General features: G+C 36.5%; 1 protein-coding gene across 9 annotated transcripts; it reads right to left on the bottom strand.

Moving 5' to 3' along the window:
• Positions 1–46,649: 46,649 nt before the first annotated feature.
• Positions 46,650–58,158, bottom strand: LOC149212034 (disease resistance protein Roq1-like). Of its 9 annotated transcripts, none has more exons than XM_089391655.1 (8): positions 57,370–58,158; positions 55,332–56,895; positions 53,669–55,205; positions 53,421–53,535; positions 52,975–53,255; positions 49,127–49,221; positions 47,945–48,136; positions 46,650–46,894 (listed from the first exon to the last, which is right to left on the bottom strand). In XM_089391655.1, the coding sequence occupies exons 1-3, from the start codon at positions 57,918–57,920 to the stop codon at positions 54,036–54,038; spliced, it is 3,285 nt and encodes a 1,094-aa protein (XP_089247781.1). In that variant the 5' UTR covers positions 57,921–58,158; the 3' UTR covers positions 46,650–46,894; positions 47,945–48,136; positions 49,127–49,221; positions 52,975–53,255; positions 53,421–53,535; positions 53,669–54,035. The 9 variants fall into 9 exon arrangements, with proteins under 9 accessions (XP_089247781.1, XP_089247776.1, XP_089247784.1 ...); XM_089391650.1 differs by having other exon boundaries at positions 53,424–53,535; XM_089391658.1 differs by having other exon boundaries at positions 53,424–53,535; positions 55,332–56,917; positions 57,370–57,477.
• Between the last annotated feature and the right edge of the window lie 13,931 nt (positions 58,159–72,089).

The raw sequence follows: 72,089 nt of genomic DNA, 5'->3' as shown, positions 1-72,089 counted from the left end.
AAAGGGTAAATACTGGGCGTAACAGTGAGATGTTTTGTAGCATTCAAATTCATAAAAAAAAACAAGGTTCAAAATCATAAATTCAATAGGTCACTAATTAAAAAAAAAGAATGGAAAAAAGGAGGATAACCGTCATTTCTCCAACCAGCAAACATAAATTCAATTGACATGAATCAGCAGACTTCAATTTTTTTACATTCCTTGGGATAACAGACGATTTTATCTGATTTTTTCTGTTGTACTTGAATTAGAATTTATTCCTATATAAATATTCTGTTGTACTTAAATTTATTTTTTTCTGTTATACTTGAATTAGAATTTATTCCTATAAAAATATTCTGTTGTGCTTAAATTTATTTATATTACATATGGTTAAACTTAATTCAACACTATGAGAGAACTCGTTATGCTGACTGTGATGGAAGCAAAATGCTCTGGTGGCTGAAAGGAATGTATGTCTGTGTTAGCCTATATGATAATTATTTTGGACAGGTATATGATAATTATTACTTCAGTTCAGACCATATATATGTGTGGGGGAAATATTTGTCTTGACAATTCCTTTTTCCATGTGTCCTTGAGCGAGTTAATTTTATTTACAAGAAAGATAAAAATGGCAATAAAGATAGAAATTGAATTATTAATAGTGTCTACTAGCAATGATGACTAGAACGGCATGGATTTTTCTTTTTTTAGCTCTGGTTTATCTACTAAAGACTATAAAGAATCATGGCTTATAGCCTCTAGAGAATTATTTCATGTAACTTCATAGGAGTAAGTTGATTCTTATGAAGAGTTTGATGTTAGGAGCTTAGAGAGTCTATAATGTAGTAGGTAGATAAACCATTCCAATAAGATATAGAAATGGAAAAATAGCTTGAAAATGGATCTACTTTCGATAAGCTAGTCCAATTATTTAAGGGTTGATGTGATTTTCACAAGGAATATGCGCATGCTTATTAGAGGTGCGCTAGTATCAAAGTTCGTATTTTCTAGAAATTGGATGTTACCACTAATGTTGGGTTTAATAGTAATGTCCCAACAACTCAGAAGAGTCGCAAGCCATTAAGGAAACATCTAAAGGAGTTAAAGGAATCAAGATTTGGAATATGGGGATGGGCAAGGTGACTAAGAAAAATATATAGGACATCCACTTCAAAAGAATGGTTAAGGCATGAATTTTAATTTTGAATCCACTAAGTTTTGTGAATCATGTGTGTTGGGTAAACATGCAAGGATTATGTTTGCTTTAAGATCTCACAGAGATTGTGTATTTCATTTAGACATATATATGGCCCTATGAATGTGGCATGTATTACTAGTGCTTACTCCACTATTATCTTTATAAGTGATTACTTTTCTCTATTTATAAGCGATTTCAAGCTACGGAAGACATGTTTTGTGATTATTAAGAAGAAATGTGATATCTCTAACTCTAGCAAGAATTCTATCACCAAGGATAAGAGGCAACCTGAGAGAAAACGTGAAATATAAGAAGTTAAAATGGTGTGCAATATTGCTCAATATATTTTGAATGAAATCAATAGGATTGTAAGGAAGATATTCAAAACACATTTTCCAAAGTGAATTAGAGTGGTAAGGAGGATGGATAAAACTTTAGTAGAGAAATCAAGGTGCATGAAAATTGATGAATTTTTTTATTAAAGGCTTTTGAGATGAAGAAATTGCAAGAATTCATTACTTAGGAAATTTTTCACCTTGTTCAACCTTGGAGGATAAGGCACTAAAGAATGTTTAGGTTAGGAACTATCCATAAGTTTTAGACTTGATAGTATTTGGTTATGAAACTACAACATCTCTTTTTATCACGCTTCGTGTAAGTATTATTATATGAATTCATCATGTAAATTAATATAAATTATAAATGATGAATGGACTACGAAAGAGGACATAGAGTTAAAGATAACAAAAGAAGTTGTTTTTGCAAGGCTTTGGGAAATAACCAAACTTTGAATGATGCAATTTATCTCCATCTACAAGCATTAAAATTGGAGTATGGGCACCTGAGATGAGGACGCCTCAGTCTTGAGGGATGAGACATTGGTCAACACGTAAGAGGAAATAAGGGAAGGAGTTCAGAGGAGAGGAGACACTCTTGCAAAGGGTAATCTAGCATAGAAGAGAAGTAAAGTGCTACATAGTGGAAAAGAGAAAGCATAAGTACAATGAGAAACACATGAAAAGACCAAAGCATGGTGGTTGTGTTGTAACAAGAAATATTACACAATAACGGCGTGTGGGATGTTTTGGTGATTGAGAAGGTAGAGTGAAAGTGAACTCTAGACTCCTTCTTAGTAGGTGGAGACATTGGGCACTCTGGGACTTCTCTTTGTGTTTTCACAAGTGGAAACCCTAAAGGCGTACTTTGGATTCCTGTGGAAGCTATCAGGTGAAGGCATGGTGTGCTTTGGATTCATACTGGATTACAGGTGGAGGTATTGTGGGATATAGATTCCTATAGGATAAATATGGTGGAGCCATCAAGTGATCTGAATTCATGTAGTGATTGTTGGGTGGAGTACCATGTGTTGTATATATTCAAAAGTGTGATGGACTATTGTGTGTTGTAGATGCCCAAAAGTGATTGTTTGGATGGATATAGTGTGCTCTCTTGACCCTTGATTGTCAAGTGGATGTTGAGAAATCAATAGGGATATAATTAGAGTGATTTTCCTTGGACTTGATAACCGCTTGTGATGTAATTTTACTTTTCTTGATTATTAGCTTCGTCTTCTATTATTATGGTTTTCTTATCATTAAACAACTACCAATACATGAAGATAAATAGTACACAAGGACACAAGATGTAGGCTAAAAGTCAAGGCCAAAACCTCTCCTCTTGAGAGGAAAACCCACAAATCTCTTATCTTCTTTTAATGTTAGAATCAATAAATTAGATGATTTAAATAGAAAACCACATGGAATTAGTAAAAGGATAATTCTTAACGGAAAAAACATATGTCTGTTGTAATATACGATAATATCACATGAAAACAAGCATTTTCCGTTCATCGTGAGTGGCATAGGTTGAGAAAAATTATAATTATTTAACGTGAAATACGTTAAATATCATATTTATTCTCACCTACCTGTGCTTTGAATTTGTTTTATTATAATGTTGTTAGGGTCACTAGTGTTTATTTTTATTATAATGTTGTTGATGGTAAATAAAATTATAATAAAATTTTAGCTTTTCAGTAATAAATAGTGTGAGACGACGATTATGATTTGATTCCAACTACGTTTATTATATGAATTATTATATAAACTATTTAAGTTGACTTCCTATCTCGTTAGTGAGCAACTGACCTAGTTGTGATTCATATCCATTTAAAAAAATAAAAAAAATATCATTTATTAATAGTAAAATTAATTTATTGGATCTTAATATAAAAACTAATAATAATAAATAATTTGTATCTACCTTGGTTTATTCTGTTTGGTTGGCTCGCAACCATTTCCAAATCAGAAACCGTCGCCAACTCCACTCAGTCCCATCTATTCTTTACTATGCTCATACCCTAGCTACGTCCATTCTCCATATTTATGTACGTCCATTCATTCTATTGCTAAGTGACCATGCCCATGCGACAAACTTGGGTATTGATTGGCATTCAAAAGATGCAGGTTCCAGTATTGGGGTATTGAAAGCATATGAAGCATGGGCTTCTTGAAAATAACTATGGAAAGCATATGAAGTATGGGCTTTCACGAACAATCAATGACTAATTTGTTAGATAACTAATCCTCGAGATTAACTTTGGTCAGTTGGGGTAGTTATTGGAGTCCAAGAACTCTTAGGAACTTTTTCAATTGTTTCCTATATGTATTTATAGGTATAAATATGTACATAATTCTTTGAGATCATTTAATATATAGTTTATTTGGTTTCCATTTGACAATCGTTTCAGAGCCCTGGTTGATTTGTTCCTAAACTCCATGTATTTGAAGTCTATAGTGTAAAAGAGACGTGGAGCGTGAAGACTGTGAAGATAAAGTGCAGTAGAAAGTTAATCCAGTGAAGCAATGCAGTGGAATGTCCAAACTATTGACTCTGTAAGTTTCATATCTTTCAGTGATAATGAAAGATGATTGGAGAAATTGAGTGGCATATTTTTTCAGTAATCACGTTTACTGCAGTGAACGGGAGTTTAATCACAGTATTTGCATTTACCACAGTGAGCATAAGTTTAATGACAGTAAAGTTTATGAACGATAATAAGATATATTTACTACAAACAGTAGATGTCTGAACGATACAAAGTTTGAATGATATAAGTCTTTTTACACAAAGATTTATCAAGAATACAATTTTTTTTCCTGAAGAATACAATTTTTTTCAGTGAAGTATATATATTTTGGTCACTGAATATTTTACTGAAAATGATACAAGTTTTTACAGAAAGATTTGTGAAGAATACGAAAGTTACCACTAAACCACAAAGCCAACTTTGTTAAAAGAAGAGGAGAAACAAATTTATATTTTTTCAAAAGCATTGCATATATTTTGAATTTGAAAAGATTTGAAGAATATTTGGGATATATGGATATTTGGGATATGTGATTAAATGAGAACATGTAATTGAAAAATCATAATTGGTGGCAAGATTACTTCGACAGGATTTCCAATCAAGGGCAGTTTACATTCGAGAGTGTACGAGAAAGTTGCAGCAATTTTAGGAGACCGATTCCAGAAAAGCGATAAGAAGTAGACATGATTTTTTTATTATTTCCTTTTAAAGTTTAATTTGGTTAACTTATGATTATAAAAACAAGAAAATCAAAGGCATAGTGGTTGGTAAAATTTACATAGCTCCAAGGAAAGCGATAAGAAGTCGACATCATTTTTTATTATTGCCTTTTAAAGTTTAATTTGGTTAACTTATGATTATAAAAACAAGAAAAATCAAAGGCATAGTGATTGGTAAAATTTACATAGTTCCAAAAAAAGCAATAAGAAGTCGACATCAATTTTTATTACTGCCTTTTAAAGTTTAATTTGGTTAACTTATGATTATAAAAACAAGAAAATCAAAGGCATAGTGGTTGGGAAAATTTACATAGTTATTTGGTGGATTGAAGGTCATAGGTTCAAATCTTTGACAAGATAATTTTAGATTTTTTTTGTGTTTTATCACAAAATTTGTTAAAGTTGTAAAGTCAAAGTCGAAGACAGATAATTTTAGAAGATTTTTTGTTAAAGTTGAAAAGTCAAAGTCTGAATTGAAGATTCGAAGTTAAAGTTATGTTGTAATGGGTGCATAATTGGTTGAACCCTACACTCAATTATCACAAATTTGTTTGTATTGGGTGAATTTTTAGTGGTAGCCGACACCCATTTTTAAAGTTGATTGCTAAAAAACATGGCGAAACTTGATGATTTACTGTAGCTATTAAACAATTTAATGTCATTATTAAAGTTGATTTCTCAAAAAGATGGCGAAACTTGATGATTTACTGCAGTTATTAAACAATTTGATGTCATCTTCTATGCATAACAGTGTCCAAGTCAGCAAGGACATGCTCTTTGACATCTAGTCATATTTTCAAAATGCGAAAAGAAAAATTGAATTAATGGGTGCATAATTGGTTGAACCCTACACCCAATTATCACAAATTTGTTTGTATTGGGTGCATTTTCGGTGGTAGCCGACACCCATTTTTAAAGTTGATTACTCAAAAACATGGTGAAACTTGATGATTTACTGCAGTTATTAAACAATTTAATGTCATTTTTAAATTTGATTGCTCAAAAACATGCTGAAACTTGAGGATTTATTGCAGTTATTAAACAATTTAATGTCATCTTCTATGCATAACCGTGTCCAAGTCAACAAGGACATGCTCCCTGACATCCAGTCATATTTTCAAAATGCGAAAAGCAAATTTAAATTTTTGGAACTAGAAACTCAGTTTCAGCGAGAAGAACTACAAAAGAAGAATTTTGAACTCATTCTTGTTTCAAATAATAGCATGTTTGAGCCCAATCATCATTCAGAAAATAATCAGAGTAATGTTTCTGCAGGACCAGAAATTGCTCTTGAAGAGCCTGTTCTTGAGCCTGTTTTACAACCATTTAAGCAACTTTTGTGAAAATCTACAAAATGAAATGCAACTGAAAGTTCTTATGAGAAGCCCGATATTCCCAAAACTTTCATAAGGCCATGGGAAGAGATTAGACACAATAAACACAGAACTGGTTTGGGTTACAAAGAGGATATTCTGGATGTATCTTTTCACATACCAGATTTTGCTAAACCGATACAATTCTGAAGTGCTGGATTTCTGGATGGTGTTGTTCCAGAACAAGTTTATAGATGCCAACAATGTAACAGGGTTGGACATGTGAAAGATCAGAGTTGTGATCTTCACCCGTGTGAACATTGCGGAAAGTGAAATCATCATACAAATAGATGTTCCAGAAAGAAGTCTACTACAAGAGTAGAAAGAAGTTTACTGCAAGAGAGAAGGTAAATTTCGGATGGATTGCTTCTTGGGATTGGGCCAAAACAGCCAAGAAGATTTATAGGGCATATCGAAAAAAATGTTCCAGAGTGATGAGAAGGCTTGCAGCGATGAAGATTACTTCTCATTGCATCTAACAACGGGGAAATGGTTGATGGTTCGCTACAGGTTTGAGTTCGAGATGTCAAGTGAGCTTGAGTCAGATTTGAGTTGATTGAGTTGATTGGATGGTCTGCTACAGGTTCGAGTTTGAGATGTCAAGCGAACCTGAGTCAGATTTGAGTTGATTGAGCACTTCCATGTTTGGAATTATTCGAGGAAGTGCTATAATAGTTCCAGAGTTTGTGGTCACCTTAAAACCACACTTTTTGTTGTTCTAAGAACTGCTATGAAGGTTCTAGAGTTGATTGAGATACATTAAGCTCTTGGCTGAGATGCATTTATGCATTTTGAGCTCTTGTTCTTGGACTTTGGTATATCCCTTCGGATTAAGGGGGGACTGTTAGATAACTAATCCTCGGGATTAACCTTGGGTCAGTTTGGGTAGTTATTAGAATCCAAGAACTCCCGGGAACTAATTCAATTGTTTCCTATATGTATTTATATGTACAAACATGTACATAATTCTTTGAGATCATTTAATATACAATTTATTTGGTTCTAGTTGATTGACTTACATAATTGACAAATGTCAATAGTAGAGTTTTGACCTATGTTGGTTTTCATTAACGGTCACTCTGGTTTATGAGGAAAGAAGTCAAATTATTCAGAAAACAAAGACATAATTGAAGAAGGGTTTCTGCTATCTCGTGAGACAATTGTTCACTCATGAGACTGTGTCACAACACTCACTTGTACTTATCACTCTAGCAAATTCTTATATATATAGGATTAGATTATTGTTGCATAGATTCCTAGAGTATAAAAATTGAAAACCAACAAAAACTAATTAGGACAAGTATTTCAACCAAATATCTAATAACACAGCTAACATTATTATTAAGAGAATTTTCATATTCTCTACTATTATTCTTACCAGTTTTTTTAATGGAGAAATGTATTTTGTACCTCACTCAAATGATCCCTACATACTTCAAATTTTGTCTTTTTAAAAGGCTTTCCAAAGATGTGAATCACTAATATTACAATAAACTAAATCAATTTTCTTGGACTATATCTTTTCTCTAACAAAATGATAATTCGTATCAATATATTTTTATTAGATAGATTATAGAGGTGGCAAAAAGCATGTTAAGTATAATTATTTTGAGTGATTTTTTTAACCATATTTGAAATATTGTATTTTATTTTATTTTTAAATATATTTTGAATAGATAATAAATTTTTAAGTATCCCGTTGATATTGAGATTCAATTCTGTGTATCCTAGGTTGCAACTAAATCATTTATGCTTTTCAATGAAAATAGGTCAATTATCTAGGTTGCAACTAAATCATTTATGCTTTTCAATGAAAATAGGTCAATTATCTAGGTACATTGTTGATCTAAATTCTCTCAAATGGCGAACCCATGGATTGTCTGTGTGCTATGAAGTTGGATTGTTTGTGTGCTATGAAGTATTAGGGCAACAGTTGAGAGGTACAATAAAATCCACAGGAAGAACATCCAGCAAGCGGGAGCTCTTATAGAATTTGATGTAAGCTGACTTGATCTTGATCAATTACATAGTCATAGTCGACTTTTATTTAGTCTCAGCAATAGTAGCAAGCCCTCTGCAGTGAATCTAAGGAATTCAGCTAACACGTAGAATTTACAACAGGAAGCAAGAAAACTCACGCAACGATGTGATATTCTTACAAATTCCATCAGGTTAGCAACACTGTCAACATAATAGTGTGAAAGTAGACGTCATTGATCAATGGATTTTTATTTTAATAAAGTATTTCACCTTCCCATCGGTAGATACTGGTAGCAGTAAGATGTTTTGTAGCATTCAAATTCATAAAAAAAACAAGGTTCAAAATCATAAATTCAATAGGCCACTAATTAAAAAATTGAATGGAGAGAAGGAGGATAACCGTCATTTCTCCAACCAGCAAACATAAATTCAATTCACATGAATCAGCAAACTTCAATTTTTTTACATTCCTTGGGATAACAGAAGACTTTATCTACTTTTTTCTGTTGTACTTGAATTAGAATTTATTCATATATAAATATTCTGTTGCACTTAAATTTATTTTTTTCTGTTATACTTGAATTAGAATTTATTCCTATAAAAATATTCCGTTGTGCTTAAATTTATTAAAATTTATTTATATTACATATGGTTAAACTTAATTCAATACTATGAGAGAACTCGTTATGCTGACTGTGATGGAAGCAAAATGCTCTGGTGGCTGAAAGGAATGTATATGATAATTATTACTTCAGTTCACACCATATATATATGTGTGGGGAAAATATTTGTCTTGACAATTCCTTTTTCCATGTGTCCTTGAGCGAGTTAATTTTATTTACAAGAAAGATAAAAATGGCAATAAAGATAGAAATTGAATTATTAATAGTGTCTACTAGCAATGATGACTAGAACGGCATGGATTTTTCTTTTTGTAGCTCTTGTTTATCTACTAAAGACTATAAAGAATCATGGCTTATAGCCTCTAGAGAATTATTTCATGTAACTTCATAGGAGTAAGTTGATTCTTATGAAGAGTTTGATGTTAGGAGCTTAGAGAGTCTAGTAGGTAGATAAACCATTCCAATAAGATATAGTAATGGAAAAATAGCTTGAAAATGGATCTCTTTTCGATAAGCTAGTCCAATTATTTAAGGGTTGATGTGATTTTCACAAGGAATATGTGCATGCTTATTAGAGGTGCACTAGTATCAAAGTTCGTACTCTCTAGAAATTGGATGTTACCACTAATGTTGGGTTTAATAATAATGTCCCAACAACTCAGAAGAGTCGCAAGCCATTAAGGAAACATCTAAAGGAGTTAAAGGAATCAAGATTTGGCATATGGGGATGGGCAAGGTGACTAAGAAAAATATATAGGACTTCCACTTCAAAAGAATGGTTAAGGCATGAATTTTAATTTTGAATCCACTGAGTTTTGTGAATCATGTGTGTTGGGTAAACATGCAAGGATTATGTTTGCTTTAAGATCTCACAGAGATTGTGTATTTCATTTAGACATATATATGGCCCTATGAATGTGGCATGTATTACTAGTGCGTACTTCGTTGTTATCTTTATAAGTGATTACTTTTCTCTATTTATAAGCGATTTCAAGCTACAGAAGACATGTTTTGTGATTATTAAGAAGAAATGTGATATCTCTAACTCTAGCAAGAATTCTATCACCAAGGATAAGAGGCAAGATGAGAGAAAATGTGAAATATAAGAAGTTAAAATGGTGTGCAATATTGCTCAATATATTTTGAATGAAATCAATAAGATTGTAAGGAAGATATTCAAAACACATTTTCCAAATTGAATTAGAGTGGTAAGGACGATGGATAAAACTTTAGTAGAGAAATCAAGGTGCATGAAAATTGATGAAATTTTTTATTAAAGGCTTTTGAGATGAAGAAATTGCAAGAATTCATTACTTAGGAAATTTTTCACCTTGTTCAACCTTGGAGGATAAGGCACTAAAGAATGTTTAGGTTAGGAACTATCCATAAGTTTTAGACTTGATAGTATTTGGTTATGAAACTACAACATCTCTTTTTATCACGCTTCGTGTAAGTATTATTATATGAATTCATCATGCAAATTACTATAAATTATAAATGATGAATGGACTATGAAAGAGGACATAGAGTTAAAGATAACAGGAGAAGTTGCTTTTGCAAGGCTTTGGGAAATAACCAAACTTTGAATGATGCAATTTATCTCCATCTACAACCATTAAAATTGGAGTATGGGCACCTGAGATGAGGACGCCTCAGTCTTGAGGGATGAGACAATGGTCAACATGCAAGAGGAAATAAGGGAAGGAGTTCAGAGGAGAGGAGACACTCTTGCAAAGGGTAATCTAGCATAGAAAAGAGCTACACAGTGGAAAAGAGAAAGCATAAGTACACTGAGAAACACATGAAAAGACCAAAGCATGGTGGTTGTGTTGTAACAAGAAATATTACACAATAACGGTGTGTGGGATGTTTTGGTGATTGAGAAGGTAGAGTGAAAGTGGACTCTAGACTCCTGCTTAGTAGGTGGAGACATTGGGCACTCTAGGACTTCTGTTTGTGTTTTCAAAAGTGGAAACCCTAAATGTGTACTTTGGATTCCTGTGGAAGCTATCAGGTGAAGGCATGGTGTGCTCTAGATTCATACTGGATTACAGGTTGAGGTATTGTGGGCTATAGATTCCTATAGGATAAATCTGGTGGAGACATCAAGTGATCTGAATTCATGTAGTGATTGTTGGGTGGAGTACCATGTGTTGTATATATTCGAAAGTGTGATGGACTATTGTGTGTTGTAGATGCCCAAAATTGATTGTTTGGATGGATATAGTGTGCTCTCTTGACCCTTGGTTGTCAAGTGGATGTTGAGAAATCAATAGGGATATAATAAGAGTGATTTTTCTTAGACTTGATAACCGCTTGTGATGTATTTTTACTTTTCTTGATTATTAGCTTCGTCTTCTATTATTATGGTTTTCTTATCATCAAAAAACTACCAATACATGAAGATAAATAGTACACAAGGACACAAGATGTAGGCTAAAATCCAGGGCCAAAACCTCTCCTCTTGAGAGGAAAATCCACAAATCTCTTATCTTCTTATAGATTCTTCAAATGATGAATTTTGAGACCTCTAGATCAAGACCAATAACCTTCCAAGACCAAGCTATACCTTCTTGATGATGTGCTTCTTATATCCAAGTCAAGTCAAGTCAAACCTCTTCTAGTTGCACAACTTCGACCACCTGCTACAGAATTTTGGCCTCTATTGAAGGTCTGAAATTTTCAGCCCCTGCAATAGTTGCTTCTTCCACCCATGTTGTATAAATTATGATGTAGATTCAAAATTGCTCATGAAATTTACTAAATCACAAGACTCGAAGCTACTCTACTGCTCTGCAGAATTCAATTCGCGATCTACAACACAAATCATAGACATGCAAAAGGAAAAATCACACATGCAAAGAGATTTATCTAGGGGAAAGAAAATGCTCAAAACCCCTTCATATTTGTATTCCATTAATCAAATAATAAAGATGAATACATATGCTTGCTCAAGCTTGAGCACAACTTGCAAGTGTATAGTCTATCTCTCTGCCTGACTGACTGAATCTGGCCAACACTTAGCTAATTTTCAAGCCCTCCAAGCTCCTATTTCCTTATGTTTTTCCTTGACGAAATTATCCCCTATTATTTAGGAAATTCCCTCAATTGTATTGTGCAATTACTCTAGGTTCATTCTCTGACTGCATGCACCACCTGTACACATTGGAATAGTCTACAACTGATAGTACACTGCCTTGGAATCTCCATATCAACTAGTTAACTCGAATTCTCTGCATGCATAAATTATTTTGGGTTGATTGATTAGTTATTTGGTTGATCACTGAGTGTGGTTGAAGTTACACTTCCATAACTTGACCTTCCACTAGTTCCTCCAACAGTTAGAACTAGTTTAACTAACCATAACTCAATTTAACTAAAATACATTGCTACAAATTAGAAATCAATCATACTGAACTGAACTCAAGCTTCCCCAACTCGAATTAATTGAGTTAAATGAGTGACAACTTCCATGTCACCTCAATTAACTACCTCTAAGATTTTTGCTGAAATGGAAATTCAAGTTTTCTCTAGTTTGACCAAGGCAAAGTCAAACTCAGATTTTCTTGTTGTATTTTCAACACTCCCTCTCAGCAAGAAAGGGATTATCAACCACCCCTATCCTACACTTATGGAAATTGAACTTCCCTCTTGAAAAGGTTTTTGTTAAAATATCAACATTTTGTTCTTCTATCAGAATGTACTACAACAAAATTGTCTTCCTCTACACACAATCCCATAAATGGTGATACTGGATATCTATATTCTTGGATCGATCATGAAAAATAGGATTTTCAAAGAGTTTGGTGCAACTCTGAGTATCATAATAGATCACAATTAGATTTATCATCTGACCAAATAGTCCCACAATAATATTTCTCATCCAGATCGCCTCACATGCTACTTGCCTGGTAGCCATGTACTCTGCTTATGCTGAGCTAAGTGCAAAGGATCTTTGCTTCCTGCTATACCAGAAAACAGTTTTGGATCCAACATTGAAAATTCATCATGTTGTATTCTTCCGGTCTGATGGACTCCCAGCCCAACCTACATTTGTGAAGCCACACAACTTCACTCCCTCTGTCTGTCTGTACCAAATTCCAAAATGAGTCGTGCCTCTTAGGTACTGTAGAACATGCTTAGCTACCCTCAAAAATAATTTGGTTGGCCTAACCATAGCTTGGCTCAGCTGGTTGACTGCATAGCACATATTTGGTCATGTGTTCACAAGATACATTGGTGAACCCACCAACTGTCGGTAAGCAATAGCATCTACTTCCTCACCTAAACTGGCATCCTCTTTCCTCCAGTTGTTCACTAGAGGTGTTTCCATGGGTTTGCAATTGTTCATGTGGAACCTATGAAGTATCTCGTTGGCATATTTTCCATGAGAGACAAATAGTTCCCCACCTCCATGCTATACTTCCAATCCAAGGAAATAGTGCATGAGACCCATGTCCTTCATTTCAAACCGTCTTGCAAGGTCTTCTTTGCAAGATTTGATCAGCTACTCATCACCAGTTAAAATCATGTCATTAACAAAGATGTATGCATTAGATGTTCAAGGTTTTGCAACATCTTTTCTTGATGTATTCTAGCAACCCATTTTCATCCAATATTGCCTTCGTGTGGTCCTTCCATGCAACAAAATTTGAGGTGCTTTCCAAGGCACACTCTAGCCTTAGTCTGTTGAAGTCCATGTTCTCCGCTTTGAAGAAATCCTACTACACTGATCTTCAAATTTGAACCTCTAAGACCCAACTTCAAATTTACTTCTCTAATACCATGTAGAAATTATGATGTAGATTTGAAACTGCTCATGAAATTTACTAAATCACAAGACTCAAAGAAACTCTACTCCTCTATAGAATTCAATTCATGATCTAGAACACAAATCATAGACATGCAAAAGGAAACATCACACATGAAAAGAGATTTATCTTGGCGAATGAAACTGCTCAAAACCCCTTCCTATCTATATTGCATTAATCAAAGAATAGATATGAATACATATTCTTGCTCAAGCCTGAGCACAACCTACAAGTGTATAGTCTATCTCTTTGCTTAACTGAATGAATCTGGCCAACTCTTAACCAATTTTTGATCCAGGAGGATTCCATTGTTTCAATTGTATAGGTGTTCAAGTGTCGTCATTAGTGTTCAATGTCGTCGTCAATTCAGTTCAACTTCGACAGTTCGACAGTGTTGGTTATGGATCAAGTTGTTCAGGTAATTTTTATGGTTTTGCATGCTGCTCAGTTGATGCGAGTTTGTACCTAGCTGTCGACTTATGTTCATCGACAGTTTTGCTAGGATTGGTTGACGACATGTGTCTTGTCATTCGACTCGCAGGATTTGGTGTCGACCTGGTTGTGTCGTCCATTGCAGAGGTTTGATGTGTTGACATGGGTGTCGTTCGTTGTAGTAGTTTGATATGGTTCATCATCAAGTTGTCATCACAACTATGGTTTGTGTCGACGATATGCATTGGTATGTCATCATACGACAAATGTCACTAATGTCGCTTAGCGACGAAATATTGTAAAAGAGATTTGATGAAATCTAAGTATCAAACCCTAATCTACATCTAAACCTAAATGCTAAACCTAAGTCATAAACCTATGCTACACCTAAACTGTACACCAAAGACATATAACTAAGTCCTATCGCAATCCAAATTTAAGTGTTAAAAGCTAATTCCTAAGCCTAAAACCCTAACTGATCAACCCTCAAACACATGTTATATATTATATGTTATAATTACAAACAAAATCAAATACACAGTCCCTAAACCGAGAGGGTATGGAGACTGTGGTGCAGAGGACATGTGAACAAACAAAAATGTTAATGTAATACTCTACAGGCTCTAAACCGCAGAGGGTTAGCCTGACTGTGGCATAGTAACCAGAACATGTGCCCAGAGATGTGAAAATTGTCGGGGTTTTCGTAAGCTGTCAGATAGTTGACCGCAATTGGTAACCATGTCGGAGTTAGCCACAACATAAAACCGCCAACTGGAAACTGTGTCAGAACCGTCAGAGGACCCAGAGACATAGTCCATCAGGGACGAACTCCATCATCAATCTTGATGTCTAGTATAACTGTGTTTTTACTTTTTTCACTTCCGTTATGCATCTTTTTGTGTTTAAATAGTTGTCATAAAGCATTATTCTCAAGCAGTTTTCCTCGATTTCTGTGCTTTGAGCTAACATTCGAATCAATAATGGCTAATCACTTCTACAACAGTTTTTAATGAATGATCATTTCAGATCAATTTTCAAGCCCTCCAAGCTCCTATTTCCTTGCATTGTTCCTTCAGGAAATTGGCACCTATTATTTAGGAAAATTCCTCAATTGGATTGCACAATTCCTATAGGCTCATTCTATGATTGCATGCACCACTTGTACACATTGGAATAGTCTACAACTGATATTACATTACCTTGGAATCTCCATCTCAAATGGGTAACTCGAATTATATACATGCATGAATTATTTTGGGCTGATTGATTAGTTAATTGGTTGATCACTCACTGTGGTTGAAGTTACACTTCCACAACTTTACCTTCCACTAGTTCCTCTAGCAATTAAAACTAGTTTAACTAGTCATAACTCAATTTAACTGAAATATATTGATACAAATTAGTAATCAATCATAATGAATTAAAGTCGATCTTCCACGACTTGGATTAACTAAGTTAACCGAGTGAAAAGTCCCATGTCACCTCAGTTAACTACCTCCAAGATTTTTGTTGAAATGGAAATTCAAATCTTCTCTAATTTGACCAAGACAAAGTGAAACTAAGATTTTCTTGTTGCAATTTCAGCATATGTGAGAGAAAGTAGGGCTTCCAATGCTTCCTTGCTCCTTTGCTTGGGTTACTTCCTCTTCTATGACTAGTAGGTGACCTAATAGACCTTTCTTCAACCAATTTCATCCTTCTTGCTACAACTTGAGAACTTCGACCTTGTAGCTGCAAAATCCTAGCCTTACCTTTGCATGTGTAAGAGTGATAGAGAGAAATAACCCAAAATTTTCGACTTCCTTCTTCCTTCTTCCTTCACTTTCCTCCTTCTTCTACTTCTTCTACTTCTCTACTTGGTAGATGAGTGAATGAGTGCCTTCAAGGAGGTTGAATGCTCTCTTATATATAGGCTTCCAAGGAGGATGACATGCCCTAATTAGGATGACTTCTTAGTTGCTAAGCTCACTTGGTCTTAGAGTGATATTTGTGACACTATGAATCAAAAATAATTTTCTTGACTTGTTATGAAATGTCCAATGGCTTCTTTTGCATATGAAAATGACTCTTTGACTTCTTGACTCAATAATAAAAACCTAGAAGCACTCAATGGGTGCTTTGACCTAAAATAAAATGACCTTGAGCATGAAAACCATGCTACAAATAATAATAATAATAATAATTTTCTTTTCACTTTTACAATATACAAGAATCAAGAGTACATATCAAGACCGAACCTAGTTACACGTTTAAACAGTGGAGACACTATGTTCTCTAGATTCCCACATATTGTGATTTGACTAGTGTGAAATCCCCATGAGCACTTCACTCCGCAAGCTTTGAATCTGGCTCAGGGGTGGTTAAATACAAGAAATGATAGTAGTGCAATAGGTGTACAATTGGGAAGAGGGTTCAAGTCCGTCTCTCATTTTTCAATCATCCGGCTACTAAGATAAGTTGCTTACTTGTATCTTATGTATGTTGGTGCAATATAAATGGTGAATAATGTTATTGTATTATAATTGGTGTATCAACACTATCAATGAGGATATGTATTCCTATGCACTGCAATATGATGGTTTGTGAATTATTTCCATGGTTGCAACAGATTCGTAAATCCCAATAATGTTGATATGCTCCTACATGCCAAGTTACTTACATGCTTATATTGATTTTTTGATATGAACAATTGGTTGTGGTTGTGTGTGACTTCCATTTTATGATATGCATGGTTATCTTGAATAATTTTCATGTAAATGTTGTGGCAGGCTTCTCCTCAGTATTGTGGATGGGTGTTTAATTCCCAGTCAATTATCATGTCGGTGTGAATCCATGGGTTATATGTTATAATAGGGAAGGAGCATCTATGTATTGGAGATGATGAGCTTTGCTATTAAAGTGTCGCATATGGCATGTTGAAAGACTGTAAGAATTGTCACTATGTAAGATGGACCATTTCCTTTCATTTCTAGTTGATGGGCCTCTAAATTAGACATAAATTAAGGCCCATTTGACCATCCTTCAACACATTAAACCTCTCTTGTTGCATTAGATAATGTATTTTAAACATTAATATGTACATTAGGAATATTTATGGATAATTGCATATTTGTGCCTAATATTATTTAATTTTGTGCAATATTGTGAGAATATTGGGAAAATTATGAATATTTGGAGGAGGAGATAATTTAGGGACTTCCTCCCCACTATAGGAGGATCAATATTAAATAATAAATCAAGAAGATATTATGAAATAATTGCACAAATTCTGGAGCCCCAATGATTGAGAAAATATAGGAATGTGTTCCCTGTCGTTTAATGTAGATTCCTAGTATTGGGAACTAGATCCATTAATTAAGGGGATTTTGCGGGGAAATCTTCCTCCTTTCATGGGGAATTCTTCCTAATAATTTTCTATAAGTACCAAGTAGAATTTTCCTCTAGGGGGTGATTTTTCTTAGTGTTAGGATATTCCGACACATAGGATATAGTTAAGTTCAACTTGGTCTAGTATAGAGTTAGGTTAGAGTTAGGTAAAGTGTGTTTCTTTACCGTTGTACATTTTGTAACTTACAATCTGACGGTCACGATATGTAGTGATCCGACGGTTCACTCTCACCTCGGTATTACCGACACTTGATCCGTGGCTTGACACCCGATTGGTCCATGAGTTCTATTTAAAGCGCATGGAGGGTCATTGTTCGGGTAATCCGTGCATGAGAGAAGCTTATGTAAATTTTCATTCTTTGATTAATAAATTGCCTGTAGTACCCACGTTGGGACAGGCCGTGGACTGTTTCCCTCCTTGCACTCTGAGGGTTTTAACCACGTCAAAAATACTGGTGTATTGATTTGAGATCTGGTTGTGAGCGGTGTCCTTTTGGTATTCTTTCTGTGGAACTTACCCTGTAAATTCCTACATGGTATCAGAGCTATTTGAGGGCCGCGTCCGTTGGTGATCCAAATCTGAAGCCGGTAGAACTGCATGCGGCTTTCGTTTCCTAGATCTGTTGTTTCTGACTGCTTTCGGGCCGAGAGGACTGCTCTGTTGCGTTCGGAGCATCTGTTCCAGTGAGGAACCCCTTTCGTTTCACGCGAAAAGGTTTCCGGTAGCCCTAGCTGCGTCATTTTTCAGATCGGGAGGTATACAGTGTTTCTTTTGCAGTTTACTGTTATTTTCTCTCTGCTTATTTCGATCTCAGTTTATTTAGCCTTTTTTTTAACCGGATCTATACCTTTCATTTCTGCGTATGCTCTTTGCCCTGCGACTCTGTGCGATCTGGGCAAATCAGAAACAGAAAGGAAGGATTTTTCTCATGCGTATGCTCTTTTCCCTGCACCTTAGTGTGATCTCGGAAAATCAGAAACATTGAGAAAAATATTTAGTTTTTCGGCTAAAGCTAACTTTGAGATTTTTTTTTTAAATTTCTAGTTTTTTGGCTAAAGCTAACTTCGAGCCGCAAGGTTCGTTTTTCTTTTCATATTCGTGTTGGGTTTTGTGTTTTGTGTTTTGTAGGGAAAAAGAGCTTTCTCAAGGCAAGCACACAAACCAAGGCCCCCCCTCTCTCTCTCTCTCTCTCTCTCTCTCAATTTTTTTGTATAGATCAATTGGTTCAAAGCTATTTTAAGATAGTAGAGGTCTTGGGTTCAAGTCTCCATTTTGTGGGGGCGGATTTTTTCATTCCCACACATTCGCGCACTTTGCCGGCAACGTCAACAATTTTTTTTCAAAAAGCCATAACTTCTTCATCCGGAAGCCTTTTTCAGAGCCGTTTTTTTTAAAACCGCCTATTTTTTCGAGATCTATCCGTTGGAAAACTTACTTTCAGCATCTTCAGCTTCAGTGTTTTTAAAAAAAATGGAAAGTCCATGCCAAGTCATTCTTGACAGCACTAACTACTTCCAATGGGTAGAATACATGGAAGATTTACTTAGAAGTAAAGGTCTCTTCAGAATAGCCACAAACCAAGAGAAGAAACCAAAAGATGAAGACAAGGCGGCAAAATGGGAAAATAGACAAGATCAAGCACGTGGTTTGATAGGGATGTCTATTTCTCCTGATCTTAGATTCCACATTGCAGGACTTGAGACTCCTCATGAAGCATTAGAAAAACTTGCTAAAGTTTTTGGGATTAAAAATGAAATTAGAGCCCATCAACTTGAAAATGAGCTGCTTACTTTGGATCCTAATAATTTTTCTTGCATTGAAGATTTCTTGTCCAAATTCAAGACCCTTAGATATCTCTTGGAAGGTGTTAAAGTTAAGAAAGAAGATGGTAACCTTATTTATTCCATCCTTACTAAGTTGGGACCAGCCTACTCTGTATTTGTTTCCACTTTCCATTCTACAAGGGAAGCTTTCATTTGTCAAGGACAAGACTACAAGGCCCCTTCCTTTGACTCCTTTTGTGATTCCTTAATAAGAGAACAAGAAAAACTCTTACACCTTGGTCTTCTTAATCTTGGAAACTCTTCCACGAAAGCGTTAGCCGTCCAGCAGCAACCAAATTCAAAGAATCCTAAGAAGTCATATCCTCAAAAGAATGGTCCTAAACCATCTCAGCCTCAAAATGAAAGATAATTTCAGCAAAATGATAAGACCAATAAAAACAAATGGAAGAAGACTGATAGACATTGTAACTTTTGTAATCGAGATGGCCACTTAGAATCTAAATGCTTTAAGAAGATGGAAGCCTTGGAAGCCGCAATGAAGAAACATAACATCCATGTGGAGCCTACTTCAACTTCAACTTCCGGAATGGCACTTTCTGCATCTCATTGTCAATCATCTCAGTCTGGTTATGCATTAAATGTATCTTCTTCTTCTTCTCATTCTCATGAGTGGCTCATTGATTCTGGAGCCTCTTGTCACATGGCCAAAAACCAAGCCATGTTTTCTTCTTTAAATGATTGTAACACCAAAAATATATATATTGGTGATGATAGATCTCTTAATGTTGTAGGGACTGGAATTGTTCATCTAGACAATGGTCAGTTTAATGATGTATTATGTGTTCCAACCTTATCCTGCAACCTTCTATCTGTCTATCAGATAACTCACTCAGGTGAAGGTAAAATTGTTGAATTTTCACCTCATGATGTTGTAATCAAGGATCTAAAAGATACTAAACAGATTCTAGCTACTGGTCTTGCTGATGATTCCAAAAGGTTGTATAAGTTTCACAACTTTGGGTCATCCAATCTTCCCTCAGTATTTGTTGCTCATAATGATGAAGTGAGCAAACTTTGGCATGAGCGATTTGGTCACTTAAACTATCGCTCCCTTCAGCATCTATGTAAAGAAAATATGGTGATAGGTCTTCCTATGATATCTTGCAGAGATGGTGTTTGTTCCGGATGTGTACTCGGAAAACATCATCGGGACAGTTTTGACAAACGTGCCTCTTGGCACGCCTCAGCCCCTTTACAGCTTGTGCACAGTGATTTATGTGGTCCTCTTCCTGTTGCTTCATTCTCTGGCTGCAAGTACTTCTTAACTTTCATTGATGATTTCTCCAGACGCACTTGGGTATACTTCTTAAAACTCAAGAGCGAAGTATTTAACACTTTTTTGGCCTTCAAAGCCTTTGTTGAAAAACAATCTGGACATCAAATTCTTAAGCTAAGAACTGATAATGGTGGAGAATATCTTAAAAACACATTCATCAACTTTTGCACCGAAAATGGAATTCAAATGCAACATACTGTTCCATACACTCCACAACAAAATGGTGTAGCTGAAAGGAAAAATCGCACCTTAAAGGAAATGGCTAATTGTATGCTGCAATCTAAAGGACTCAGTCTTAGTTTTTGGGCCGAAGCAATTAATTGTGCAAATTATATAATCAATCGCACTCCTACTAAGGTTCTAGAGAATATCACTCCAGAAGAAGCTTGGAGTTCCATTAAACCAGATGTAAGTCACTTTCGTGTGTTTGGAAGTGAAGCATGGGCCCATATTCCAGATGAAAAGCATAAAGATTTAGAACCTAAGAGTGAGAAATGTACTTTTGTTGGATATTCTGAAGATGTAAAAGGTTATAGACTTATTCCATTTAAGTCCAAAAATATTATCATTAGAAGAGATGTAAAATTTGATGAAAATAAATCGGCCTGCGAGCCTAGTCCGGCGGATGTGCCACCTCTTCCTATCTCTTCTACTTTTGAAAACCTTTCTTCTTCAGATGATGAAAGCGAGGATGATAATCCTCCCCCACCTTCTCAGGATCCTCAACTTCCAAGATGGGTCCGTGGTACTCGGGATGCAGCAGGTGATCTTGCCGGTGATCCTACAGATCAGCGACGTACACGTTCTCAGTTTGAAAGAGCCTCTTCTTTACTGGCTCAAGCTCCAGTAAATCATGATCCTGACACTTTTGCAGAAGCTTCAGGCCATCCACATTGGGAAGCAGCTATGAATGAAGAATATCATTCATTAATGACAAATGATACATGGGAGCTTGTTCCTCTACCAAAGGGACGCAAACTTGTTAGATGTAAATGGGTTTACAGAACCAAGTATGGACCAGATGGGAAAGTTGATAAACATAAAGCTCGTCTCGTTGCTAAGGGCTTTTCACAGGTTGAAGGCATTGACTACACTGAAACCTTCTCCCCTGTTGCCAAAATGAACTCTATCCGCCTTGTTCTTTCCCTTGCTGCCTCTTTAAAATGGGAAGTCCATCAGATGGATGTTAAATCTGCCTTCTTGCATGGGGACTTGCAGGAAGAAATCTATATGGAACAACCCATTGGCTTCATACAAACAGACTCCAACCTTGTTTGTTGACTTAAGAAATCCCTTTATGGCCTCAAGCAAGCTCCTCGGGCTTGGTATGCCAAAATGGATAACTTTCTTTTAGAATCTGGCTTTTCTAGGTGTCATTCTGACAATACTGTCTACACCAAGAAAGTGGGCAACTCTCTTATCATCCTTGTTCTTTATGTTGATGATCTTATTCTTACTGGTAGTGATCCCAACCTTATAAACCATGTGAAGTCCAGCCTTAAAAAGAAATTTGAAATGACAGACTTAGGACATTTACACTATTTTCTCGGTCTTCAAGTCTTGCAATCCCAAGAGGGTATTTTCCTTTCCCAGTCCAAGTATGCTTGTGATATTCTTCGTCATTTTCACATGGAAGACTGTAAGCCAGCCCCTTCTCCCTTTTAGTCTGGAGTCAAACTTTCAGTCTCTTGTACTTCTCCTGAAGTTGATGCTACCTTATACCGTCAACTTGTCGGAAAACTCTTGTATTTAACCCATACTCGTCCTGATCTTTCCTTTGCTGTTGGCCTTGTTGCTCGTTTTATGCAAAACCCCCATGAAAGTCATTGGAAAGCAGCTAAAAGAATACTTCGTTATGTTCGAGGTACAGTACAGTTTGGGATTCATTACAGTGCCAAAGCAGCTCCTCTGTTAGTTGGTTTCACTGATTCTGATTGGGCTGGTGACCCTGATGATCGGAAGTCTACTGCCGGTTATGTCTTCACTCTTGGTTCAGGACCTATTACATGGGCTTGTAAGAAACAGGCTGCCATTTCTCTTTCATCAGCAGAAGCAGAGTATCGTGGTGCCGTGGAAGCTAGTAAGGAAGCCTTGTGGCTTCGTCAGATCCTATCAGAGTTTGGCTTTGAGCAGCAGCATCCAACCACACTTTGGTGTGATAATCAAAGTGCCATTCAGCTATGCAAAGATCCAGTCCAGCATCAGCGCAGCAAACACATTGAACTACACATGCACTTCATCAGAAAGCTCATTCATGACCATGTTCTTGAAGTGCAATATTGTCCAACAGATGATCAGGTTGCAGACATCTTCACAAAGGCTCTCACAGAGGCGAAGTTCACTAAACTTCGATATATGCTTGGAGTTCAAGAAGTTGTCACTAAGGGGGGATAGGCTCTAGTGCCTCCTTCCTTCTCCTATTGTGTCATATTTGTAAATCCTTCAATCCTATCCCAAGTTGTTCTTAAGGGGGGATGTTAGGATATTCCGACACATAGGATATAGTTAAGTTCAACTTGGTCTAGTATAGAGTTAGGTTAGAGTTAGGTAAAGTGTGTTTCTTTACCATTGTACATTTTGTAACTTACAATCCGACGGTCACGATATGTAGTGATCCGACGGTTCACTCTCACCTCGGTATTACCGACACTTGATCCGTGGCTTGACACCCGATTGGTCCATGAGTTCTATTTAAAGCGCATGGAGGGTCATTGTTCGGGTAATCCATGCACGAGAGAAGCTTATGTAAATTTTCATTCTTTGATTAATAAATTGCCTGTAGTACCCACGTTGGGACAGGCCGTGGACTGTTTCCCTCCTTGCACTCTGAGGGTTTTAACCATGTCAAAAATACTGGTGTATTGATTTGAGATCTGGTTGTGAGCGGTGTCCTTTTGGTATTCTTTCTGTGGAACTTACCCTGTAAATTCCTACACTTAGTCTTTTGGTGGAGAGAGCTCGTATTTTTGTAGCTCCACTTTCATTTCTTGCAGGGATGTAAGTGTATTGATGGAAAAATGAAGATCGGAGACATGTTCAGGTTCTAGATCTCGATCTCCTTCAGAGGACTCTAAGTTTCCTTGGGCTTGGCCATCCTAGGAGCCTCAGATCCCTTTTGCATCATTTACTTTTCTTCTTTTCACTTCTTATTCACATGCATCTCTTGTTCTTCCTTTTTTATTTCTGCATTTAGTATTGATGATTTCCTATTGTAGGATGGGGTTAAATCGTTGAAGTAAGTTCTTTTTCAAGATCACAAGAATCATTTCATCCTTGGAACAACTTTGGAAGGTGTTGTAGCCACTGCAACACCGTCCAAAATTTTGGCCTACATCCAATTTCGAAGCCTTCCTTGGTTTTTGCCTTGATGCTTGCAAACACTTGGGCTCATCACATGAGCTCTTTTCAAGTCTTTGCACCCTCCTCGCTTGATCGTTCACTGAACATATTTTAGTATGTTGGTCACAATTCCATGCTTGCAGTCATGTTCTGGCTATGCTCACGCTTCATCTTCATGTGTACAAGTTGTATTCACTATGTAAGAATCTATCGCACTCACACACGAAGTTGTATGCAATGTCACGCAAGTGTCGTCACGGTCGTTCAACGATCTATCTCAAGTGTTGTGCTTGTCACTTGCACCTGTTGGTTAGTCACACTGAGCGTATGTTGTCTTGTTAGTTCGAAGTGTCTTATCGTCGAGTCGTGTTGAGTGTGTGTTTTCAAGGTCATGCATCCACAAGTTCACTCGCTCACACACTTAGTCATTTTGTTGAATATCTATCAACCAGACCACCGTCCAATAGTAGGACCTTTGCTAAGTTGCACTACGCAGTCTCAGCCCTTAGTGATCAAGTATTGTTGTCCAGAATTGTGCAAATCTCAACGTTGTCTCCCAGGTACCTTTCATTGCACAATCCTAGAATCAACCCAACTGACTACCACCCAGAACTGCGCAGAAGTTTCTTAGAAATCCATCTCAATCTGTGCTTCCTTCTAGCAAATCTATCATGCTTCCCGCTGGTCAACCGAAGAGTTTGACCAGGCAGTGACCCCGGTCTTCACTCCTCCAAAAAATTGTGCAGAAGTTGCTAGCATGCCCACCTCTACTTACTGAAGAATTGCGCAGACATGAAGGACAGGCACTCAGTGCCTGTCACTGCACTGTCCCTGAAATTTACGCACTTCTGTTAGCCGACCTGTTGCTCCTCCTAAAAACTATGCAATTTTCTTGGGCTGTCCTCTAGCCGCTTGACACCCCACATAGCCCAAAAACTATGCAGAAATGTCCTGCAAACCAGGCTCCCAGTTCTACGCAATTTTTGCCAGTAAGCTCCTGCAACCTGCTGCCAACCTGCCCGGAGAATCTGCGCAGTTTTCACTGTCAATGTCCTCCCTACTGCCTACACTGCCTCCCTAGAAACTTTGCACAGTTCTTCCCTCCAGTCGAGCCATATCCCGCAGATGGCCATTGTTGTTTCGTACTACTCATCTCAACCTCCCAATGACCTCTGCATAATTTTCCTTTGACAGTGCCTCGGAGCTCGCATCTCGACCTTAAATGTGCTCTACATAGTTTCAAAGCCTTGTCCTCTCTCCTGACCACCTGCACCCGAAAAAAAAATATGATGCATCATGGTAGACTAGGAGATTTATGGATTTGATGTCATCTCAACATGAGTGATTGCAGATACAGGTACATGGATGAGACATGGTGCAACGACTAACGGGATGAACAAGGAGTGCATGTTAGAAGACTTGTTCGTGAACGGATGAACACGTGAACCATGCCAAGTACCAGCAAAGGAGATACATGCAAATGAAACATCAAGTGAACACCAAGACCACTAAAGACTACACACACCTTACCATGCGGAGGTGAAGTTATGATACACCAAGAGCACACTCATCACTCAACAACACTGCAACTCGACATAGACACCACCATCAACATGAACATACCAGTACTATCGTGTCGAGTCATGTCATGAGCCATCTCGGCCACATCAATATTGTGGGCCATACTGTTGTAATCAATGTAATGCAATGTGGAAGTCTAAGAAACCCACATGTAAAGTGGAAGAGTCATGTAATTCAAATAGTCATGAGGGAAGTTGAACAATCACAAGGGTCAGTTTCACCCTTGGCTATATATACCCCTCATTTGTACATGAAAATGACTTTTGACCTTGGTTCCTCCCACATAAACTTGAGAGTTTGTAGTCTTTTCTTTAAGGAGCAAGCAGTGGTTACAATGCCCCGCTATTGGGGTTAGTGATGTATGGTTGATCCAGGTGGCTCTAGAGACACAGATAGGACAAATAGGGCTTATGAATGCTTGAAAATCAAAGTGATCAGAATGATTTTTGCCCAGGACCAGAGCGTAGATCTCGTCGTCCTGATCGCGGTGGTGCGAACGGTTTTTTAGCTCACATGAGGGAGAACAATCCAGTAAAAGTTGGGTTGTGGGCCAGTTTTAAGAGTCCTACAAGTTGACCAAGTCCCGAGCATGGAATCTGGCTCCTGAAGCGGGCTAAATTGTTGCCTTGTTAATTTGTCTAATAACCCTTATGTTAGACAATTTTAAAAATGCCATATTTTTAAATTAAACATTATATATATATATATATATATATCTATATATATATATATATATATATATATATATATATATATATATGGTGGCGGGCCACCACCCCTGCCACCCCACATTAACAAAAAATTTTATTAAAAAGGGGCCGACGGGCCATGATCCCCGCCGGCCCAACCGCACCACAACTCCCGTTAACAACAATAACTTAATATTGGGGTGGTCATGGGCCACCTCCGGTGGACCCGGCCCACACCGCCCCCAAAACATTACCATATAAATAAAAGCCGAAGGTGGTGGGGCTCAAACCCGCCCGGCCGATGAAGCTGGCCTGCCTCCCCGGCACCCTCATACACTCCCCCATATACGATGTCACATAAACAACTAACCACACCCTCCACGGATACACCAAAAATGCTTCCATTTGGTGTTGAAATAAATGCACCAACCATTTAATGAGGTGATGCAGGAGTTAAGGGGGCGGGCTGCCCAATGCGGACCCGATCCCCAAAAAAAACATGTACACAGTTTATTAAAACTGTTTGGAGGTTAATATGGAGGGGTCAGGGTTTGACCACCCGACCTCCTTCTCATAATTCGGAAATCTTACCAATACACCAACTGCCCTCATTGCAATGTCCGGCTGACTTTTGATACATAAACCCCATTTGTGCAGTGCGTGGGGGGAGGATGGAGGAACCAGGAGCAGGCATGGATTTCGAGACAGAGGAGGCATAATATTCTTTGATGCCCAAAGATTCTCTAGGGAGGTAAAAATTATTTTTGTCGGAACATAGTCAAGTTTACAGTCGTTTTTCATGGTTTTCCGCAGGGATCGCAATGGCGAGGTCAGATTCGCCTTTTGAGTTGTAGATTTCCAGTCCACCCGTGGAGCAGAATCTTTGAGGAATCTAGGGGGAATCTAAAACATTCTTTGAGCCCTAGATTCTCAATTTCTTAGAATTCAAAAATTTGACAGTCTATTTTGCACTATTCGATGCCAAAAATTTGATGGTGCATTTAGATTTTTCATTCCCTCATTCTATTTTGCAGCCACTTTTCTAAGTGGAGTGCAGGTGTCAACATTCATGTGTGAGCAGCGATTTCCATGCAATTGATGCCATGAGATTGATGGCATGAACAACTTCAGTAGTTTGACATCCTCTTCTTCAAATAGCCCCTGGATGTGAGGTATATGTAGGGTTCATGTACTTTTTATTGTTATGCATTGTGCTGCATAGATCCTCGTTTGATGCTTGATGTGATGCAGAATCATCTATGTGATGTACTTGTTTTCATGGTTCATCATGTTGTGTTTTGAGATCCCTTTGTTGTATGTTGCTGGGATACTAATGTTGTCGTCATGTATGTTTTGCATCGAGATCCCTTTTATGCCATGTTCGTGGGATGATCATCATGCATGATTTTATGTCATACTGATAGGAATCCTTTCGATTGAGAGTTCCTGTAGTGGAACATCTCTTGGAGCCACTCCTGCGTGAGGGAATATTCCTTGTATGATAACGACATCACCTCTTATATACATCATCACTATTGACAACACTTAATGTAGCAGCCTACACCATATTGACACCGGGGCCTGGAGACGTAGTCCCTCCTAGACAAACTCCGTTATCAACGGCTTATGTTTTCATGTGTTGATGATTGTCATGTTCCTCTTATTTACAGCATGCAGATGTATTCATTTATGTTCTTTTAAAAGTCAATTTAACACATCACGAAAGTAAAAGGCCTTGGAAGGGTCCTTCGTCACACCCGGACCTAGCTCAAGTGGTATCGGAGCGGTCTTTGCATGGATGTGGATTGCAAGTGTGAACAATGAAACGTGTAACGACAGAGGATGAAAAAGCGATGTATGAGATCATGCTCAAAATTTCCAAAAGGGTGGAAATAATGTATGAAACTCTACATAAAGAGACAAAGGAAAAGGAGTGATTGCAGCTTCAGTTGTAAGCGACAGAAGAGGTCATAGAAGAACTGAAGCATAACAACCAAAATCTTCAAACAGATAACGTTGAATTGAAGATGCGTCTACATGAAGGGAAAGAGGATAAACATAGTTTGCTACGACAACTACAAGCAAAGGACGAGGCCTTGGAAGAGCTGCAGCATGACCCATGTGATGTAAAAAGTAATTCTATGAATTCATGTATGTGTCCTGATGATGATTTTTTTTTTTTTTTTAAATCATACCACAGGAATTGGCTCCAAACTGTTGAAGAAAATGGGGTATAAGGAAAAGCCTTGGGTGTTAATGGCCAAGGCACTGTCAACCCCATCAAAGTAGAAGAATTACCCAGTCAGGCAGGACTTGGGTATGTCAAAAAAGAAGTTGGGGAATGCGTTGAGACAGCTAGCGAACCACCAACAATAGATGATGAGAAGCCCTCATCAGTTCTTTCCAAATCGACAGAGGAGGTAAAATATGTTGATTTCCTTTCGGTTTCATCATCACATAGTATAATTTCTATTGGAGATGTGGAGATCCCAATTACAGGGACAAACATGAGGCTCCTTACTAGGACGAGACACGAGGAGGAAAAAGAACTTGTTGTTAATAACCAAGGCATAGCTCAACCATTGGAGGTTATGCAGAGACCTCAGTTCGCAGGCTCAAGATACACCAAAGAAGAATGCTCGAAGGTGTCAGATTCTTCCGAGACATCGTTGACATCGTCGAGGAAAGAGAATGATGGGAACACATCCCCATCATCTCATGGCAGTAACCATTGTAGGGAAAGAGCTGAGGCAAGTTCTCATCGCCATACTTACACCAAAGACAGCAAGGAAAGTTAAAACCACTTTCGACATGCGAATGTTCATTTCGATTATGATCATGTTGTTAATGATGAACGAAGAACATGGCACCGAAAAACATGCACCTTTTGTGGATTACATAACCAAACATTTTCTAAGTGTTGGAAAAGAATGGCAGCACACAAAAGGATGAGGCGTGAAAGACCCTCTCAACAGCAGGTAAAGAAACATGTTGAGCAGATTTCGAGGAAGAAAACCTATTGCAGTGATTGTGACAGAAATGACCATCAAAGAGAAACTTGTTGGAGGCTCCATCTAGAAAAATGCCTTAAAGACAGAGTGTCGATGCATGAACCAGGTGAAACGATTGTTCGACAAGAAAAACCGCCCCAAGGAGGCGACCCATTCACATTGATAAGTGAAAAATGGTTTCTAGATATGTTAGTGTTTCATGGTCGTACTTTTGTAAATCATTTGTTGTATTTTAAAATGTAAAAGTGATATTGTGTTTTCCATCACTTGTTCAACAACAATGATGTCTGGTCTTATTTTGAATTGCATGTTGAACTGTGAAAGTGATTTTGTGTTTCCATCACTTGTCAAAGCAAAACAATAGTGTTTGGCCTTATGTTTGTAAATCATGTGTTGCAGGGATGATGTATTTTCCATCACTTGTTGAAGCAACAATGATATGTTGGCCTTGTTTTCGTAGTTGGGGTATTGTGTCCATCTTGATGTAAACTTGGCCACCGAGTATGTGTTATAAACTTGTGGCAAGTGTGGGACGCTTAGGTCATTATTTGGTCATGAAAGTCAAGCATGTAATTTGCAAAACAATGTACTATAGGTTGCAAGTGTCGACTCATCGCTTAAGGCTCCGAAGAACAAAGGTGAAGGAGATGGAAGCGAGACCTTTCAGGATGCTTGTGATGAAGACAAGGTACAAAGAAGTTGCAGATTATTTGTCATGCTTTTGGAGGACCAAAAGCTCCTCAGTGGGAAGGATTGATCCAGGTGGCTCTAGAGACACACACAGGACAAACAGGGCTTATGAGCACTTGAAAATCAAAGTGATCATAATGATTTCGACCCAAGACCATAGCATAGATCTCGTCGTCTTGATCGCGGCGGTGTGAACGGTTCATCAATCCGAACGCGTATGAGGAAGAACGATCCAGTAAAAGTTCTGGTCAAAGTTGGGTTGTGGGCCAGGTTTAAGAGTCCTACAAATTGACCGAGTCTAGAGCATGGAATCTAGCTCCCGAAGTGGGCGAAATTGTTGCCTCTTTAATTTGTCTAATAACCCTTATGTTAGACAAAATTTTAAAAATTCCCTATTTTTAAATTAAACATTAAATATATATATATATATATATATATATATATATATATATATATATATATATATATATATATATATATATATATATATATATATATATATATATATGAATGTGGTGGCGGGCCACCACCCCCGCCACCCCCAAAACCACATTAACAAATTTTTTTATTAAAAGCGGTCGACGGGCCATGACCCCCGCTGGCCCAACCACACCACAACTCCTATTAACAACAATAGCTTAATATTGGGGTGGGCATGGGCCACCTTTGATGGACCTAGCCCACACCCCCCACCACCCCCCCCCACACCCAAAAAAAACATTACCATATAAATAAAAGTCGAGGGTGGCGGAGCTTGAACCCGCCCGTCTGGTGCGGTCGGCCTGCCTCCCGGGTACCCTCATGCGCTCCCCCATATACTATGTCACATAAACAACAAACCACGCCCTCCATGGATACACCAACAACGCTTCCATTTGGTGTTGAAATAAATGCGCCAACCATTTAATGAGGTGATGCGAGAGTTAATGGGGCAGGCTGCCCAATGCGGACCCGACCCCCAACAAAAACATGTACGCAGTTTATTAAAACTATTTGGAGGTTAATATGGAGGGGTCGGGGTTTGACCACCGGACCTCCTCCTCATAATTCAAAAATCCTACCAATACACCAACGACCCTCATTGCAATTTCTGCCCGACTTTTCATATATAAACCTCATTTGCATAGTGTGTGGGGGGAGGATGGAGGAACTAGGAGTGGGTGCGGATTTCAAGACAGAGGAGGCAGAATATTCATTGATGCCCAAAGATTCTCTGGGGAGGTAAAAAATATTTTTGTCGGAACATAGTCAAGTTTACAGTCATTTTTCATGGTTTTCCGCAGGGATCACAATGGCGAGGTCAGATTTGCCTTTTTAGTTGCAGATTTCCAGTCCACCCATGGAGCATAATCTTTGAGGAATCTAGGGGGAATCTAAAAGATTCTTTGATCCCTAGATTCTCAATTTCTTAGAATTCAAAAATTTGACAGTCGATTTTGCACTATTTGATGCCAAAAATCTGATGGTGCGTTCAGATTTTTCATTCTCTCATTGTATTCTTCAACCACTTTTCTAAGTGGAGTGCAGGTGTCAACATTCATGTGCGAGTAGCCATTTCCATGTGACTAATGTCGTGAGATTGATGGCACGAACAACTTTTGCAGTTTGACATCAGCTTCTTCAGATAGCCCCTGGATGTGAGGTATATGCAGTTTTCATGTACTTCTTCTTGCTATGCTTTGTGTTGCACAGATCCTCGTTTGATGCTTGATGTGATGCGGAATCATCTATGTGATGTACTTGTTGTCATGATTCGTCATGTTGTGTTTTGAGATCCCTTTCTTGTATGTTGCTGAGATACTCATGTTGTTTTCATGTATGTTTTGCATTGAGATCCCTTTTATGCCATGTTGGTGGGATGATCATAATGCATGAGTTTATGTCATACTGATAGGAGTCCTTTTGACTGAGAGTTCCTATAGCGAAACATCTGTTGGAGCCACTCCTGCGTGAGGGCATTTTCCTTGTATGATAGCGACATCACCTCTTATGTACATCATCACTATTGACAGCACTTAATGCAGCAACCTACACCATCTTGACACCGAGTCCCGGAGACGTAGTCCCTCTTGTACGAACTTCATTATCAACGGCTTATGTTTTCATGTGTTGATGATTGTCATGTTCCTCTTCTTTACAGCATGCAGATGTATTCATTTATGTTCTTTTAAAAATTCAATTTAACACATCACGAAAGGAAAAGGTCTTAGAAGGGTCCTTTGTCACACCCGAACCTGGATCAATGGTTTACTGATGTGTCTTGTAACTTTTGCTTAATTCAGAAGCCTGATAACAGGCTAGCACGTTTTCACACATGTATTGTATTCATTTGTAAGAATATTCTTTGGATGCTTGTAATGCATGTTGTTTTAACCTGTATTAAGATAGTTGAACTATTTCGGTTGTTTTAGTACATATGATATAGAAAATGTGTTGTATCAGTTGTTAACATTGTCTCACCCATGTGGACTAATCCTCTAGACACTCGACATACTCATTCTCATAAACTTGTTATAATGGCCGTCACACTCGTGTGAACTATTCCACTGGGTGTTGTACATGCTATCTGTTCACTGTGTGTTTGCGACTGCCGCATCCATGTGGACTACTCCGCTGGAAGTTGTGCATGTCCTATTGTGTTGTGTGTCTCTAACAGAGTTGGGACTATTCCCTTTCGACTTGAGACTCACTCTTACTCTCTTCCTTTGCAATGAAAGAACCTTGACACAAGTGACACTAAGCACTCACTAGGCACGCGAACCTCGATGTTCGAAGACAAAGTAAACCACTCTCATGTGATGACAAGCAAGACCTAAGGAAAACCTTTAAGACAATGGCAACTGGGTCATCATACCGGATGGGACTCCTACACCAAATGGTGTGAGGTATAGTTGGAACTTAATACCGAGGAGATCCCTTGAATGTTGTCAGGTCCAGCATCGTCAACATTTCTGGCATTAGAAGGAGGGCCGCCAGTTGTTTATGGTTGAATTTCCTCTCAACCCCACTCATCAATCATATGGTCAAGGCAGTAATTCGCACTCCCTCTCACCTACGCGCAACTCTGAAGTTGGTTACTCCTCACCTCCCATACGTGAACACAAAATTTTGTATCAGCACCTCTGCTCTGTCCATCCCATCACCTGTCAGTTTGCCAAAGCAGTTAGACTGATCCTCGGAATACAAGATCTTCCATATGAATCAAAGAAGCCAAGTACCACTCCCACAGGAGTTGTTGTATCATCAGTGGAAGAAGAATTTATTGCCACACTCGAAGTTCTGGCAAAATCTGTTGAGAACAGAGAGGAAACTCTAGTCTTCCGATAGGGAGAATAGGACGCCCTCATGATCTTGGGCTAAGAATCTTATACAAGAGGCAGAGGGGAAGGCATCGGAGGAGGTGGAGGTGGAGACGAACCAACAGAATCAGATCCAAAACCATCAAATTCTGAAGAAGAGGAGGAGGACGAAGAAGAAGAAGACATGGCTGACCAAAAATTAGAATGGATGACTCAAGGACCATTGGCTCTCCGGGTGTATTGCAGAAGATTCCAAAACGTTCGAAGAGGATGTTGACATAGTATGACCCTGACAAAGCAGTAAAGGCTGAAGACCACTTTGATAACTTCTGCCTACAACTGCACACACTTGAGGTACGATACGACAACATTGCATGCAGATTCTTTTTGTGTACCTTGGATGGCTAAGAAACGGTATGGTATCACAACCTTCCATTCAACTCCATCTAGAACTGGGGTATGTTCAAAGGAATGTTTTCAGAAAAAATTGATGATGACAAGACCCCTTCCATGTTGCTCAAAGAGTTGGGAAGTCTGAAGATGGAGTTGAAAGAGAAAGTAAAAGATTTTAATCAACAATTTTTGTGCTTATTGAACAAGTTTGCAGCAAACACAAAACCTCATGACTCCATCAATGTCGATTATTATATGTTTGCACTGTCAACCAATATTGCACAATTCGTCAAGCGAGTAGCGAAACCAATGTTACTAGAGAACTGCGAAGAAGTGATCTTTGTGGAAAAAGACCTACACGTGATTGGAGTCATCAAGGATGATGAACCAACAAACGACTCCAAAGATGTGAGCAAGAAGCCCCAGGCTGTGGCGAGCAAGGGTAAAGACAAGGAAGCAAGTGACATTGAAACGCTTACTCGTCTTGTCGAGAACTTGACAACAGAAATGTCTAAGCTAAAGCAATGAACTATCAAGACATCTGCTAGTAGTCGAACTCCCAAACAATAGAAGGGGCCATGTCATCAGGTAGCAACCGCTTCCCGACTAAAACTGCACAGAGCTCCAGCGTAGTGTTCCATGCGGACATGTTTGTGAATTCCCAGTTTTTCTCATTCCATGTAGATCGTCACCCAAAAGGGACTTGTCTAGAATGGAAACGAGTTGTAGACTCAATGTATGTCAATATGAAAAACGCAGTAAACAATGTGCATTGTCAATTGGAAGACGAAGATGATGAGGAAGATGTTGCATCTCATGAGGCACCAAGCACTGGGTACGTGATCAACATGTATCAATGCTCGCAATCAACACAGAAAATGAACATCGAGAAGCAGCCCCCAAATCAAAGTGGTCGATACAATCTTAGAATTCAAGTGGCTCCACCTATTACTGAGGAGGTGTGAGAAAAGATGAAACTGTTGATGAGGAAGGTTGATCCACCAGCTGTCCCAAAGAAGAAATCTCAAAGAAAGTCCAGAAAGACAGCTACAAACAAGAGTATGTCCATGAGAAGTAAACTTCATAACACGAGTCTAACCTCGGACATCTCGGTGAGTTTACGCACTCTTGATTACAATATTGTGGAAGATATGAAGAAAACTCATGCAAACATCTCTCTATTCGAGTTAGCTAAGATCCAATGTCAGCAGGATATTCTATTGTGTGCATTGGGGCAAACATCCACAGACAGCACAAGATCTACTAGCAAGGGAGAAAGCACATCTCTCAGTTCACTCACAATTTTGTTCAACACACTCCAGATGGAAGAAGCAAACTCTATTTTCCCTCAAACTTTCTTTCATTTGAAATTTTTAACTGCAATGTTCACAACTATTTGGTTGATTCTGGCACATCAGCCAACGTCATGCCACTCTCCATTTCCAAGCAGATCAATGTGCAATGGAGTAAGACATCTGTACAGATCATCCAGCTAGATCGAACTTGTGTACCAGCCATTTGTGAACTTCGGGACGTGATCATCTGATTATCTCATGACGACCGAGTTCACCAGTGCATCAACATTATCATTGTGGACATACCGAAGCATATGGCTTACTTCTTAGCAAATACTGGTCCAACAACTTGAATGGGTACTTTTCTACAAACTGGTCACACTTGTGGCTTTCATACCAGGGTAAAAGTAATCAAATCTGGTTGTTATCCGAGAGATACATGAGACATCACTCCCATCAATGATGAGAACGAATCATTGGCTTTCTCAGAAATCATGTTCCGCAACCACCTCTTGTAAAAAAAGTTGGGGTGTTATCTCACACAACCAACTCCAACCCCACCAGACACGCAGTTGGGTCTCCTTCCCTGCCCAATTGATGGAAATGAAACTCGTACAGTACATTGTAACAGTAGTAGCAATAGGAGTAATAGTAGCAACAATAGTACAAGCGCGTCAAGCGGTCTGTGTATAGACAAGTTGTGGACCATGTATTTCGATGGATCAAAGACACAAGATAGCTCTATAGCTAGGTGTGTCTTGATAGACTTGAAGCATAGGAAAATTTTTATCTCAATACGCTTGGAGTTCAAGTGCATGAACAACACTGCGGAATACGAAGCATTCGTATTGGGCTTGTACAGAGCCATTAGCCTCAACGTTGTCATGCTCAAAGTGGTAGGTGATTCAGAAATTGTGGTGCGACAAGTATGTAACACCATACATTGTTTGTCACCTCATCTTGAAAGCTATCAGCAAGAGGTATGGTGATTAATCTCTAACTTCCAAACTTTCAATATCATTGTTGTGCCAAGAACGTATAATGCAGCTACTGATGCCTTAGCAAACACAACTGTTAGGATGACACCACTTAGGGATATATTTACTGTTGAAATTTTGTATAAGCTTTTTATCCCTGATAACATAACTAATCTATGCTTTGTTGATGATGATCAATAGATACTACTCTTCATGGCCAATGTTGATGTGTTCAAGGACGTAGTGATTGACGAACATGAGGACGAGCACTCTCTGCAAGTTACAGCTGAAAAAAAGAAAGGCAACCTCATCCCCAAGGGTGTGGTATCTCTCGATAATGTTTATGACTTGTAGAACCACTTCCAAGGTTCAAGAAATAGCAAAACCCATAGTTCCACCATGACGTATGAACACATCAACCTCGGAACAGGGCAAGATCCAAAGTTTGTCAGTCTCGGTACGTGTTGCACACTGCAGGAGCAACAATTTTTTGTCTGCTTGTTCAAACAGTACTGGGATTCTAGTTTACTGATAAATATGCACAATAAAATAGGTTAAATCCATCTCATATTTTTTATTTTTATTTTTTTCTCCACTGATAAAAACCCATACTTGATCCAAGATCTCAAGTATGGGTTTTTATCAGTGAAGATGCAAAGTATCTTCTATAATGAGCGAATTACCTTGCCTCGCTCAACTATAGTTGTTGGTTTTCCTATATCTGAGGTTCCTTAGTCCCATTATTTCCCCACCCATAGAAGGAGGGAATGATTTGATTCGATGGTATACTCTAGGTATTTGTTTACTCTAACTCCTTTTCATTTGTGTTTGCATGGACATATGATGGTCTGAAAACATACGATAGGTGAATAATCCAACACGTGATTCCAATCAAAGAAGGGGTCAAGCCATTGCAGTAGAAACTGAGGAAAGTACCTCCGTCACTTGAACCCCTTATACAGAAAGAATTGACTAAGTTGCTGGATGCTCGGATCACTTACAGAGTTCATCATTTTACATGGGTTTCTAATTTAAGTCTTGTACGTAAGAAATCCGAGGAGATCCGCTTATGCATTGATTTTCAAAACTTGAATTGTACCTTAGAAAAAAACAACTACCCCGTGCCATCAATAGAACCTATTTTACACGCAATATCTGAGAAGAAATGTTTTCTTTGCTCAATGGTATTTCAGGATACAACCAGGTTCCGGTAGCAGAACCTGATAAATTGACATTGTTTCAGGAGAAGCTTGGCCCACACATGTACTATATGTAATCACTTGATGGGAGGATTGATAACCTTCCTGTCAACGACCAAGATATCAAAGATGACTTTCAGTAAGCTGAGGCCATGCCTCGTGCCATGTACATAGTCTGTTTACTGCTTGTTGCATTTTCGCTTTGCTTACTATTTTTGTTCCATTTTGTTTTGTTTTCTTAGTATCATGCTATTTTTGGTTTTTCAATAAGTGTTTCCCTCTATTGAGTTCTGTCTTTTGAATGAGTATGTGGTTAAGATCCAAAGAGTCTTGTGACATTGCAACACTTGGCTAGTCTTGTGTTTGTCTTCTTTGTGCTTGGTTATAACCTTAGGCCAATGAAGTTCTGACGGAAAATACAGGCCATCTGCAAGGGAAGCTTAGGTCCAACCATGAACCTGTGTCCACATTGGGAAACCCCATGTCCGTACTCAGTTTTTTGCTCTGTGTGTTCAAGCTCATCCATCTAGTAGAAATGGAGAAGGGGAAAATCTAAACAAGAAAACATATGTCAGAGGCCTTACATGCTTCTCTAAAGGAACAACCTCTTATGCTCTCAATAAGTTATAATCCCTCTTCTGCCCTAAAAATAAATAAGTTCCTATGCACAGTCATCTTTTAAAAATACAAAGGTGATAGAAGAGAAAGGGTTCCTGCGCAGAGAGGTGAAGCATGCAACTCCACCGGGGTACTAACCAGGGTCACTGGTAGTGGAGCAATGCGTGTGTTCCTGCGTGACTTCGCCGGAGTACTATCCAGGCTTGCTGGCAGTGGAGCAACACTAGAGATGAAAACGTTTACTTTGAAAATTTTAAACTCACAAGCCAAACTACCCTTCCCGATTTCTAAACATTGTGATCAAGCTGAAACTTGTTTTTGTGTTTGATTGAGTTAGCAAAAGGTGAATCACATCTCTTTATGGGGTAAGTGGGGACGCTGAAGTAACCCGCATAGCGATTCAATATTCCCTGACGGACCAAGGCCCTTTGTTTTCAATGGACTAAAATAGAGAAGCTGGTATTCAACAAGTGTGTCACCAAGTGTTGTAGCGGTTACAACACCCTCCAAAATTTTGGCTTGCATCCAATCTTGGAGCCTTCCTTGGTTTTTCCCTTGATATTTGCAAAAACTCGGGCTCATCCCATGATTTCGTGTCAATTCTTTACACCCTCCTTACTTGACCGTTCACTGAACATCTTTTAGTATGTTGGTCACAATGCCATGCTTGAAGTCATGTTCTGGCTATGTTCCCAGTTCATCTTCATGTGTAGAAGGTGTATTCACTATGTGAGCATTTGCCACACTCACACACGAATTTGTATGCAATGTCACACAAGTGTCATCTCCGTCCTTCAATGATCTATCTCAAGTGTCGTGCTTGTCGCTCACACCCATTAGTCAGTCACACTGAGCGTATGTTGTCTTATTGGTTCGAGGTGTCTTCTCATCGAGTCGTGTTGAGTGTGTGTTCTCAAGGCCATGCATGCACAAGTTCACTTGCTCACACACTTAGTCATTTTGCTAAAGTCGATCGGACCACCCTCCAATAGTTAGACCTCCGCTGAGCTGCATTGCACAATCTCAACCCTCAATGATCAAGTACTGTTGTCCAGAATTGCACAGAGCTTGAGGTTTCCTCCCAGGTAGTCCACACTGCACAATCCTAGAATCAACCCAACCGACTTTCACCCAGAACAATGCAGAAGTTTCTCAGCAAGCCATCTCAATCTGCATTGCCCACAAGCAAATCTATCAAACTTCCCACTAGTCAACTTGAGAGTTTGACCAAGCAGTGACCCCAGGCTTCACTCCTCCAAAAAATTGCGTAGAAGCTACCAACATACCTGCCTCCGCTAACTAAAGAAATTGCACAGACATGAAGGACAAACACGTGGTGCCTATCACTGCACTGTCCCCAAAATTTCCACAGTTCTGTCAACCAATTCGCCTCTCAGTCGACCTGCTGCTCCTCCTGAAAACTACGCAATTTTCTTGGGTTGTCCTCCAGCTTCCCAACACCCCTCTCAGTCGACCTGCTGCTCCTCCTGAAAACTGTGCAGTTTTCTTCGGTTGTCCTCCACCTGCCCAACACCCCTCTCACCCCAGAAACTGCACAGAAATGTCCTGCAGGCTAGCCTCCCAGTTCTCTGCAGTTTTGGCCAGCAAGATCCTACAGCCTACTACCAGCCTCCCCAAAGAATCTGCGCAGTTTTCACTACCAATGTCCTCCCTGCTACCTACACTGCCTCCCAAGAAAATTTGCGCAGTCCTGCCCTCTAGCCGAGCTAGATCCCGAAGATGGTCACTGTTGTTCCAGAATTCTCATCTCAACCTCCCAGTGACCTCTACATAATTTTCCTTGGCAGTGCCCCGGAGCCCGCATCCCATCCTGAAATGTGTTCTGCGCAATTTCAGAGCCTTGTCCTCTCTCCTGATCACCTACACCTGAAAATGAAATATGATGCATCATTGTAGACTAGGAGATTTCTGGATTTGATGTTGTCTCATCATGAGTGATTGCAGATACAGGTACATGGATGAGACATGGGGCGACGATGAACGGATGAACAAGGAGTGCATGCTAGAAGACTTGTTTGTGAACAGATGAACACATGAAACATGACAAGTACCAGTGAAGGATATACATGCACATGCAACATCAAGCGAACACCAAGACCATCAAAGACTTCGCACACCTTGCCATGTGGAGGTGAAGTTATGATACACCAAGAGCACACTCATCACTCAGCAGCACTGCAGCTCAACATGGACACCACCATCAACATGAACATACCAACACTGTCATGTCGAGTCATGTCATGAGTCATCTCAACCACATCACTACCGTGGTCCATACTATTGTAATCAATTTAATGTAACGTGGAATTCCAAGAGACCCACATGTAAAGTTGAAGAGTCATGTAAGTCAAACAGTCATGACAGACGTCGAACAGTCACAAGGGTCAGTTCCACCCTTGGCTATATATACCCCTCATTCGAACATGCAAATTACTTTTGACCTTGGCTCCTCCCACATAGCCTTGAGAGTCTGTAGTCTTTTCTTTCAGGAGCAAGCAGTGGCTCCAACGCCCCGCTATCGAGGTTAGTGATGTATGGTGTACCAATGTGTCGTGGAACTTTCGCTTAATTCAGAAGCCTGATAACAGGCCAACACGTTTTCACACATGTATTGTATTCATTTGTAAGACTATTCTTTGGATGCTTGTAATACATGTTTCTTTAACCTGTATTAAGATAGTTGAACTATTTCGGTTGTTTTAGTACATATTCTATTGGAAATTTGTTGTATCAATTGTTAACGTTGTCTCGCCTGTGTGGACTATTCCACCAGACACTCGACAGATTCATTCTCATAAACTTGTTATAACGACTGTCGTACTCATGTGGACTATTCCATTGGATGTTGTACATGCTATCTATTCACTGTGTGTTTGTGACTGCCACATCTGTGTGGACTACTCTGCCAGAAGTTGCGCATGTCCTGCTATGTTGTGTGTCTCTAACAGAGTTGGGACTATTCCCTTTTGACTTGAGACTCACTCTCACCCTCTCCCTCTGCAGTGAAATAACCTTGACATAAGTGAAACTAAGCACTCACTATGCATGCAAACCTTGTTGTTCGAAGACAAAGTAAACCACTCCCATGTGCTGACAAGCAAGATCTAAGGCAAATATTTAAGACAATGGCAACCAGGTCATCATACCAGATGGGACTCCTACACCAAACAGTTCTAAGTCTAGTTGGGACTTCATATCGAGGAGATCTCCTGAATGTTGGCGGGTCCAACATCGTCAACAGAAGGTCATAGTAATCATTGAGCTACTTGGATTAGCTTGTTTATTTCCAAATCTAGATTTCTAGGAGTCCCCTGGGGAAAATAACAATAAATTTATGTTATTTTATAGAGCATGCTAACGTGCTTCAGTCAAGTTTATTACACTTTCATTTGATCACAAAAACATTATAGTTAATAACAAAAATTACCCCATCACATTTTTACTTGATTAGGTTAGGCATTTGATAGATTTACTAGTTCACTAGTTCTCGAACTTCTGTTATTTTTTTGCATGGGTTAACAGAAGTCTTTTTGAGTGATTCCAATTGGAATGGAGACTAAAACATCCTAGTCAATAACAAAATTTGTCCCATCCAATTTTGATTTGATTTTCTTGGTCATTCGGTGAATTATAGTTTCCTATAGTAAATAAGTTGTTTCTTGTAGTACCCTTCCAGCGTGTATATACTTGCCTATGTTTTCTCAAAAAGATTGGTTTTGGTCCCTTAGGGTTGAATAATGACCCCGAGGCTCTAAATCAATGATTATGGAAGACTAAAGACTACTTAAGGCTTGCCTCTTTACCCAAGCAAAACATTTCAGCGATTTGGGCTAATCGACGGATTTATGAAATAGATAATGCAATGATGATTGGAACATCCAATGAACTTTGTTAATGGATCTAAACTCTTTGAAATGTAATGGTTGACATTTAGTTCATGATTTTCTTTTATGTAATTAGAATAGATTTTTTTCCTTGTATTTTATTTCTTGCAATAGGTTAAAGTTTCCATTTCGATCATTTCATTTTCTACAATTAGTTTAGGATTTGATTTCATTACATGCACTCCATTACATCATGACAGTGAAGGAAGGGCACATTTTATGCTGCAAATATAGTGCCAATACCTCTTAATTTTGTACGAACCCTAGGTTGATAATTAAAGTTGGTAATCTTGGGAGTTGGAACATTCTTGTTGCAATATCGAGACTCATTGCTAGTTATAGTATATTATCGAGATATTGCATCTGATATGCTGGGAATGGCTAGAAACTCTTATGAAGTTCCCAAGACTTCAAATCTTGGTTTTCTAGAATGGGCATGTTATTTGGCTAAAAGAGAATTATTAGTTGTTAAAGGAAGAACCATAAGGCTATGAAGGCATTGATTTAGTGGAGCATTGAATGGTAAATTTCCCATCATCCACTATAGAATATTCATGTCGCGTCATGATGGGGATTCTAGGAGTCATTTGTGACAAGGGAGCACGGTTGATAGAGGGTGTGAGATAGGAAAACGCCTGTCACTTGCCACATATATAATAATAATAATAATAATAATAATAATAATAATAATGTGGGAATAATTTGAAAATACACTTTTAAAAATGAATAAGATATATAAATATTTTTCTTAAGAATTCCTATTTTCTTGAGTGTCCTTGAGGTTACTTGCTTTCTTTTAGCTTAGTATTTTAATTTTTGTGTTTACAGTAATTTGTAATGTTAAAGATTTTTATGTCATCAAAATAGTTTAGATTTAAGAATTGTGTTTTATAGTACCCATTACATTTGTTGGTGGTTCATAAGAATGGTGTTTGACTAGACAAATTTTGAAAAGAAATTAAAAAAAAAAATCTATAAAGATAGATATTGATATTTCTAATAGTCATAATTTTACTCTTTGGAAAATAAATATGGAAGATCTGGTTACTAAAAAAAATTGGGACTCATGTGGTCACTAGATTAATCAATATAAATGATGAAGAGTAAAATAAACTAAAAAAAGATCATGATTTTCATTTCATTTTGGCTTTGTATACTTTTTATTCTCAATGGTTTTGAAGTCCTAGTAGATACCTAGATATGGGAGACACTAAATGTTTTTTAAGTTTCCAATGTCACTGGTCATTAAAATGTTGTTGAGAAGAATGTTTTCAACACTAGAAATTAAATAAGACACAATATACATTATCAATTTAAATGGATTTCATGTTTTTATGAGACACTTAAATTCCATGGTAAGTCACTTCAATAGAAAGATCAATCCATGGCTTATTATGATAGGTTCATGGAAGAATTTGACAATAATTATTATGAATTTTAATGGGATGATTTCAAGATTGGGATCACTATGAGATAATTACTAAATGAGAAAACAAAGGCAACCATCAATAGGAGTGCCTTTACATTTATAGGTATTATTTACGTGGAGTTTTCTATAGAAAGGAAAAAGAAATTATTTCATCGTATATTTAAGTTCAACCATATATCATATAATAGGAAGAGGAAACATACTTGGATGAAGTTCGAGGTTGTAGTTTGACATACTTGGATGGAGATGGACCTTCTCTCTCGAAGTGTCATCAGTACAAATTTATTGCAAAAATTTATGGGAAACTAGTTATAAGGCACTTTACATCAAAATAACTGAAGGTTTTATCTCACCCTTATTTTACATTATCTTTGAAAGTGGATCCTACATGCATTAGAAAAATCGTAGCCTATAAAATTTCACATCAACTCCCTATATTTGTCACTCACAAAGTGATCCTACAGGAATTGACATATCAAGTGACAACGAAACTTGGAGGCATGTTAGTCTGATCAAAGAAAGAATCATGGCCTACTTTCCCAATCTATGTGGGCACATACTATATAAAATGTTATAAAGAAGTAGAAGTTGAAGCCACTAATTTGGAATGCCTCAGATTTGGTGAGCTTAGATTCCACAATTATGATCCCAGGGGTATTGCAATGACTCACTGTAATCAATTAAAGTTTAAATGGCCATAAACATGAAGCATTGATGAAGAAGAGAAAATATCAAAAACTTATACAATGTTGCACTAGCTATAGATGTGCAGAAGGATAATGGCTCTAAACCTACAAATGGTGCCAAACTTTAGAACAAATATTCATCCAAAGGTAAAGATGCCAGAGACAAGAAGGTTGCCCAAAACAGGGAAAGAGAGAAAGAAGCAACCAAGAAATAAACGCAGAAGAAACTAAAAGCATAACAAAAGGCCAAAAGGGAGGAAGAGTAAAAGAAGAAATACGAAGGCGAAAAGAGGAAACAAGAAGAGGAAAAGAAGCAACAACAGAAAGAAAGAGAAGATGCAAAGAAGCATGAAGAGTAAAGACATGCAAAAGAGATAGTAAATAAATAAGCATAGGAGGATGCAAGGCAAAAAGAGAAAAGGGAGAAGAGCACTCAAGAAATCTCACCACCTATGGATGTTAATCCTTCAACACCAACCCTGGTATTCCTTATAGGAGGATATTTACCAATCAGGGAGATGTGTATCACCATTGGCGAGGAGAATCAAAACTTAGACCCATCAATCTTCAAATTTGACTCAGGTTCTAGAAAAATGTTCCAAGAGAGACGAAGGTACTTAGCCTGATAACTTGTAAAACTAATCTTAGTATCCACGGAACATAATATAGTGTCTAATACCATGAGTAATCCACTAGCGATTTCTTCAGTTGGAACGGACGTTCAACCACCACTGAAAGAAACGCCGAGTAGTTGTTAGATAAGATCAAGGGATTAGAAAGGAACCTGAGTAATGCACAAAAGGAAAATCTAAGGTTTCATAAAGAGAACCAAGCCTTGTTAGCCTCAGGCTCCCATGATAAAGACTATCAAGTAGCTGTTGGAAGTAATGCTTCCATGTCATGTGTAGTTTTCATTAGGAGTTACGAGGAGTCAGTGTAGAAGTTCTTGTTTCCAATGTGTGAGTTGTAATGATGATCTGGTTGTGTCGAAGTCATTAATTTGTGTCTTATATATTTGTACCTGTGATGATCAATAAAAGTATCAAGTGAGATTTTTGTTGTGTGCAATCACTCTCTGCTCTCTTCTATTTTTCTAATAGCAGCAAAGTTGAAGGAAAAAAAGCATTGGAAAATATCATGAATCAGTGTTGAAGGGAATTTTCCACTCTTTAGAAGGTAGCTTCTACAGTTATGGCCATTAAAAATGCAATCAAGACAAAAGGTATGTTGTTGAAAGAAGCCTCAATAGCTATAGACATAATTTATGGATGGAACACAAAACATCCGACTACACTAGAAAAATTACCAAGGAGAGATGAGATAGGAAAAGAGAGGCACACAATGGAAATTAGATTAACATTTAAGTCCAAGAGAAGCTTGGAAAGGGTGTAATCAAAACTCTAAATATTTATTAGCAACTTCATAGCATGTTAGAAATTTTGATCAAATCCTACAAGATAATTCCCATTGGAGCACACGGAGAAATAAGCTTAGAACATAGGTTACGGAAGGAAATAGAAGAAATGATAGAAGCACACAAACTGGCCATAACTCAGAGGGACATGAAGCCTACTCAAGCGACACTGGAACAACACTTGGTAGAACCAACAACAGTACATGCGATGCTCTCTGCTCTATTCCACTTAGTACAGTCAAATATAAAGAGGATATTGCCCCATACTTTTGAATGTCAAATCACCAATGAGAGACTGGTGTTAGGGAAAGTCTTGTCTCTAGCTATTGATTACAAGGCATGACAGGCTTACCTAACATAGGAATTACAAGTTCAAACCCTTTCCTTGACTATTTTGGAATTAGTGCCATAAAAGATGTTTAATTTTATTATTTTGAATTTCATGTAATTATGTAAAAGAAAATAGAATTAGAAAATAAAGTAAAATAGAAATTAAACATGAGGATAAATGAAGAGTCATGGAAGGTGAAGAGTCACAGAATATGAAGAGTCATCTCACTTTGTATAAATATACCCTCATTACTAGTTAGAAGGGACTTTTAGTTTTTGGCTCCTTGTAGCACTTTGAACTTTGAAAGGGGAAAACTTATAGATTTCTTTGAAGATCGAGTGGTAGATTTGCATTCCCACTATTGTGTCTCGTGGATATATTGTGTTATTGTACATGGGATATTTCAGTGTCAATGTTGAAAATCTCTTTTGGGCTGAGATAAGCATTCCTTTGACGCTTTATTGAACACTTATAAAACTATTATTTGTTTTTTTTACAGTATGTGATTGTTGTTCATATGGTTAAAATTAATGAACTATTTTGTTAATTAAAAACTTATATCTTCCCTAGAATTGTTTGCTTCATTATACATTTTTTCACGATGGTTATTAGTTTCAAACTATTTTACAATTGGTATCTAGTACACTTCAATATTCATTCATCTTAATTAAAGTTTGATAAAATTATTCCTTTGAGATTCATGACTATTTACCAATTCGCTGCAATATCCTTTGTGTCTCTTACTTAAGGTATTTCCACAATTTATTCTAACTTGTATCTTGCAGGGAGTCTTATTTGGATTTTGCTTTCCCTTGCTCACTTCGTCCAAAATCTTATTTTCACCAAATAGGATCAGGCGATCGGGCCAACATTATGGGTGGAACTCCTATTCCAAACATTGTGAGTACTAATTAGGACTTCATACTGAGGAGACCCCCTTAACCATTGGTAGTGCATTTCACCTGATCAACCATACACTAGTCATCATGGGTGTAGGAAATCTATACTTAAGCACAATAATTTCAGGTCTCATGTCCAATCCTTGATGTTTTGTTGTCAACAACATTTGATTCTCTAATGCACGAACTTTATCAGGTATATACACAACTTGTGCTCAAATAAGAGCATGAAAGTAAACTTTTCTTTTATAATCATGATAGTCTTTAGCATAAAACCACAAAACAAGATTTCAATTAATATTGTTTCATATTATTTTTATCTCAAAGCTTCAACTTCTTTTTAAATGGATATAATTCTAATTATATTCAATTTCATTTTTATTGTTAAGATAAAAATAAAAATCGAAGGATACTTTCAAATTATTATCAAAATAATGGATAAATGATCCCATGGAATGTATATTTCAATTACAAAAAATTTATGTACCATTAGGTGAAAGAATCATTGCATTAAATACAATAGGCAAATATTCCTAAATTCAATAGATTAGGGGCTTGGAGAGTCTCCAAGAGCAAATGAGTCGCATGCAAAACGTTCCACATTGTCTGCCCATCCTTTTTCCAATCCCATTTCTTGTAATCTGTCCACACCATACTTAAGTAAATATCAGTCAAGTAAATACCAAACACATTAGTGTCAAGCAAACCAAACAAAGGCATTGGCATTTGTATTTCTCCCCTATAATATTTGAAAATTCTTTCGAATGTATTCATTCAACTTGAAGTACACACTGCTATAGCAAGGTATCAATCAAGTAGACATCTAGAAAAATGTGGAAAGATGTATTCACACTTATATAAGGAAGTGCATGTAAGTAATCCAAAATCCTTAAAATATCACTGATTTTCTTTCTGTAATATCATGAATAGAAAAAGAACATATTTGTCATGGAGCAAGTCATGAAAATTATTTGTATTAAAACTCTGTATATGGTGTATTATTGGGAAACTTTTGAAGATGTTCCTTTACCTTTCCCAGGTTGAGCATAGCTTGGGAAAAGTCTATATTTTCTCATTTAGCGTCTGCTTCTGAAAGTTAAAATGGTACATATTATACTTGTCCAATTCTCAACATACTACAAATGAAATATTGAAAAGAGCCCAAAACCAAGGGAAAATCATTTTCTAATGAAATCAAAACAAATAATATTCTAACATAATTTCACATCTCCTAAGTTATTATGCTATGAGCTTAAGCTGCAAGGATGATTCTTTGAATTTTATCCCACCTTGAAGAACTCACATTTAACAAGATATTCATATATTTACTATGATGCTAAATTGCCTATTGTCGGCAAAAATTCAAGTATATATACACATTAAAATTTAAAAAAAAAATCACCAATGTAACGTAGGAGGGGAACCATCTTAGCAATTACCTTTCTTCTCTTTAATTTGATTTAGCCCGAGTTTGGAGAAATTAAATATATAGTTTTTTATAAATAACAGATAAAAGTCTAAACAAAAGATGAGGCAACCTTGTTAATTTTTAATCAATTCTTATTCTATATCTCTAGAACAGTTAGAACAACCTTCTTGGCTCTTTGTTTTGGATGCGTTTTGTATAGAATACATTGGTATTAAAATATCAACCACAATGATACAATGTATAAACCATGAAAGAAAATTACCTGGCCTCTATAGTTGTGTGCTCAAAGGAAATCCAGCAAGGATGTATGCATTCTCTATCATGGAATAATCTTGAGGAAAAATGCCAATTGAGAAATTGAACTCCACTACCAATGGAAGATGGTCGTGTTGGGTTAGGAAGGGATGCATTGAAGTGCTCAAGTTCCAGCTCCAATATGTAGTTATCTTTCACACTACAAAATACAAAACCATGTGATTTTATTATCCAAGCAAAAAGAGGAGTGAGTCTGGATTTGTGCACTTATGACAGTGTGTAGAAAATATATAAGATAGTGACATATAGTTGGAATTGTAATTTATAACCTTTATATACATGCACCCAAAGTGGAAATTAGTGCAGTTTCAAGTATCTAGTGACAAGGTTTATTATTTTCTTTATTTAGTAGTGCAGAAAAGAAATCAAGGAAATTAAGAAAAAAAAGATACATAAATAGAGAGCAGAGTGGATCTTCAATCTTCAAGAAATAATTTTAAAATTCATAGAAATAATCTAGTTATGAGATGCAATATATGATTTACAACATCCACCTTTACATCATTTTCATTTAAGGTACCCCTTCATCCACAATGTGTTCCTAGAATTCCAAATATTTAGGTATAGAAAATTGTTCAACAGCAAGTTCATCAACAACGACACAGACATAATCCCACACATCTGGCCTCAATCCTACTGCAAAAGCAACCCATGGTGGAAGAACAATGGCCTCCTATAGCATATGTCATATTGACATGAGCAACAAATAGTTACAAATACATTTTGTGACAAGTACAACTACATTGATATTGAAATCTACTGTTCAAGGAATGTAATAATATTGTATGTCTTTTAAGAAATGGAAAAACCCATGGTGGAAGAACAATGGCTTCCTATAACATACTTAAAACCCATGGTGGAAGAACAATGGCTTCCTATAAAATATGTCATATTGACATGAGCAACAAATAACTACAAATTCATTTTGTGACAAGTACAACTACATTGATATTAATATCTACTATTCAAAGAATATAGTAATGTTGTATGTCTTTTAAAGAATGGAAAAAGTTGGAAATTCATTTTGTGACAAGTACAACTACATTGATATTGAAATCTACCATTCAAACAATATAATAATGTTCTGTCTGTTAAACAATGGAAAAAGTTGGAAAAAGTTTGACTATACCTCTGGGGACCTTAACACATCTCCTAATAGCCCATCTTGAAGCTTTTGAAGAGGCTGGAAAATCTTCTTCCCTTGCCCTGAGTATCTACATGACACTAAACAAAAATGCCATTTAACCTTTCATAAGTTCCCTTATGGAGAGGAAAGGCAAGACATACTGGGCCCCACCAGCATATGCACTAGTCCTTTCTCAAATAACTTAAAAAATGTAGAAACATAGCAAAGAAATTTAGTTTTCCAATACATTTTCAACATTTTGAAATTTACAACACTAAATGAACGATGTGATAAGTAAACATTGTTCTTTTCAGTTTTTCTATTATCTTGGGTAGACAGTAGATGTTAAGTGTATGGAAATGTTTGTCCACAATTTGAAATTAAGGAGGAAAAAGCTGAAAGATAGTCATGGTAAGCCTATTGTAAATAACCAATATAAAAAAGATGTTATTCTTTTAATTTTGCAACAGCCCTTAAAACAATCGCTCCTAATAGGTTTTCAAAATGCACATTTAAATGTCTACATAGCCTCCATTATGACGTTACTCAAAGTCTACGTAAGTTCCTCCTACAAATCCATATATCCATAATTATCTAATATGAAAGTAAAATGCATATTTAACTAATGGCTTCAATTCATTACGTTCCTGCTGCAAATCCATAATTATCTAATATGAAAGTAAAATGAATATTTAACTGATGGTTGCAATTCATTATTTTCCAGCTAAATTCCAAAATTACCACCAAAAGCGGAGAGATACATTCTTATCTGAAATTCTCAAAATATGTCTACATAGTTTGTCTTTGAGTGCTACAAAAGATCATGTGTTTTGAGGCAAAACCAGAGCATCTATTTCCCAAAATATGTCTACATAGTGTTGTGTCAAGTATCAAAATAAAATAGACCAAATATTGCCCAAAATGTCTACATAATGCTATTAGCCTAAAGAGTCATATTTTTTTGTCTTCATTTTATATTAAAAATCATTTGCCTCATTGACCTAAAGACTACATCTCATTCTTATTTCTGTGTAACATAGATACCACTCTCGTTCCAAGTGATATCCCTAGCATTGACCATGGTAATTATTAAATTAAATGGTAAAAATAAAAGTAACTTGTCTCACAGATCTGATTCTTATTTCTGTGTAACATAGATATCACTCTCGTTCCAACTTCCAAGTGATTGGGATCTCTGAGTTATAACGGGAGATCAAGAACTTATGGCCATCCAGGGAAGAAAAATCTGACACTTAATTTACCGATAAACTGTTAAAAGGAATATTTGGATATGGTTGGATGAAGTTCAGATTAATCCACAAAACTCATCTAAATAGAAACTTTGGAATCATTAGTCCATCTCCTACGAGGACAATATGAAAAATGCAATTTTCTGACCCAATATCATGCTTCTCCCTTGGAAAATCACTTATAGAGTTGTCCATCCCATCAATCTGGACAAAATAAAGAACTTGCAAACCCACTAAGTACAGAAATACCCATAGTTACACTGGTACCACTCCTAGGAATTGCAGGGCATGTACCTGAAGCTCCCCCGCTCCCCGTTCCTAGGAGCTTGGGAGCTGATACTAAAGAAAAAAAAGTTGAAATTATGAAACATAAATATTATTAAAAAAAATCATATTTATTTAAGTATAAAATATATAGTAACTTGGAAAATTATAATTTTACTATACAAACCCTTTCTAAAATAATGTTGGATTTAAACTCTATTGTCTTAATTTTTTTAATTACTATTAATATATATTTTATGTTTTCTTATCTCTATTATAAATAGATGTAATGTACATAATATTGGTGAGGTTACATCAAGGGTGAAGAATTGAACCAGTGACTTAACATATAGTGCTGCATGAAATCACCTAATAATCGAGTCATAACAACTTTTTTTCTGGTTTGGAAATTCTGCATGTTTTTTTGCTAGGAAAGAATTTGGTTGAGAAATTGTTAATAAATTAATATTTTAATTTTTTTTGTTTTACATATTTTTTTGCAAGATGGAATTTGATTGGCAATTTTAGATAAAAATAAATTAATTATTATATTTTTATTTTTAATATATTATATTAATGCGGCTCCCAATTTGACTTTTCCTGTAAATTTGGAAATACCTGCGTACCAGAAACTTGTGCAACATGAGGAATACCCATACACCTTACACCCCTTAGCAACCTTTTTGGGGCTCCAACTCTTAATACACGGCTACAGTGTACAAAGTTAAATTAATGCAGGAAAACGCAGACACTTGTAAATATCTGAGACATTTTGATAACATAATCCACCAGGGAAGTAAAAGGGCAATTACCCGGAAAGCAGAGAAAGTATTTCATTCTGGTGCTCAGAGAGCATGTCTTAAACACGCTCTGGAGAGCTCAGAGCACGGGTCAGCGTTGCAGCCACCATTCAATACCACAAAAGTGTTATTTGCTCTTAGTTACTAGCCTTATCAGACTTTTGATAAATCCTCTGATAACAGAATTCAATTCTAGGCACATCGGAATAATAATATAGATGTAAAGCAGAGAGCTTCTAGAGAGTTTGACAAATGATAACAGAATTCAAGTCTATGCACACTAGTATAACATAGATATTTAGAAACCAAGAGCTTCCAGAGAATTTGAAAAATTAACAGTGACATAGAATCCTTCTATGGAAACGAAAGCCCCGCATTGCAGGTAACGAAAACAGGTCAAGGAAGAAGCGTGGAAGAACAGGATACGGGCAGGGGCATTTATACCGACCGAGTAGATGACCCATACATTGTAGCCTGTAGGTAAATTAACTTAGATTATAAGAAAGCACAAACAAGAACCAGAAGAGAGATCAGGGAAGGAAATCTTGATATTATCAAAAGCGGGTTACCATACAAAGGGTGTTGTTCCTCTCAATTCCTGGATTTCTCTACATTTTTCATTAGCTCTCCCCTCAGCTGAGGGTGGAAGTTCCTTATATGTGGCTGTAAACCCTAGATTTTCAGAGGTAATTTTGCAACACTGCATTGTTTTTTTTACTAAGTTATATATATACATACATATATTGGACATAAATCACTTACTTCCACACTTCTATATCACACTTCTATATCATGACTACAACTCATATATAGTAAACAGCAACTTCTAAATTAACTCTGGCAACTCCTAAATTAACTCTGGCAACTCACAACAACATATGGAAATATTACTTCCGAGGAATTTGTGAAATAATTCATTGTCAGATTAGAAGGGGGTAAAATGTCATTGTTTTTGTTAAGTTTTCAAAAGACGGGCCATTTTTCGCTGGCGTAAGCTGAAGTCCAAATGGATCATCACATTGAAATATTGGACTCAAAAGATCGTTGAAGGAAAGTGAGCTTTTTGGAACAACAAAACACAACATCACTAAACGCTGCGGGAATGTGAGGTTTCTCAAAACTCTAAAAAAAAATACCGCCATTCTTTGCTCGGGAAACAATTCAAGTGCAACACAACTTGTTGGGGAAAAACTTGTTGTATTATGATTGGAATCCTGATTAGTTGTTTACATATATCCTGTAACCATTGTTCTGTTGTCCAAATCAAACAAAAATCCAAGATAAATGAAAGCGGGAAGAATTAATGGTAAGCCACGTATAGTTTGTTATATTTGGTTGTGTACTAGTCAGATCCATGAGGCACAACAACAAAGACTAGGATGCATGTAATGGAAGGGATGTGGAAATAAACTAATTTACAAAATAACATTAGCTTGATAATATAACACGTAATTTGTAGCCTATTTTATAGCACTGGTGCTGAGATTCCCTCTGACCTGAGTAGATAACTCAACTAGAGAGTTGGAAGAGCACTTACAAGAGAATGAGCTGAAATTGCTAAAACAATAGATGCAGGGGAGGGCCCTCAAGTCGTTTTCTTCCAATGCAGCGGTGAGCGCTTGCGTCGTCTGTTTGTTCGAAAATGGATGCAGAGAATAGAGGACAGTCTCCCGCGCGGAATGCCATCATTTATGCGTGCGTGGCCTTATTAATGTTTGTCCGCGGCCCCTGCGCCTACTTGCCAGTTAGACGGAGTTTGGAAAAGGGCTTCAACATGTAGAGCAATTTGCATTGATCGTTGGCATAGAACCATGTAATCTGTACGATAAGATGTTATTGAGAGGTTACCTATTTATAATGAAAAACATGAACATAAGAGTTCCCAAAGATGAGCAATTTGCATTGATCGTTGGCATAGAACCATGTAATCTGTAAAAACATGAAAATAAGAGTTCCCAAAGATGACGCAAGCAAAGAGACTACTACCTCATCACAAATGGGTCCTATTCAGCCCAGCATGGGTGAGAATCCCCTTCTTTCCAATATATGCGATAGTATTTGCTGTTGAGGCTCTAGAAATTACGAGAAATGTAAGCACCTGCAACAACATAATGAACCAACCAGTATAACGTAGATGAGAATGGATTTATAATAAAATGAATGCAGAATATAGAAAAACAAATAGTGCGTAAATATAAGGAGAGCGATACCAAATCAAAGAAGAAAAGCACCTTATAAAGCAGCAACTCCATTTGCCACGACCTGGTCGACTTGCAATTGAGAACGTATCAGCGGAAGCAGCGAGAATGACGAACATACAAAACTTTCTCTGCATCACGGAGACGCCTGGAAGGACATGGAGGACAGGTAGTTCGCTACAACGACGGTTGACAAACTTACAAGGGACATGTTGCAGATTGCGTTTGGGTTTGGAGAGACAACGAAAGAGCCAGAGAGAACTTCCCTTAAAAAAACGCCTTCAGCATAAAAATCAACGCCACGACCATGTACTCAATCAACTGTAAATATACCCAATTGAGGATAGTCTTATGACCGCATCTTCTGTTTTGTTTTTCAATCGTCTGCGCCGCTGGTCCACTACTCCCAGACTGGACACTGTAATTTGGGACATCCAGACATTCCAATATTCTCCAGCCACGTACAATGTTCAATAGATTCCACCTCCTCTAACTCGCAGCACCCAGAGACACGTAGCGTGCGAAGCTGTGCACATTGCAATAAGCCCCGTATTCTCTTGAGCTTCCAACATGCGCTTGCCCACAATTCCTTCAAAGACACCAATGTCTCCATACTTGGCAGCTCATGTAACTCATAGCACCCAGCAACATTTAACACCCGAAGCTTTGTCGCCCTCTCTAAACCCCGTATGCTCTTCAATTTCTTACATTCTCTTGCATCCAACACCTCCAAAGATACCAATGTGTCCATTCTGGGCAGTTCTTCCAACTCAAAGCACCAACCAACATCTAACAGTTGAAGATTTGTCGCCTGCTCCAACCCCCGTATTCTCTTGAGCTTCCAACATGCGCTTGCCAACAATTCCTTCAAAGACACCAATGTCTCCATACTGGGCAGCTCTTTTATCTCAGAGCACCCACGAACATCTAACCGGCGAAGCTTTGTTGCGTCCTCCAACCCCGTCAGGCTCTTTAATTTTCCACATCCATTTGCTGACAATACCTCTAGAGATACCATTTTTTGCATACTTGGTAGTTCTTCTAGCTCAAAGCACCCACTAACATCCAACTCTCGAAGCTTTGTCGCTTGTAACAACCCCCGTATACTCTTCAGCTGCACACAATCCCTTGCCTGCAACTCCTCCAAACATACCATTGTTTCCATATTTGGAAGTTCTTCTAACCTAGAGCAGCTACTGACGTCTAACTGTCGAAGCCTTGTCGGCTTCTTGGACCCCCTTAAGCTCTTCAACTTCATACATCCCAATGCGTACAACTCTTCCAAAGATGACATTGTTTCCATATTTGGAAGCACTTCAAGCTCAAAGCAACCACTAACGTCTAACTTTCGAAGCCTTGTCAGCTTCTCTGACTCCGGTAAGATCTTCAACTCCGTACATCCCGCTGCGCGCAACTCCTCCAAAAATGCCAATGTTTGCAGACCCGACAGCTGTTCTAATATATAGCACCCACTAACATCTAATCGACGAAGCTCTCTCAGCTGGGCCAACCCCTGTATGCTCTTCAACATCCATCCATTCACTAGCAACTCCTCCAAATATACAGGCAACTGCAAAAGAGCATGCTAAATTTTTACGTGTTTCAATTAAAAGAAAATATTTATATATTAATCTATCATGATTCTCATCTACAAAAAGCCACTAAACACAAGTTTACACAACAAATCTCAATGTACCTCTGATTCGTCTTGCCACAATGTTTCTAATATGTACCCAGACACATTAAGAACTCTTAAGTTCTTCGTTGGAACCCAGGTAGGGAGGCAAGAGTATGGACAATCTTTCCAGCGGAGCCATGTGAGATTTGGTGACATTACCCTCTTCAAATTGCTTTCCAAAAGAGAACCTTTAGTGTCAACCAGTTCTAACCTCCTCATCTGAATACCCTCAAATTCTTCATTGTGAAGATAATCCCTTTCAACCATTCTATAAAAGACTAAATGAGATTGACTACCCACAGATGATTGGTGCAACAAATTATCATCGGGGCTCTGGTTCCAATGCCAAAGACGACGCGGCAACGAAGACAAGGCAATATGTCTTCCCATGTCTCTCAGGTGGTCATGCATATGTATCTTCAGGTGATGCAACCCAACTACCGTAAGTCGATGGCAGCTTTCAGCGCCCATGTCCTTCAGGTTCCTGAATATTCTGTTGAATGGACTTAAGGATAGCGACTTCCGTTGGGGATTCCGAATCTGAGTTACACGCCATAACACACTTGCACTCATTATCCCTACAGTCCAACTGCCCGTTTGTACTTCTTCCACTACTTCGACCAGACATTTGTTCTGTAGATTTTGCAACCCCAAGCAGCCATCCCAATCTGACACGTTCCATATTGTGATGGCCGTATCCCTATTTTCTCCATTGAAAAAGCAAGCTACGTCTAAAAAGATTTGTTTTTCCTCTTCATCCAAGGCATCGTAACTAATGCGAAGCCTTTCTTCTATCTCTTTTGGAAGTATTTTTTCAAGTTTCTTCAATTGCTTTTCCCAATAAGACCTCTCGTTCTTTCCAGCCAGAAGCGCCCCGAATACTTTTAGAGATAACGGCAACCCATCACAGGCATTTACGAACTTGTCCGCCAAATCTTCAAACTGTGGGTGTGGATAGGGCTGGCCGAAGGCATGGCAGCAGAAGAGCTCTAGAGAGTGTTGTTTATTAAGCCCCTTTTGCTCATAAATTGATGATTCTTCTATTCCTGATGTTGTGAGAACATCCTTATCTCTAGACGTAATCAATATTAAGCTATTTGGGTGGATACAAATTCGATTTGGCACAAGTGCATCAACCTGATCCACGGTATCTACATCATCTAAAACTAATAAAATCTGGTGAGAGGAGAGATGCGTTTTAAGCATTTCTATGCCTTCATCCTTATTACCTACTTGCAGACCTGAACCAACCAAGCTACTAAGAAGTTTGTTCTGCAACATGGTTAAAGAACCTTTCCTTACATTTTCTCTTACATCATCTAAAAAGCAAGATCTGGTGTAATGTGAACTCTTCCCATTGAAGAGTTCTTTTGCCAGGGTTGTCTTTCCAACACCACCCAACCCAACAATCCCTACGACCTGAGGTTTTCTTTCACCATGTTGATGCAGAGATAACACTTTATTTTCAAAATCTGTCACCTTTACATCCAAACCTGTTGGATACTTGGCTACATTTAATGGTCTTCTCTTAACCTTTATCATCACGCGCTCAACCACCTTTTCGAGCAAGGCCCCCTCGTCACTGGTTATTCACAAGAAAATAACTAATGAGAAACACATGTGCAGATTGTTAGATGAGACTATACATCATACACAACAGATTTTTATTCAGAGACTAGACGGCAATAGCAGAGAACAGAGACAAACAAATGGAAAAACAACAAGATTACTTAGTCAGAAACAGTGGAAGAGATAAAACAATCACTGGAGAGCAGAAATCACTTAGCATTACATAACAGGCTTGGGCAGTGGCTTGCTTGCTTTGGCCAGAAAAATTATAAATTTATAGAGGCAGAAGAAAGATTTAATATCGTGTATGTGATTCAGATGGAATCTAAAAATTAATGGCGGTGTTAAGATCTAGAAAGATCTAGAAACTAATGGTAGTATGGAGATCTAGAAAGATCTGATCTAAAATCCTGAGTGCATTTAGCTTCACACTTAACACTTAACCTATATCTTAAGCTAATACCAATTTACGGAGAGGGATATCTACCTGTTAAACGACGCTAGCTCGAAACCGCTTATTTGAGAAACAGTAGAAAGAGCTTTTCTCCACTGTTCAATAGTGGCTGAGTCGTGTCTCGGCTTCTTTTCACTAGATTGAGGATCATCAGTCGTCTTCTCTTCAAGTTTCTGCAGGTCTCGAGCATACACTCCATCTTTGCCCTTGGTCCAACGAAGTTCACTAGGCTTCACGTGGTAGAACACTGGAATTATTGTACCCTGTGACTCCAACATCGTTAAGAGTTCATTTAGACACCACGTTGATTCAGCATATCTGGCAGAAAATATGGCCACGTGCACAGAGGCTGTTCGAATAGCCCCTTCTATTTGAGAGTTAAAATACTCTCCTTGCTGCAATTCCTCTCGATCCAGAAAGACCTTCAATCCGAATGAATTAAGCCGATGGTACAGATGACTGGCGAAGGTGTTTTTGACATCGGGACCCCTGTGATTTATAAAGACATCAAAGGGGGGATTGCTGGTGCTGTTAGGATTAACGGAGGTGGAGGTGGATGCAGCGGTGGAGGAGGATGCAGCCATTTCCAATTTGGAAAATAGACACAGAAATGGGAGAGATGTGAAGGATGGCGATGAGTAAGACTCAGTCTGAGACTGAAAGGAAGCCGATGAGCTTGGAATGTCTTAGGGCACAGAGAAATTGTGAAGAATTGCAATAGAAAACGCGCTTTATGCAGAAATAGGTATATAGCAATACACTCCAGACCCTTCACTCCTCGCTTTTGCTTGTCTGAACGCGCGTTTTCAGAGTGGCCAAGAGCATCTTGGGTCAAAAAGAAATAGACCGACTCCTAAGAGGCTAACAGCTTTCGATGCACAAGCGTCTAGGGAATCATTAACCACGTGCACAGCCGGCCCCGCTAAAAAGTAAAAAATTTGAAGGACACCATGTAAAGAGAGCAGTAAAACATTGAGAGGACACCACTCAAAATAGTCACGAATCACGAGTCACCACGTTAAAAGTTAAGCCGTGCTGGAAACGAATAAATCAATGGATACCAGCCACACTACCGAAGTTAAATAATTTTTTTTTCCACCTTTAAATTGCCATTCATACCCGGTACTTGAAAATATACTTTCGCCATTCATATCTCGTGCTTTAAAATCGGACTATAAAGTTAGATAATTTGTTTGCTTTAAAAGGTGTATTTTTAGTTAATATGCACAGATCATTTGAATTTAAAAATAAGTAATCCTCTATTTAGGTTTTTTTTAATAATATATTAGAAAAGTATTAGAGGTGTGGGTATTTTGTTTTTTTTCACGCAGCTTAGGAACATCACAATGATTGAGCAGCATGAAGAACTCAGGTTTGATACATCAACCGTACTTACTAGGTTAAAATGTGTAGGAAGGGATTTAGTGTGTATAGTGGTTTGTGCAAAAAGGGATTCAGTGTGTAGTGGTTTGGATAGGAAGGGATTTAGTGTATAGTGTTTTTGGTAAATATGTGTATTAAGAGATTTAGTGTGTAGTGTTTTTTTTTTTTATCATATAGTAAAGGATTTAGTGTGTATGGCGTTTTTTTCATAATACTAGCAAGGTTTTAAGGCATGGTTTACCTAATTCATTTATAGCATCAATAAATTATTAAATATAGTGTGTTTTAAGCTTTGTAAAGATATTGATTTAGAGATTTAGTGTTTACAGTGCTTTATGTATTATAAAGGTTCTAAAGCATTGTCAACCTAATTCATTCTTATATCAAAACTATTAAATATATTGTTCTTTGTAAAGATATCGTTTATTAGGTCTATCAAAGGAGATAGGGATTAAGGGTTTTTTTGGCTAGATAAAAAGTTTTACAAGGAAGATTGCTTATTAGATTTATAAGAGAAATTAGAGATAAGAGTGTTTTAGTTAGGGTAGGAAGTATAGAATTTAAGCACTTTTTAACACATTTAAGGTCATTTATAGAATACTTGTAGTTGTGATACAATATGTTAATATTTTGGTTAGAGGAGGAAGTGTTATAAGAAATATTATTTATTAAGCTTATAAGGGAAATTAAGGATAAAGGTGGTTTGGTTAGAGAAAGAAAGTAACAACTTTGAACATTTCCTAACACATTTAAGGTTATTTATAAAATATTCATGATTGTGGTTTAATATTCTTTAAGACATAAATTCATCATCAATCATTCCAAGTTTATATTTTAATATTTTGTCTCTATACACATTTTCATGTACAATAAATTGCAAATGATTCACAACTTAACATTTATTCTACTAATTTAATCTTTTGTCTATACACACTTTCTCATGTACAATCAATTACAAATGATTCACAACTTAACATTTATTCTACTAAAGAAATATAAATATATATGCCGAACTCTATCCCTTCCATGTTTCGGAGGTTTTTTCAGGGATTTGTCGGAATCGCAAGTTTGAGTTGCGAACTCTCCACAATTTGAGTGCACCAAGGGTTTTCAAGGTGTTGAATCTATATATGTAATCAAAACTTGATTTTAAATAACAAGGATCTAGATTTGTCTAAACAAATTACCGTCGGATGCCTGAAATCACAAGTTTGAGTTGTGAACTCTCCACAATTTCAGTGCCCCAAGGGTTTTCAAGGGGTTGAATCTATATATGTAATCAAAACTTGGTTTTAAACAACAAGGATCTAGATTTGACCAAACAAATTATTGTAGGATTCTTGCCAAAAACTTCAAAACATGTAATGTTTAGACAATGTCAATATATACCAGCCTAGATCCATCTTAACTCTGGATCTAACCAAAAGTGGAGAAGGATCAAATCTCTTTGCATTTCAAGAAATTTGATCCCTACTAAAGCTTAGTAAATCTAAAGTTAAGATGAATTTAAAGTGGTTTAAATATTAATTATAAATATAGTTATTCATTTATATTTTATTATTATTATTTTTTAAATTTAATTTAATCTTATTTTTATTTTATTTTGGTCAAAATATTTAACAATACATTACAATGTTTAAAATTCAAATACAACATCTTTACTATACTAGGATCTTTCACAATGTATGTGGATAACATAGGCCATGGCTAACTAAAATGTCTTTTTCAAGAGTTATTTTTTTCTTTTTAGTATTTTTTTTAAACATGTTTTTCTACTAGCAATTTCACTATGTTAAAAATGCATTTTTACCAATATAATATAGTTTTTTTTCCAAAAAATCTATATTAAATAAAAATAGTGTTAATATAATTTGAATAACAAATTATTTTAATAAAAACAAATTTTTTTAATTTATTAAATAATTCAAATAAAAATAAGATATTTTAATTAACACTCGTATAATAGCTTGAGTGGGCTTAATGGTTAAGAGCATGTGTTTCCTCCTAAGAGGTCACAGGTTCAAAACTAGAGGGGGCTAGAGTATCTATGCCTTCATAGACTTGGTAGTCAAATCCTTGCGCGGAGGTGGGTCCCTTGTCCCACAAACAAGGGGGTCTCATACAACAATTTGGTGTCTGGCATTTTAAAAACAAAATAATAGTCCAATATCCTCATGCCTAATGTAAAAAGTATTTTAAAAATTTAAACAAACACCCTTAAACAAATATTACATTAATATTATACTTAAATTTATAATAATAATAATAATAATAAACACTACTGGGTTTTTATCTTCTATCAATAACTCTTTAGATTCCTCCCCTTAAAATATTTGTCTAAAGATATTTGTCTAAAGAAAACTACTTTAGCTTTTATATTGCCCCTTAAAAATGGATATTATTTTATTATTTAACAATACCAAAACTTCATACTCATTTTAAAAACAAAATAATAGTCCAATATCCTCATGCCTAATGTAAAAATTGTTTTAAAAATTTAAACAAACACCCTTAAACAAATATTACATTAATATTATACTTAAATTTATAATAATAATAATAATAATAATAATAAACACTACTGGATTTTTATCTTCTATCAATAACTCTTTAGATTCCTTCCCTTAAAATATTTGTCTAAAGATATTTGTCTAAAGAAAACTACTTTAGCTTTTATATTGCCTTTAAAAAAGTTTTATCAGAACAACACAACGACATATTCCATACCCTGCAAAATATATCAACAATCACAAAATATACCCTTAATCACATATAAGATATTTTTCAAAATATATTTAATTTAATTTAATTTACTTAGATATTTTTTCAAAATATATTTCATTTCATTTAATTTAATTCAATTTACTTAGATATTTTTCAAAATGTATTTAACTTAATTTACTTATTTCAAAAACAAAATAATAGTCCAATATCCTCATGCCTAATGCAAAAATTATTTAAAAAAATTAAACAAATATTACATTAATATTATACTTAAATTTATAATAATAATAATAATAATAATAATAAACACTACTAGATTTTTATCTTCTATCAATAACTCTTTAGAATCGTTCCCTTAAAATATTTGTCTAAAGAAAACTACTTTACCTTTTATATTGCCTTTAAAAAAGTTTTATCAGAACAACACGCGATAGCGACACATTCCATACACTGCAAAATATATCAACAATCACAAAATATAGCCCTAATCACATATAAGATATTTTTCAAAATATATTTAATTTAATTTACTTAGATATTTTTCAAAATGTATTTAACTTAATTTACTTATTTCAAAAACAAAATAATAGTCCAATATCCTCATGCCTAATGTAAAAATTATTTAAAAAAATTAAACAAACACCCTTAAACAAATATTACATTAATATTATACTTAAATTTATAAAAATAATAATAATAATAAACACTACTAGATTTTTATCTTCTATTAATAACTCTTTAGAATCCTTCCCTTAAAATATTTGTCCAAAAAAAACTACTTTAGCTTTTATATTTCTTTTAAAAAAGTTTTATCAAAACAACGCGTGATAACGACATATTCCATACACTGCAAAATATATCAACAATCACAAAATATACCCTTAATCACATATAAGATATTTTTCAAAATATATTTAATTTAATTTACTTAGATATTTTTCAAAATGTATTTAACTTAATTTACTTTTTTCAAAAAAAAAGTTATCAAATTTAAAATATTTTAAATTAAAATTGTGTACTATAATTTAATTAATTAGGGGTGATATGTAAAAAGGATCATTCATGATTTTGAAGTACAAAAGAAGTAAAATTTACTTAGGGTCTAGGAATTATGACCAACAATGAAGCAAAAACATTTCATTGTATGAAGATCATTGTATGTTAAAAGACAGAAGCATCACAATCACAATAATAGTGAGGTACTCTTCCATCACTATTAAAGCCCTCTAAATCCAAATTAATCCAAGAAACATAAAGCTGGCCAAAGTTATTCAAAGATCCTTCCACATAGTCAAAGACTTTGCAAGAATAGAGTTTTATTAGGTGTGACAATCAAAAAACAAAAAGGTGCATATTCAAAGCCAAACACTTGCAAGAATGAAGGCACCTTATACAAGTGAGATGGAACTCTATTTGTTAGAAGTGAGCCTTCATTTTAGTGAGAAGTTGAGACTTGATGTTATTTAGGCCAAAGGAAATTAATGATCTAAGGATCGTCCTTATCTCTCTTGCTCATAGACCCTAGAATATTATGGCACACTATCACTAAATTCATAGTTGTTGTCCACCCTACAACCTAGTCCAAGTTACAAGAGGGCTCAAGGGATGTCAGAAGGAAACAGATGAAACCAAGGACGTTTTAAGGATTATGTCTATGAGATGCTAGTAAAGGAAAGATGGTTGGCAAGAGAATTGGTTAAAAAATCATCAAGAGAATAACAGAGCCATGACAAAAGTCAAGGTCTTTATTCACTTACATTAGCAAACACATTTCAAACTACAAGAATGTTTGTAATTTATTGGCACTAGAGTTGACAAGATATTGGCATATTTGGGTATCCCTCTTAAGAAAGGAGCTCCTTCACCCGCAACTCACATGATGATTGGACTCACCCCTATGGTCTCTAAAGAATTCAAAGAATACATTGAACAAGCAACATAACCCTCAAGAAAGGAAATCAAGGTCAAGGGAGCAAGCACAACAACGAATAGAAATGGGTAGAAGCCAATAACAACAATCCCAAGGAGCATGCTTTCGTAATTTCTCAATGTTATTTACTTATGTTTTGTTGATTTTTCGTTTTTTTACAATAATGTGTTGAGAAATATACTTATCATATACAAAGTAGCAGTTTTAAAATAAGCTAGGCTAAAGTATTTAAAAGGAAACAATCTTACTTTTATGAGAAGTCTATAATCGAAAATTTGACAATTTTGTATTGCAAAGATGTACAATATTACCACAACAAAATTTCTAATACATTGTAAATGAAAAAAGAAAATAGAAAACCACTCAACTTAATTTTTATGTTAATATAAATATAATAAAATATTTTTATGTTAATATAAATATAATAAAATATTTTTATGTTAATATTAGTATAATAAATTTTATATTATCTAAAATTATAGATTAAATATCAAATAAATTGATAAATAATTATTGTTATTTTGAAATCCCTTTTGTCTTCCTACTTGAAAGAATATTGTTGATAAAAATATAAGGAAAAATGATTCAATTTCAAGATGTGAAAGTGGATAATTTAAAATTTTAAATACATTAAATTAATAAGTATAAATGCATAAGCACAAATAAAATAAAAAAGACAAAGAAGGAATAAAATATATACCAATGTAATTTTAACATAATATTATTTGTATAATTGTACAAATGTTGTGTACAATATTGTATGATAAATAACGAGAAAGTAAAAGAAATTATTTATTATTTGTTAATTTGATACCTACTATAATTTTTATCATGCATTGTATATATATGATTGCGTTCAATTATAAGAACACACTCAATTATCAAAAGTAGTTTAGCTAGATCATTATTCATATACTCAATTAATGTTGTTGATCCACATGTGAAGGCATAAAAGTGGGTGCACATAACCAAGGGTATCGAAGGTATGCATACCTTGTTTGACATAGAATGTTGTAGTGGGTGCATGGGGTACTTAGGTGAGCACATGAATTTTGAGATTTGGCATGAATATAAACCGGAACCAGTGACCGGACTGGTCTATTTAATGAATCGGTTTACTGATCGGAACCGGTCTAATCAGGATTGGTTTGGTCTAAACGAACCGGTTTTAGAAAAATACATTAAATAATTAATTTTTAATGAAACAAAACTATTTTTAAGATTTAAAACCATGATTCCAAGCCAATAGAGACAAAATATACAAAGTTTGCTCATTTGTATACCATGTAAAGGTGAATATATCAAAATAGCACCGAGTGCAATACATATCATCGACAAAATAGCAAAATACATAAGCAATGAGGCTCTAAATGGCCTATAAAGTCCAAAAACAATGCTACAAGCTATGATGCCATTGGCCTACTACACGTCTACAGTGTACACATGATCAATCATCAAGTTCATCATCACTACTAGCCACAAGATCATAATCAGGATCTACATAGACATCATCTCGTTCAGAGTTTGAGGATGCCTCAGCTTGATCTACAACCTCAGTATCAATGCCACCAATAAAAATAGAAGTGGACCTAATGGAAGCACGAGTTTGTCGACCTGCATGACTAGTGCCTTCCATTGGTTCTTTGCCTTTCCTTGATGCCGCTACTGATCCTGGTTTTGATGCCACAACATAATCTACTTCATCCCCCGCTAAAGCCATGTCGATATCAAAATCAGCTTCAAACACAGTTAGCTCCAATTTTTGGCCAAACAGGTTGTCTGACCGGTTTTTTTGACCGGTTCCAACCGGTGGGCCTGCTAACCGGCCGGTTAGACCAATAACCGGTTAGCTGGGCTGGTTTTGAATACTATGATTATATGCACCAAATGTTGTGAGGGAGCTTCACTTGACCCCCGTCATCATTGGTGGGGAACTATCCCTTAAACCCGTGAGAGGAATTATGAACCAAGGATAGCTAGGTTAAAGGAGTCAAATGCAGGGAATAGGTATTTTTTGGTACATGTGAGACAATGCACACAATAACCATAGTTTTACCTATCAAAATAACTTTTATAGATAATAATTCATGTTAAATTTTAGAAAATTTTATTATTTTATACAATAAATTATCTCATTATTACTTATATTAAGTCACCCAAGGATACCTCAATAGTATGAATAAAATTCAACGTATAGACTTGTACAGTGATGTGTGGTTTGACGGTAAGTCACATGGGCGAAGCCCGGGGAGACCGAAGTTCAAATCTCATTGAGTACAATGACCTGCTGTAGTGGCGGCTAGAGGGGCGTATTCCCCTTTCCCGTGAGTCTGCTCTTGCTAAAATTATAGGAACTTAGTATACCCGACTTGCAGGTGGTTGGTTATGCTCTTGGTGTTATAGTGGCAACTATGAGGTTTGATCCTAGGTCTCCCATAGATTAGGCTTGGCAGTTACCGATTCACCATGTGGTTAAAAAAAAATATTCAACGTATAGACACAAAATCTCATTATTTCATCCATGTTATATTATGTGGTCAAAGTTCCATACTTAAGACAATTTTTTTTTTTAATGTTTCATATTTATCGAGGAAAGTTTATATATTTTATATATGTTTTTTATATGTTTCATATTTTTAGCTAGGGAAAGTTTATTTATATATATAACATTTGGGAAAAAATTAAGGATAGAAGTTTATCTTAAAATTTAGAAACTTTGGCGAATTATACTAGTTTCTAATATGCAAATTGTGAAATGTTTGGTGATATTTTTGTAAAAATGTTTACATTTATAATGATTTTATATTAGTTTATAAAGAATTTTGGCGAATGTTAAGGTAAAATAATTTTGTACTATAAAATTTGGACGAATCATTTTTAGAAGAAAAAAAAAAAGTAAATCTGCGAATAAATTTTTGAAAAAACGTGGAAAATTAGCCTACTTGCGAATATTAGCCCCTAAAATTTTCCCTATAAAACATGTATTGGTGCACATAATCAAGGGTGTTTTGAGTGTGTGCATAACATTTATTGGTGCACACAATCAAGGGTGTTGTAGATGTGCGAATTGACAAGTGAGGAGTAAAATATTCTTAATATTGAAATGTGTATGCAAATTAAGGGACTTGGAACGTGCATATGCATTTCCTACCAAGTGTTATAGAGGTTTCAAGGCATTGTCTTGAACTTCATAAGGGAACTATCCCATGATCACCAGCATCCATGATAACAAAGACCCACAAATGACATTATGCCTTAGATCTTGTAAGAGGTGTTACTTGCTGACCACATAAGAGGAATTAGGGATTATGGTTGACTGATTTGAAGGAAAATGTAGATAATGAGAACTTCCTAGCACACTTGAGGAATACATCAATTATAAATTATTGTGGCTTCAACACAATTTTTCTTATCTCTTAAACCATAGGGATTGATCATCAACCATGCCAAGCTTATATCCTAATATTATCTCTTCTTATCTCTTCTAGCTGGGTTTTTCTCCCAAAAGGTTTTCCCATAGCATATCTTGTGTAAAATGTGTCTGTGAGATTTTATTTCATTGGTCTCTATTTTCTGCATAATTTTAAATTCTCATGCATGAAATATTAACAATAAATCTACAGATCCAGAAATCTAGTAAAATTGTAATAATGTAGAATTTCATACTCTAAATATATTTTTATCAGATTTGTGTGACGAGTTGTCTAGTGAAATATCCATGACAATTTACGGATCAATAAAGCACCTATATAAACTACCCTTTGGAAAAATTTTGCTAGGTTGATATATATTATGCCTTATATCATATATGGTGTATATAGGAATGCAATCAATTACCTTTGGAAAATGATTAACTATTTACTAGGTTGATATATGTTATGTCTTATGTCATATACGATATATATAAGAATGCACTCAATCACTAAAGACAAGTTGGTTTTAGTATTGTTCATGGGTGACTAGTGTTTTTGGAACACATGTTGATGCACACAATCAAAGGTGTATAGGTGTGTATACGTGGCTGGAAATAAAATGTTGTAGTGGGTGCACAAGATGCTTTCAATGAGTCAAAAAATTCAATGAATGTTATTGCTATGTATATGTGAAAATATTGGTCATGATTTCAATATAATAGTTTGGATAAAAATCAATTCCATAGGCAATATATGGTTTTTTCTTTTGTTAATCATAATTGGGATATGACCTTTTGGGTAGTGGTATTGTAACACCTTGTCTTGAACTCCATTGTGTAATTATTATTATGACTTGTATTGCTAAGAGATGTCAACATGGATATTATGTCATAATTTTGTTGATGTAATCATGTTTTTATTTTTAATGAAAATATTGCCAATAGTTGAATGAAGGGAAAATCTTACATAGATCTCAATTCCATGAGAGGAAATTGTGAAGGGGAACTAGGAAATTCCTTGTCAATAGAAATATCTTGCCCGTAGTTAAATATCTAGTTTATTATATCCTCCAAAAATCAAATTGCTAGTTGAGCTACTAATTTCCTATAGTGTATTCCTTGTATTAATAAATAATAATAAGAATAATAATTTTGTATTTAATGTGGTAATACCCTTCCAAACTCACCAAATGCATAACATTCACATAAGCCCACCAATAACCCACAAATGGAGATTCTATAATCTGATTTTGGAGGTATTGTGTTGTTAGAAGTAATACTACTTTGGAGTTATTTTATAGAAATGGTATATTATTCAATTCATATTAATGTATCTACAAATTGGACTTACTAATAATGATATGACTTAGATGTCATGTTGGTAATTGATGAATCATGATAAGAATGGTTTTGTTTCTCTTCATGTAATACATGTTGAAATGATTATAATTGATATAATGTTGTGATGATGTGATGGTATGTCATAATTGGACATAGTTCTGATGAGAGGTTAACGATGTCATATGTGGTATATATTTATTTTGTTTGCTATGATAATGATATTGCACAATCGTGATGGGTATTATATACATGATGTGGCATATGGATTATTTCTATGATATTATGATGTATGGGTTGCATGTTGAGATGTGGTGATTGACCGGAAATCCATAATTGAGTCGAGAAGGTTGGTCTATTTGATGATCTCATGGGAACCCATACCTACGAGGGAGAATATGTAACAACATATGGGTTGGGGACAAACTCAATCAACACTACATATATCAGTGCTTAACTCTTTATGGATATCTCTTACGGAACTATGGGACCATCTTGAGGAGGCCAAGAGCCTAGAGTTGGATTGGGATGTCAAAGTCCAAATGTGGTGTAAGGACTCTGATGCCTGGGGTTGTGTACCTTAGTTGGTTGTGGAGGGAATTAGTTCAGCCTTGCGAGAGGAATTGGACTAGGACATATGAGGTTTAAGCCCTGGGATGAGTCTTCGGGTTATGGTATAGATCGATGAGGCTTTATGTCTGGTTTCGAAAGTTAGGAAAAAAGACATGAGGTTCCTTGGGATTTTCCTAGTGTTGTGTAGATTTTGATGCCTGTTGGTATACTAGCTCAGTAGAGGGTGTTGGAAAACATGGGGTAATAAATAAATAAATAAATATATAAATAAATAAAATAATAAATGAATATATTAACTTTGAGACAAAGTTTCTTAAATAGGGGAAGTATGTAATGGCTTGTATTAATAAATAACAACAACAATAATAATAATAATAATAATAAATGAAATAACAAATAACGAAGAAAATATAATAGTAAATAAAATAACAAATACTAAACAAAATATAATAATAAATAAAATAACAAATAACGAAGAAAGGATATTAATAAGCAAAATAACAAGTAGTGAAGAAAAGATAATAATAAATAAAATTCTAAATAAATAGGGAAAAATAAATCAAAGTTGACGTGACGATACATGGGATGTGCACATGCGGATCTCTTTCTAATCCCCTTAACATTTTTAGAATATTTGGTTCTATTTGTAATGGTGTGTTTGTTGCTTATGAGTACCAAACACACTTTCCTCGGAGTTGGTTGTTACCTCCAAGGAGCATACAATCAATTGGATGTTGTTAGTGGACAAACATGGATAAACAAAGCATTGAAAGAAAATGGAAGTAATGCATCAACAAATATAAACTAAAACTACACTAGATAACATATAAGCAAGCTTAATGAAGCAAAACAAATCAAAAAAGGTTAGGAAAAGGATCCTCTTTATTGACTGTTGGTGGTAGAAGATTTACAATGGAAGAATAAAAGACACTTGAAGATAATTTTTTGAGCAATGGTGCTCAAAAGATCTCAACGAATATTTTCCTTCCTCAATCTCTTTGCAAGATCTCTCTTTCTTCAATAAGCATAGAACACATTCTCAATGATGAAATTCTCTTCTCAATGGAATGCTAGATTGCTTGGGAGCAATTTTAGCAGCATAACAATGTTATACTTCTTCTTGTTTTTGGCTCTCCATGAACTTGTATTTATATATTTTTTGGACACTCTGCCCTCCTTTGGCTCATTAATGTGGTTGTTTTCGTCATAAATGAGATGATAGCTACCATCTCCTTGCCTTTAAGGCTTCTTAGGGTTCAAGGCTCGAATTTTTGAGCCCATCATGTCAAGAGTTGGTGTGTTATTCAAGAAGTTCGTGACCCGAGGTGATGACTTGACTTTTTTGTGATCATGCGACTATCGAAGAAATATTCACGTGGTTATTAATTTCCAACAATGGTGCACCCACGTAGTTCAATTTTTTAACTTGAACATTAGGAAAGAATTTTTTTTAGGTCTTCATTGTGCTTTCAGCTGAAAATGTAACCTATGTATGTGTTGATCAATGGCTTTGAGTGTCTTCTGGTGCGTACATATGAGTGTAAGATTTTCACATGATAACAGTTGCCCCCTGATGTATGAGATTAGGAGAATGCATATAGCCGAAATACATCACATTTTTTTTTAATCTGATAGATATTCTTGCTAACTTCTTGAGAGATAGAGAAACTCACTTTAGAGATGATTATGGAAAATCCTTAACTAAGAACTAAAGAGAACCATGCTCTAAAGAAATACTGATACAGAAGTGTCGATACGAGGAGGCCATATCCCATACTCATTATGATGACTATGACTAAGTATTAAAATCACATGGGAAATGTTCTTGTCAAGTCATCGTTGATGTGGTTAACATGTTGATGGTTGATGAAGATAATTGGTTACACCCTCAAGGAAACAATGACAAATAGACTGAACTAGGTACCCCCATGCATCAAAGGCAAAGCATTGCTAAATGAGGTGTTATGTGATGCATGGGTCTTGAAACCTGGGTGCCTCCCATGCATTGAAAGCTAAGCATTGTTGAATGAGGTGCTAAGGGATGCATGGGTATTTGACTAAAGGAGAGAATTTCAACGGTTACAAAGTACAATACTACCCTAACATGAAAAGATGTATTGGTGTTGAATGTCAGGGAGACTGATGGAATCAATAGGAAATAGTGATTCCGACTATGCCACCCGAAGTTGTCCCTTAAAGGGGGGAGAAACCAAGGTATTACTTCGATCTTGGAATATGAGTGTTGAAGTTGAAAGGAAAGAAGCGTCAACCACCCAAAACGTTGATTCGGGGAATTGTTGTGTGTTGAATTTCCACGATTGTGGGTCTAGGATAGAATCTTAGAATCTCTGACGCTACCAAACCAAGAATCTCAACATAAGTACTTTGCACAACGGAGCAATATAAAGCAGTAAATCACACATACACAAGTATAGACAAACTTTTACAAAATATTGTACAAATATGCACAACAACCCAATCTTTGTTATATTAAACAAACTAAGTAATACAATAGTCTATGGCTCCAATACAAGGGATACAAGATACAATGATAATCGCGTTGCAGTCTCTATGTGATATCTCGTCCTGTTGGTCCTTTGCTCTTGTTTTTCTCTCTAACTACCCCTTAGTCCATCAAATGACAACAAATAGAGTCTGCAGGAGGGTTGCCACTTATTACTACTGCAAGTCGCTTCTGCTACAATGAACATAGGTTGATCCAATCTGGTCTTCTAGGTTGGCCAATACCTGAGCTCCAACCTTCCAATATAGCCATCACTTTCATCCATCAAAGTGTTGCACATTAGGCTCCAATATTCACCCAACCTTCAACTATCAATATCTAGTTATGAGTACTTGTCAAGAGCTACTTTGGGTAGCCAACACGTTTCCCTCCACCAGTCCAGTGGCACCCAATACTTCACTATGAAATCTACTTCAGGATAGGCTTTCATCCACCAAGACAAGCCCTCCAAATGACTCCCACAGACTTCTTATAAAACTGATCCACAAACTAGGATCCAACACAAGAAAACATACACGAGTTACCTTTTGGCTCACTATTTGAGGGTCTATTTCACTGATGTTGACTTCGTCCTAGTTAGGGCAAGACACCAATCTACTACACCTTCATTCCATCATCCAAAGTCTTCATAAATAACTGCAGCTTTACCTTATGAGTGTCCTCTATGCTATTATGGGCACTTACAAGCCCCCACAACCTTACGAACCTTTGTTTCAAGTTGATAAGGCCTTTGGCCTACCCACAATAATCTCTTAAGGGTTACGGTTTCCTCTCCCAAGGTTTGTCCACCCTTAAACACTCTCAAAACATGACTAGAACAAAAATTTTGTCATTCTGGATGCATCTAACCCATCAATAGTCACAAGAAA

Source organism: Pinus tabuliformis, chromosome 1_1 (assembly GCF_031772625.1).
Source record: "Pinus tabuliformis cultivar Carrire ecotype Pingquan chromosome 1_1, CPIR1, whole genome shotgun sequence".
NCBI classification, from domain to species: Eukaryota; Viridiplantae; Streptophyta; class Pinopsida; order Pinales; family Pinaceae; genus Pinus; species Pinus tabuliformis.
The sequence above is the reverse complement of the archived record's forward strand: the minus strand, read 5'-3'. Positions and strand labels throughout refer to the sequence as shown.

Excerpts from the sequence above, each read along its gene's own strand:
- LOC149212034 (XM_089391655.1), bottom strand. The coding sequence starts at position 57,920 with ATGGCTGCATCCTCCTCCACCGCTGCATCCACCTCCACCTCCGTTAAT. Across the intron at positions 56,896-57,369 it reads GAGCTAGCGTCGTTTAACAG|TGACGAGGGGGCCTTGCTCG; the intron begins GTAGATATCCCT and ends GTGAATAACCAG. Across the intron at positions 55,206-55,331 it reads TGTGGCAAGACGAATCAGAG|TTGCCTGTATATTTGGAGGA; the intron begins GTACATTGAGAT and ends GCTCTTTTGCAG.